We start from the raw sequence: 72,089 nt of genomic DNA, 5'->3' as shown, positions 1-72,089 counted from the left end.
CCCACCTCTACTGTGTTATAATGGACCTCCTCACACCGTCTCACTGTCCATGTCTGCTGTTAGCTCCCACCTCTAATGTGTTATAATGGACCTCCTCACACCGTCTCACTGTCCATGTCTGCTGTTAGCTCCCACCTCTACTGTGTTATAATGGACCTCCTCCCACCGTCTCACTGTCCATGTCTGCTGTTAGCTCCCACCTCTACTGTGTTATAATGGACCTCCTCCCACCGTCTCACTGTCCATGTCTGCTGTTAGCTCCCACCTCTACTGTGTTATAATGGACCTCCTCACACCGTCTCACTGTCCATGTCTGCTGTTAGCTCCCACCTTTACTGTGTTATAATGGACCTTCTCACACCGTCTCACTGTCCATGTCTGCTGTTAGCTCCCACCTCTACTGTGTTATAATGGACCTCCTCACACCGTCTCACTGTCCATGTCTGCTGTTAGCTCCCACCTCTACTGTGTTATAATGGACCTCCTCCTCACACCGTCTCACTGTCCATGTCTGCTGTTAGCTCCCACCTCTACTGTGTTATAATGGACCTCCTCACACCGTCTCACTGTCCATGTCTGCTGTTAGCTCCCACCTCTACTGTGTTATAATGGACCTCCTCACACCGTCTCACTGTCCATGTCTGCTGTTAGCTCCCACCTCTACTGTGTTATAATGGACCTTCTCACACCGTCTCACTGTCCATGTCTGCTTTTAGCTCCCACCTCTACTGTGTTATAATGGACCTTCTCCTCACACCGTCTCACTGTCCATGTCTGCTGTTAGCTCCCACCTCTACTGTGTTATAATGGACCTCCTCACACCGTCTCACTGTCCATGTCTGCTGTTAGCTCCCACCTCTACTGTGTTATAATGGACCTCCTCACACCGTCTCACTGTCCATGTCTGCTGTTAGCTCCCACCTCTACTGTGTTATAATGGACCTCCTCACACCGTCTCACTGTCCATGTCTGCTGTTAGCTCCCACCTCTACTGTGTTATAATGGACCTCCTCACACCGTCTCACTGTCCATGTCTGCTGTTAGCTCCCACCTCTACTGTGTTATAATGGACCTTCTGCTTGTTATGGCACCTCTGTAACCAGCTATCAAACATACTGACCTTTCTGACCCCGTCCCATGGCCCTACTTCACTGTGTTATAATGGACCTTCTGCTTGTTATGGCACCTCTGTAACCAGCTATCAAACATACTGACCTTTCTGACCCTGTCCCATGGCCCTACTTCACTGTGTTATAATGGACCTTAAGCTTGTTATGGCACCTCTGTAACCAGCTATCAAACATACTGACCTTTCTGACCCTGTCCCATGGTCCTGCTTTCCAGAAATAAACATTTAAAGTCCTCTGAGTTTTGCTTAGTGTCCATTTACTTATGTATTATGTAATTGCTGGATATTGGATTTGTGCCGCAGAGCATCATGGGGGTTTGTATGTGTTGAGATGATCACGTTCCAGATAAATGGTTGAATTGATTCCTGTCTCCCGTCTCATCATTATAGAATTGTTATACAGACGTGCTTATGAAACCCAAGAGACATAACAAAGGATTGGCGATGAGTCTGAACCTACAGGAACCATTCAGAGGCAAGTGCATAGTGGAGTTGGCTAAGAGAGAGAGTTAGCATCGTCATGGACCGCAGAAAAAGACTTGAGACAGATGTCGGAGCAGGAAAACAACTTGATTAAAAAGGTAGGAATATACAGTGATTAAAGGAAAGGACATTTATTCAACTGAGAAGATGAACTGTGGAATTAAAAACTGCTAAATGAGCGAAGTGAATGAAGATCACGTGACTGAGGAACATATTGCTGTGGTTGAGGACAATACTGAAGTGAAGGAAGATCACTTGACTGAGGAACATATTGCTGTGGTTGAGGACAATACTGAAGTGAAGGAAGATCACGTGACTGAGGAACATATTGCTGTGGTTGAGGACAATACTGAAGTGAATGAAGATCACGTGACTGAGGAACATATTGCTGTGGTTGAGGACAATACTGAAGTGAAGGAAGATCACGTGACTGAGGAACATATTGCTGTGGTTGAGGACAATACTGAAGTGAAGGAAGATCACGTGACTGAGGAACATATTGCTGTGGTTGAGGACAATACTGAAGTGAAGGAAGATCACGTGACTGAGGAACATATTGCTGTGGTTGAGGACAATACTGAAGTGAACGAAGATCACGTGACTGAGGAACATATTGCTGTGGTTGAGGACAATACTGAAGTGAAGGAAGATCACGTGACTGAGGAACATATTGCTGTGGTTGAGGACAATACTGAAGTGAGTGACAATCAGGATCCTATTGAGAAATGAAAAATGGCTGGAATTGTTGGAAACATTGGACAGTTTGATGAAAGTATTGAGCAGTGTAGCTCATATACAGAATGGTTTGAATATTTTGTTCTTGTAAATAACATTGATGAGGACAACATTGTACCTACAGTTTTTAGTGTAATGTGGCCAAAGACATGTAATTTACTAGGCAGCCTGTTACATCCAGACAGAACAGGTAATAAGACGTATGGGGATATTGTGGAGATACTTAAAGGACATTTTTCACCAGAACCACTAGTTAATGCTGAAAGGTTCAGGTTCCACAGGAGACATCAGGAAGAGGGAGAATCAGTACCAATGTTTGCTGCTGCATTAAAGAAACGATCAGAACACTGTGAGTTGAATGGTGTTGTAAATGACATCATAAGAGACAGACTAGAATGTGGGCTACGGAGTGAAGATACACTAAAGAGACTGTTGACTGAATGGTGTTCTAAATGACATCATAAGAGACAGACTAGAATGTGGGCTACAGAGTGAAGCTACACTAAAGAGACTGTTGACTGAATGGTGTTCTAAATGACATCATAAGAGACAGACTAGAATGTGGGCTACAGAGTGAAGATACACTAAAGAGACTGTTGACTGAATGGTGTTCTAAATGACATCATAAGAGACAGACTAGAATGTGGGCTACAGAGTGAAGCTACACTAAAGAGACTGTTGACTGAATGGTGTTCTAAATGACATCATAAGAGACAGACTAGAATGTGGGCTACGGAGTGAAGCTACACTAAAGAGACTGTTGACTGAATGGTGTTCTAAATGACATCATAAGAGACAGACTAGAATGTGGGCTACGGAGTGAAGATACACTAAAGAGACTGTTGACTGAATGGTGTTCTAAATGACATCATAAGAGACAGACTAGAATGTGGGCTACGGAGTGAAGCTACACTAAAGAGACTGTTGACTGAATGGTGTTGTAAATGACATCATAAGAGACAGACTAGAATGTGGGCTACGGAGTGAAGATACACTAAAGAGACTGTTGACTGAATGGTGTTCTAAATGACATCATAAGAGACAGACTAGAATGTGGGCTACAGAGTGAAGATACACTAAAGAGACTGTTGACTGAATGGTGTTCTAAATGACATCATAAGAGACAGACTAGAATGTGGGCTACAGAGTGAAGCTACACTAAAGAGACTGTTGACTGAATGGTGTTCTAAATGACATCATAAGAGACAGACTAGAATGTGGGCTACGGAGTGAAGCTACACTAAAGAGACTGTTGACTGAATGGTGTTCTAAATGACATCATAAGAGACAGACTAGAATGTGGGCTACGGAGTGAAGATACACTAAAGAGACTGTTGACTGAATGGTGTTCTAAATGACATCATAAGAGACAGACTAGAATGTGGGCTACGGAGTGAAGCTACACTAAAGAGACTGTTGACTGAATGGTGTTGTAAATGACATCATAAGAGACAGACTAGAATGTGGGCTACGGAGTGAAGATACACTAAAGAGACTGTTGACTGAATGGTGTTCTAAATGACATCATAAGAGACAGACTAGAATGTGGGATAGAGAGTGAAGCTACACTAAAGAGACTGTTGACTGAATGGTGTTGTAAATGACATCATAAGAGACAGACTAGAATGTGGGCTACGGAGTGAAGCTACACTAAAGAGACTGTTGACTGAATGGTGTTCTAAATGACATCATAAGAGACAGACTAGAATGTGGGCTACGGAGTGAAGATACACTAAAGAGACTGTTGACTGAATGGTGTTCTAAATGACATCATAAGAGACAGACTAGAATGTGGGCTACGGAGTGAAGATACACTAAAGAGACTGTTGACTGAATGGTGTTCTAAATGACATCATAAGAGACAGACTAGAATGTGGGCTACGGAGTGAAGATACACTAAAGAGACTGTTGACTGAATGGTGTTCTAAATGACATCATAAGAGACAGACTAGAATGTGGGCTACGGAGTGAAGATACACTAAAGAGACTGTTGACTGAATGGTGTTCTAAATGACATCATAAGAGACAGACTAGAATGTGGGCTACGGAGTGAAGATACACTAAAGAGACTGTTGACTGAATGGTGTTCTAAATGACATCATAAGAGACAGACTAGAATGTGGGCTACGGAGTGAAGATACACTAAAGAGACTGTTGACTGAATGGTGTTCTAAATGACGACATAAGAGACAGACTAGAATGTGGGCTACAGAGTGAAGCTACACTAAAGAGACTGTTGACTGAATGGTGTTCTAAATGACATCATAAGAGACAGACTAGAATGTGGGCTACGGAGTGAAGCTACACTAAAGAGACTGTTGACTGAATGGTGTTCTAAATGACATCATCAGAGACAGACTAGAATGTGGGCTACGGAGTGAAGCTACACTAAAGAGACTGTTGACTGAATGGTGTTCTAAATGACATCATAAGAGACAGACTAGAATGTGGGCTACGGAGTGAAGCTACACTAAAGAGACTGTTGACTGAATGGTGTTGTAAATGACATCATAAGAGACAGACTAGAATGTGGGCTACGGAGTGAAGCTACACTAAAGAGACTGTTGACTGAATGGTGTTCTAAATGACATCATAAGAGACAGACTAGAATGTGGGCTACAGAGTGAAGATACACTAAAGAGACTGTTGACTGAATGGTGTTGTAAATGACATCATAAGAGACAGACTAGAATGTGGGATAGAGAGTGAAGCTACACTAAAGAGACTGTTGACTGAATGGTGTTCTAAATGACATCATAAGAGACAGACTAGAATGTGGGCTACGGAGTGAAGATACACTAAAGAGACTGTTGACTGAATGGTGTTCTAAATGACATCATAAGAGACAGACTAGAATGTGGGCTACGGAGTGAAGATACACTAAAGAGACTGTTGACTGAATGGTGTTCTAAATGACATCATAAGAGACAGACTAGAATGTGGGCTACGGAGTGAAGATACACTAAAGAGACTGTTGACTGAATGGTGTTCTAAATGACATCATAAGAGACAGACTAGAATGTGGGCTACAGAATGAAGAAACACTAAAGAGACTGTTGACTGAATGGTGTTGTAAATGACATCATAAGAGACAGACTAGAATGTGGGCTACGGAGTGAAGCTACACTAAAGAGACTGTTGACTGAATGGTGTTCTAAATGACATCATAAGAGACAGACTAGAATGTGGGCTACGGAGTGAAGATACACTAAAGAGACTGTTGACTGAATGGTGTTCTAAATGACATCATAAGAGACAGACTAGAATGTGGGCTACGGAGTGAAGATACACTAAAGAGACTGTTGACTGAATGGTGTTCTAAATGACATCATAAGAGACAGACTAGAATGTGGGCTACGGAGTGAAGATACACTAAAGAGACTGTTGACTGAATGGTGTTCTAAATGACATCATAAGAGACAGACTAGAATGTGGGCTACGGAGTGAAGATACACTAAAGAGACTGTTGACTGAATGGTGTTCTAAATGACATCATAAGAGACAGACTAGAATGTGGGCTACGGAGTGAAGATACACTAAAGAGACTGTTGACTGAATGGTGTTCTAAATGACATCATAAGAGACAGACTAGAATGTGGGCTACGGAGTGAAGATACACTAAAGAGACTGTTGACTGAATGGTGTTCTAAATGACGACATAAGAGACAGACTAGAATGTGGGCTACAGAGTGAAGCTACACTAAAGAGACTGTTGACTGAATGGTGTTCTAAATGACATCATAAGAGACAGACTAGAATGTGGGCTACGGAGTGAAGCTACACTAAAGAGACTGTTGACTGAATGGTGTTCTAAATGACATCATCAGAGACAGACTAGAATGTGGGCTACGGAGTGAAGCTACACTAAAGAGACTGTTGACTGAATGGTGTTCTAAATGACATCATAAGAGACAGACTAGAATGTGGGCTACGGAGTGAAGCTACACTAAAGAGACTGTTGACTGAATGGTGTTCTAAATGACATCATAAGAGACAGACTAGAATGTGGGCTACGGAGTGAAGATACACTAAAGAGACTGTTGACTGAATGGTGCTCTAAATGACATCATAAGAGACAGACTAGAACGTGGGCTACGGAGTGAAGCTACACTAAAGAGACTGTTGACTGAATGGTGTTCTAAATGACATCATAAGAGACAGACTAGAATGTGGGCTACGGAGTGAAGCTACACTAAAGAGACTGTTGACTGAATGGTGTTCTAAATGACATCATAAGAGACAGACTAGAATGTGGGCTACGGAGTGAAGCTACACTAAAGAGACTGTTGACTGAATGGTGTTGTAAATGACATCATAAGAGACAGACTAGAATGTGGGCTACGGAGTGAAGCTACACTAAAGAGACTGTTGACTGAATGGTGTTCTAAATGACATCATAAGAGACAGACTAGAATGTGGGCTACAGAGTGAAGATACACTAAAGAGACTGTTGACTGAATGGTGTTCTAAATGACATCATAAGAGACAGACTAGAATGTGGGCTACGGAGTGAAGCTACACTAAAGAGACTGTTGACTGAATGGTGTTCTAAATGACATCATAAGAGACAGACTAGAATGTGGGCTACGGAGTGAAGCTACACTAAAGAGACTGTTGACTGAATGGTGTTCTAAATGACATCATAAGAGACAGACTAGAATGTGGGCTACGGAGTGAAGCTACACTAAAGAGACTGTTGACTGAATGGTGTTCTAAATGACATCATAAGAGACAGACTAGAATGTGGGCTACAGAATGAAGCTACACTAAAGAGACTGTTGACTGAATGGTGTTGTAAATGACATCATAAGAGACAGACTAGAATGTGGGCTACGGAGTGAAGCTACACTAAAGAGACTGTTGACTGAATGGTGTTCTAAATGACATCATAAGAGACAGACTAGAATGTGGGCTACGGAGTGAAGCTACACTAAAGAGACTGTTGACTGAATGGTGTTCTAAATGACATCATAAGAGACAGACTAGAATGTGGGCTACGGAGTGAAGCTACACTAAAGAGACTGTTGACTGAATGGTGTTGTAAATGACATCATAAGAGACAGACTAGAATGTGGGCTACGGAGTGAAGCTACACTAAAGAGACTGTTGACTGAATGGTGTTCTAAATGACATCATAAGAGACAGACTAGAATGTGGGCTACGGAGTGAAGATACACTAAAGAGACTGTTGACTGAAAGTCATCTGACCTTGGTGAAGGACATTGAAATCACTGTGTCCATGGAACTAGCTGCTGAAGAGACTCACCAGTTGAGTTCATCAGGAACTTAGTGGGTTTATCTAACAATCCTGATCACCAGCTGATACATTGTAATCTCATACACAGGGTTCTCTTTCCACCTAGAAAACATAATTTAATGAAAATCATAACCTCTCCTTTGTGTGATCTATGTAATCAAGGTGCCTTGGCCTCCTTTAATCATACACAGGGTTCACCTTCCACCTAGAAAACATCATTTAATGAAAATCATAACCTCTCCTCTGTGTGATCTATGTAATCAAGGTGCCTTGGGCTCCTTTCTGCATATGCAGTTTTTTTTTACTTTGCTCTTTAATTATTTGTTACTTTTATTTTACTTTAATTACATTTTTATTTTATTTGCTCTTTAATTATTTGTTACTTTTATTTTACTTTAATTACATTTTTAATTTATTTGCTCTTTAATTATTTGTTACTTTTATTTTACTTTAATTACATTTTTTATTTTATTTGCTCTTTAATTATTTGTTACTTTTATATCTTGTTTTTTGGGGTATTTTTCTTAAAACTGCATAAGGGCTTGTAAGTCAGCATTTCACTGTAAGGTCTAAACCTGTTGTATTCGGTGCATGTGACAAATAACATTTGATTTGATTTGATATGGAGCACAACAACAATTGACAGCTGGTTATCTGCAACTGAAACCATAAAATAACTACTGTTGTGGGTTTTTTACACCACTGATTGCCTGTTCATCATAATTTTAGTGCAAATGTGAACCTTACTGATATATATTGTATTTACCTGCAATAAGTGGTATACTGATATATATTTTAACAGTATTGTGTCTCTATCTGTATAACCATTCCTGCTGCTATTTGTTCTGATATATATTTTAACAGTATTGTGTCTCTATCTGTATAATCATTCCTGCTGCTATTTGTTCTGATATATATTTTAACAGTATTGTGTCTCTATCTGTATAACCATTCCTGCTGCTATTTGTTCTTGTCTTTGTTCCTTTAAAATAAATTAAAAAGTTGATCACAAAAAAAAGGAAAAGAGTTTCCACTGAAAATCAGAGATGGGAAATGAAGTCACATGCTTCCACTGTGGCAAGGTGGGACATCAGGCTTCTACATGCTGGTATAAGGACATGGATTGTCCAGCCTGTGGTAAGTAAATGCACATTTGACAAAACCTCTAGAAACAAAAAGAGAACAGAAAATGCAAAACGGGAAACAAGAAACAGACATTCCAAAGAAAGACAAATAGACATGTTCACACTGTTGAATAAGAGAACACTGAGGTGAGTGACTCATCAGACCAGGAAGTCACACTGAAACACCTTCCTCTTCAGCCAGCGCCCCTCGTGTTTAAAGACTTACACAGGTGAATCTGTCGCTGTGAGAGGCATCACTGATGTCACAGTTCAGGTGAACAGACAAACTGAAAAGCTGCCACTCTATGTTGTGAAAGGAGACTATGCATCACTACTGGGATGTTCATAGTTGGAGGAAATCACACTGGACTGGTCATCAGTGAATACAATGACACATGGAGACACAGACCTACCTGCCATCTTAAAGAAACAGAGGTATTTAATGAACAGCAGGGTAGTGAACGACATTACAGGGAAGCTTGGCATTAAGTCAGACAGCAAACCAACGTTTCTGAAAGCAGGACCTGTACCTTATGCTATTAGACCAGAAGTCGAGGCTGACTTGGAGGCTTTAGTCAAGAACAAAGTACTGGAGCCGGTCAGCATGAGCAACACCCATCTACCAGTCCTTAACACTAGAACCACCTGGTCTTTCAGCCTATCAGAACACCCATCTACCAGTCCTTAACACTAGAACCACCAGGTCTTTCAGCCTATCAGAACACCATCTACCAGTCCTTAACACTAGAACCACCAGGTCTTTCAGCCTATCAGAACACCATCTACCAGTCCTTAACACTAGAACCACCTGGTCTTTCAGCCTATCAGAACACCTATCTACCAGCCCTTAACACTAGAACCACCTGGTCTTTCAGCCTATCAGAACACCATCTACCAGTCCTTAACACTAGAACCACCTGGTCTTTCAGCCTATCAGAACACCCATCTACCAGTCCTTAACACTAGAACCACCTGGTCTTTCAGCCTATCAGAACACCATCTACCAGTCCTTAACACTAGAACCTCCTGGTCTTTCAGCCTATCAGAACACCATCTACCAGTCCTTAACACTAGAACCTCCTGGTCTTTCAGCCTATCAGAACACCCATCTACCAGTCCTTAACACTAGAACCACCTGGTCTTTCAGCCTATCAGAACACCCATCTACCAGTCCTTAACACTAGAACCTCCTGGTCTTTCAGCCTATCAGAACACCCATCTACCAGTCCTTAACACTAGAACCACCTGGTCTTTCAGCCTATCAGAACACCATCTACCAGTCCTTAACACTAGAACCTCCTGGTCTTTCAGCCTATCAGAACACCATCTACCAGTCCTTAACACTAGAACCACCTGGTCTTTCAGCCTATCAGAACACCATCTACCAGTCCTTAACATTAGAACCACCTGGTCTTTCAGCCTATCAGAACACCATCTACCAGTCCTTAACACTAGAACCACCTGGTCTTTCAGCCTATCAGAACACCCATCTACCAGTCCTTAACACTAGAACCACCTGGTCTTTCAGCCTATCAGAACACCCATCTACCAGTCCTTAACACTAGAACCACCTGGTCTTTCAGCATATAAATCCCCGCTAGAGAAAGTTGCCAGGCGTCCACTTTATCATATGCATCAGATGCATATCAACCAGCAAGGTGCAAAAATAAACACTTGATAAATAGTGTATAAACTATTGTAAAGGATTAATTACATGAAGAAATATTAGTGGAAATATATAAAAAAAATTAACAACAATTGTTAATTCTACAAAGTAGAAAATAAATTGTCCTACAGCAGGACCTGCTGTCTGCTTGGAGCTGTGGTGCTTGGGGAAGAAGGAGAGCAGGACCTGCTGTCTGCTTGGAGCTGTGGTGCTTGGGGAAGAGGGAGAGCAGGACCTGCTGCCTGCTTGGAGCTGTGGTGGTTGGGGAAGAGGGAGAGCAGGACCTGCTGCCTGCTTGGTGCTGTGGTGGTTGGGGAAGAGGGAGAGCAGGACCTGCTGTCTGCTTGGAGCTGTGGTGCTTGGGGAAGAGGGAGAGCAGGACCTGCTGCCTGCTTGGTGCTGTGGTGCTGGGGAAGAGGGAGAGCAGGACCTGCTACCTGCTTGGTGCTGTGGTGCTTGGGGAAGAGGGAGAGCAGGACCTGCTGTCTGCTTGGAGCTGTGGTGGTTGGGGAAGAGGGAGAGCAGGACCTGCTACCTGCTTGGAGCTGTGGTGGTTGGGGAAGAGGGAGAGCAGGACCTGCTACCTGCTTGGAGCTGTGGTGCTGGGGAAGAGGGAGAGCAGGACCTGCTGTCTGCTTGAAGCTGTGGTGCTTGGGGAAGAGGGAGAGCAGGACCTGCTGCCTGCTTGGAGCTGTGGTGCTTGGGGAAGAGGGAGAGCAGGACCTGCTGCCTGCTTGGTGACTGTGGTGCTTGGGGAAGAGGGAGAGCAGGACCTGCTGTCTGCTTGGTGCTGTGGTGCTTGGGGAAGAGGGAGAGCAGGACCTGCTACCTGCTTGGTGCTGTGGTGCTGGGGAAGAGGGAGAGCAGGACCTGCTGCCTGCTTGGTGCTGTGGTGCTTGGGGAAGAGGGAGAGCAGGACCTGCTGTCTGCTTGGAGCTGTGGTGGTTGGGGAAGAGGGAGAGCAGGACCTGCTGCCTGCTTGGAGCTGTGGTGCTGGGGGAAGAGGGAGAGCAGGACCTGCTGCCTGCTTGGAGCTGTGGTGCTGGGGAAGAGGGAGAGCAGGACCTGCTGTCTGCTTGAAGCTGTGGTGCTTGGGGAAGAAGGAGAGCAGGACCTGCTACCTGCTTGGTGCTGTGGTGCTGGGGAGGAGGGAGAGCAGGACCTGCTGCCTGCTTGGAGCTGTGGTGCTGGGGAAGAGGGAGAGCAGGACCTGCTGTCTGCTTGAAGCTGTGGTGCTTGGGGAAGAGGGAGAGCAGGACCTGCTACCTGCTTGGTGCTGTGGTGCTTGGAGCTGTGGTGCTGGGGAAGAGGGAGAACAGGACCTGCTGCCTGCTTGGAGCTGTGGTGCTTGGGGAAGAGAGAGAGCAGAACCTGCTGCCTGCTTGGAGCTGTGGTGCTGGGGAAGAGGGAGAACAGGACCTGCTGCCTGCTTGGAGCTGTGGTGCTGGGGAAGAGGGAGAACAGGACCTGCTGCCTGCTTGGAGCTGTGGTGCTGGGGAAGAGGGAGAACAGGACCTGCTGCCTGCTTGGAGCTGTGGTGCTTGGGGAAGAGAGAGAGCAGAACCTGCTGCCTGCTTGGAGCTGTGGTGCTGGGGAAGAGGGAGAGCAGGACCTGCTGCCTGCTTGGAGCTGTGGTGGTTAGAGAAGAGGGAGAGCAGGACCTGCTGCCTGCTTGGAGCTGTGGTGCTTGGGGAAGAGAGAGAGCAGGACCTGCTGCCTGCTTGGAGCTGTGGTGCTTAGGGAAGAGGGAGAGCAGGACCTGCTGCCTGCTTGGAGCTGTGGTGCTTGGGGAAGAGAGAGAGCAGGACCTGCTGCCTGCTTGGAGCTGTGGTGCTTGGGGAAGAGGGAGAGCAGGACCTGCTGCCTGCTTGGAGCTGTGGTGCTTGGGGAAGAGGGAGAGCAGGACCTGCTGTCTGCTTGGTGACTGTGGTGCTTGGGGAAGAGGGAGAGCAGGACCTGCTGTCTGCTTGGTGCTGTGGTGCTTGGAGCTGTGGTGCTTGGGGAAGAAGGAGAGCAGGAACTGCTGCCTGCTTGGAGCTGTGGTGCTTGGAGCTGTGGTGCTTGGGGAAGAGGGAGAGCAGGACCTGCTGCCTGCTTGGAGCTGTGGTGCTTGGGGAAGAGGGAGAGCAGGACCTGCTGCCTGCTTGGTGCTGTGGTGCTGGGGATGAGGGAGAGCAGGACCTGCTGCCTGCTTGGAGCTGTGGTGCTGGGGAAGAGGGAGAACAGGACCTGCTGCCTGCTTGGAGCTGTGGTGCTTGGGGAAGAGAGAGAGCAGAACCTGCTGCCTGCTTGGAGCTGTGGTGCTGGGGAAGAGGGAGAGCAGGACCTGCTGCATGCTTGGAGCTGTGGTGCTTGGGGAAGAGAGAGAGCAGGACCTGCTGCCTGCTTGGAGCTGTGGTGCTTGGGGAAGAGGGAGAGCAGGACCTGCTGCCTGCTTGGAGCTGTGGTGCTTGGGGAAGAGGGTAAGCAGGACCTGCTGTCTGCTTGGTGACTGTGGTGATTGGGGAAGAGGGAGAGCAGGACCTGCTGCCTGCTTGGAGCTGTGGTGCTTGGGGAAGAGGGTAAGCAGGACCTGCTGTCTGCTTGGTGACTGTGGTGATTGGGGAAGAAGGAGAGCAGGACCTGCTGCCTGCTTGGAGCTGTGGTGCTTGGGGAAGAGGGAGAGCAGGACCTGCTGCCTGCTTGGTGCTGTGGTGGTTGGGGAAGAGGGAGAACAGGACCTGCTGCCTGCTTGGAGCTGTGGTGCTTGGGGAAGAGGGAGAGCAGGACCTGCTGTCTGCTTGGTGCTGTGGTGGTTGGGGAAGAGGGAGAACAGGACCTGCTGCCTGCTTGGAGCTGTGGTGCTTGGGGAAGAGGGAGAGCAGGACCTGCTGCCTGCTTGGTGCTGTGGTGGTTGGGGAAGAGGGAGAACAGGACCTGCTGCCTGCTTGGAGCTGTGGTGCTTGGGGAAGAGGGAGAGCAGGACCTGTTGCTTGCTTGGAGCTGTGGTGCTTGGGGAAGAGGGAGAGCAGGACCTGCTGCCTGCTTGGTGACTGTAGCTTCTTTCTCTGCGTTCATGTGGTTCTCATGAAGCTCACATGCCAGATCCATGATGAAATGTCTCCTGCTGACTGTCTTGTCAAGGCATTGCTTGTACAACACGTGTTGATAGCAGCCATGTTGAGCACATTGTAGAACACCGCAACAGGCCAGCGGCAAGTACCTCATTTTACAGAGTACAATCTAATATGAATATAATATAATAAAAGGGGATACTAGTTGGTGTCTGTATATGGTAGAGATACTGTATATACTGTAATGACCTGGCTAGATCATAAAGGGGATACTAGTTGGTGTCTGTATATGGTAGAGATACTGTATATACTGTAGTAACCTGGCTAGATCATAAAGGGGATACTAGTTGGTGTCTGTATATGGTAGAGATACTGTATATACTGTAATGACCTGGCTAGATCATAAAGGGGATACTAGTTGGTGTCTGTATATGGTAGAGATACTGTATATACTGTAATGACCTGGTTAGATCATAAAGGGATACTTGTTGGTATCTGTATATGGTAGAGATACTGTATATACTGTAATGACCTGGCTAGATCATAAAGGGGATACTAGTTGGTGTCTGTATATGGTAGAGATACTGTATATACTGTAATGACCTGGCTAGATCATAAAGGGGATACTAGTTGGTGTCTGTATATGGTAGAGATACTGTATATACTGTAATGACCTGGTTAGATCATAAAGGGATACTAGTTGGTGTCTGTATATGGTAGAGATACTGTATATACTGTAATGACCTGGCTAGATCATAAAGGGGATACTAGTTGGTGTTTGTCAGATGGAAGGCTGTCTGTATATGGTAGAGATACTGTATATACACAGATATGTTGTTTTGCTCTTCCGCCTTTGTGTGTTCACTGTTCCTATCAGGCTAGTCTTCTTTGTGTGTTCACTGTTCCTAGCAGGCTAGTCTTCTTTGTGTGTTCACTGTTCCTAGCAGGCTAGTCTTCTTTGTGTGTTCACTGATCCTAGCAGGCTAGTCTTCTTTGTGTGTCCACTGTTCCTAGCAGGCTAGTCTTCTTTGTGTGTTCACTGTTCCTAGCAGGCTAGTCTTCTTTGTTTGTTCACTGTTCCTAGCAGGCTAGTCTTCTTTGTGTGTTCACTGTTCCTAGCAGGCTAGTCTTCTTTGTGTGTTCACTGTTCCTAGCAGGCTAGTCTTCTTTGTGTGTCCACTGTTCCTAGCAGGCTAGTCTTCTTTGTGTGTTCACTGTTCCTAGCAGGCTAGTCTTCTTTGTGTGTTCACTGTTCCTAGCAGGCTAGTCTTCTTTGTTTGTTCACTGTTCCTAGCAGGCTAGTCTTCTTTGTGTGTCCACTGTTCCTAGCAGGCTAGTCTTCTTTGTGTGTTCACTGATCCTAGCAGGCTAGTCTTCTTTGTGTGTCCACTGTTCCTAGCAGGCTAATCTTCTTTGTGTGTTCACTGTTCCTAGCAGGCTAGTCTTCTTTGTTTGTTCACTGTTCCTAGCAGGCTAGTCTTCTTTGTTTGTTCACTGTTCCTAGCAGGCTAGTCTTCTTTGTGTGTTCACTGTTCCTAGCAGGCTAGTCTTCTTTGTTTGTTCACTGTTCCTAGCAGGCTACTCTTCTTTGTGTGTTCACTGTTCCTAGCAGGCTAGTCTTCTTTGTGTGTTCACTGTTCCTAGCAGGCTAGTCTTCTTTGTTTGTTCACTGTTCCTAGCGGGCTAGTCTTCTTTGTGTGTTCACTGTTCCTAGCAGGCTAGTCTTCTTTGTGTGTTCACTGTTCCTAGCAGGCTAGTCTTCTTTGTGTGTTCACTGTTCCTAGCAGGCTAGTCTTCTTTGTTTGTTCACTGTTCCTAGCAGGCTAGTCTTCTTTGTGTGTTCACTGTTCCTAACAGGCTAGTCTTCTTTGTGTGTTCACTGTTCATAGCAGGCTAGTCTTCTTTGTGTGTTCACTGTTCCTAGCAGGCTAGTCTTCTTTGTGTGTTCACTGTTCATAGCAGGCTAGTCTTCTTTGTGTGTTCACTGTTCCTAGCAGGCTAGTCTTCTTTGTGTGTTCACTGTTCCTAGCAGGCTAGTCTTCTTTGTTTGTTCACTGTTCCTAGCAGGCTAGTCTTCTTTGTTTGTTCACTGTTCCTAGCAGGCTAGTCTTCTTTGTGTGTTCACTGTTCCTAGCAGGCTAGTCTTCTTTGTTTGTTCACTGTTCCTAGCAGGCTAGTCTTCTTTGTGTGTTCACTGTTCCTAGCAGGCTAGTCTTCTTTGTTTGTTCACTGTTCCTAGCAGGCTAGTCTTCTTTGTGTGTTCACTGTTCCTAACAGGCTAGTCTTCTTTGTGTGTTCACTGTTCCTAGCAGGCTAGTCTTCTTTGTGTGTTCACTGTTCCTAGCAGGCTAGTCTTCTTTGTAATCAACTTGTCTGACAGGGAAATTGATGTGAAGAAGCTGTCCATGGTCACAATTCTGCCTTTGCCCATGTCAGGCTCCACATGACTCAAAACCACAGTCTCAGACAGTCACCCGCTGGCCTGGTTTCATTTCCCCAGTCATGGAAAAACATTGAGGAAGTCTGTGGCTAACCAGAACTGAAGTCACGTGCACCATGATCAGTTTCTATCTGGTTTCTATTGGCCGTTCATCCATTGACGACAGAATATCAGATTTTAATGTGATTGTGTTACTAGTTTGTGCTTAGTTGCCAGATCAATGCTGCTGCTGGAGTGGTCCTGTGATAAATACATGGACAACACGGATGTTGTTGAAGAAAAAGTGAACTTTGGAAATAAAGCTGCACCTCTTGAATGTTGAGAGTGATTTGATAAAGGTACGTGTCAAGGAACCTACAGAATCTGCTCTTTCAGATACAGTATTATATAGAAATCACAATGTTTTACCTGCAGAATCTGCTCTTTCAGATACAGTACTATATAGAAATCACAATGTTTTACCTGCATGTGACTGAAGGAGGATTTGATAAATAAATGCTCCTTTCACTGCATCTGTCAATTACAAGATGCGCCCATCTCTTCATGTACAATTTGACAACTGATAGACCTAATATTGTCACTCATCAGATTATTGTAAATGTAATCTTGTCTACAGGCTAACTCTTATCATGTGTGAACTTAGTTGTGGTATAGTTTAGGAGTAGTGTCGATGGGCCAGCTGATCAGGCTAACTCCTATAATGTGTGAAATTAGTTGTGGTATAGTTTAGGAGTAGTGTTGATGGACCGGCTGATCAGGCTGACTCCTATAATGTGTGATATTAGTTGTGGTATAGTTTAGGAGTAGTGTCGATGGACCGGCTGATCAGGCTGACTCCTATAATGTGTGATATTAGTTTTGGTATAGTTTAGGAGTAGTGTCGATGGACCAGTTGATCAGGATAACTCCTATAATGTGTGATATTAGTTTTGGTATAGTTTAGGAGTAGTGTCGATGGGCCAGCTGATTAGGCTAACTCTTATCATGTGTGAAATTAGTTTTGGTATAGTTTAGGATTAGTGTCGATGGGCCGGGTGATCAGGCTGACTCTTATCATGTGTGAAATTAGTTGTGGTATAGTTTAGGATTAGTGTCGATGGACCAGCTGTTCAGGCTGACTCCTATAATGTGTGATATTAGTTTTGGTATAGTTTAGGATTAGTGTCGATGGACCAGCTGTTCAGGCTGACTGGTATCGTTTGTTTCCCGCTCATCAACTTGGACAGAGTCCAGGACATGTTTTACATCATTCTAAAGGCCTGCTGCAACTCATAGCATGTTGTTTGTTTGTAGAAAGTTAAACATAAAAGATAATATTATCAACCCACAAGGCGTGTGGTCAAATGATTTACTGCTGATAAACAGGCATAACACAAACTCATCAATACACTGTTGTTCTACATTAAATCAGAAAGCAGGACTGATTCTAGTGTTAAAAGTCAGGGAGCAGGACTGATTCTAGGGTTATTAAAAGTCAGGGAGCAGGACTGATTCTGGTGTTAAAAGTCAGGGAGCAGCACTGATTCTAGTGTTAAAAGTTAGGGAGCAGGACTGATTCTAGTGTTAAAAGTCAGGGAGCAGGACTGATTCTAGTGTTAAAAGTCAGGGAGCAGGACTGATTCTGGTGTTAAAAGTCAGGGAGCAGGACTGATTCTAGTGTTAAAAGTCAGGGAGCAGGACTGATTCTGGTGTTAAAAGTCAGGGAGCAGGACTGATTCTAGTGTTAAAAGTCAATTCCTCCACTTTTCAACCTCATATTCATCCTCTCCAGCACCAAAACAGAATCTATATTTGTGAAAACAGCACGTTTCTATGATCTGTAGTGAAAAATATAAGTAGAAAAGTCTTAAAAAATATGTTGTCTGTGACATAAAAGTAAAAAACGGTGATTTTCAAAACCTGCAATAGGTTTCTAGTCCAGTGGAGGGAATTGTATTGCTCCCAACACCACTGACAATCTAAATGTGTTTGAAAACCACTGCTTTAAAATGTTTAAACTTTTGATGATGTCATCGGGTAGAACCTTTTAACTTTATACTTTTTTCTCCAAAACTTAGAAATCCACCATTTTATTTTATTTTATTTTTACGGCTGAATTGGACCTTTAAAGGTAATTGTTTTAAATATAATTTTGCCTCCACAGCAACATCAACACCTGAATACCTTCACATACAAACCAGAGGAGGCTGGTGGAGGAGCGATGGGAGGACAGGCTCAGTGTAAAGACTGGAATGGAATAAATGGAACAGTATCAAACAGCTAATTTATTTATTCAATTTCAGCCATAAAAATTAACCCGTCTTCCTATAACTCTTCCCACCAGCTTCCTCTTGGAAATGTCTCTGTTCTGTTAAAAGAGAAGTTGAGAATACCATATATTGTGTCTGTTGTATCTACATGTATCTACATTAAACCACAGGGTCTGTTGTATCTACATGGATCTACATTAAACCACAGGGTCTGTTGTATCTACATGGATCTACATTAAACCACAGGGTCTGTTGTATCTACATGTATCTACATTAAACCACAGGTTCTGTTCTTAAGGCTGATGGGGAAGAGTGGGGTGGTAAGGATTTTGCAACACTACTGTAGATGGCACAACCTTGTGACTAAGTTAACTTCCTGTTTGCAGTACTTGAGGGGAATTCAATGTTATCTTTCAGCCTTCCCAAAACCAAAGACAATCTCTGTACAGGATCTGAATTGTATAACCTTTTGCATGTGAACTTTCCTGCAATGTAGGGAATTTAAAACTTGTAGTGTATTTGAGATTAACATAAAAAGGTTTTTGAAGTTTGTAATATAGACTACTTCCTCTGCAATAGCGTCAGAAAATATGGGATTTCCTCAAGTGAAAATATAAATAAGTTTGTAGCCTACGCAGTTACAAAATGGCTGTAAAAACTGTGGCACAGATTTCTCTGTACAATTAGAAGATAAATGTGTTGATTTGAAGGAAAGACTGGCAGACTCTGGTAAGTCTAGGATAATTATTATGAAGTTAAGTAGTCAGACATTCAATAGACAGACTAGGCTTGAGATATGATCCTTTATATTGATGAACAACCTGATGGTCTCTGTAGGAAATGTTTTTAAATATCCTTTATATTGATGAACAACCTGATGGTCTCTGTAGGAAATGTTTTTAAATATCCTTTATATTGATGAACAACCTGATGGTCTCTGTAGGAAATGTTTTTAAATATCCTTTATATTGATGAACAACCTGATGGTCTCTGTAGGAAATATTTAGGAAAAATTGCTACATGCTCAGTTATTTAGAATGAAACTGATTTGAAGGTGATGAGTCCTGCTACTGGTAGTCTATGTGAACTCTGTCAGGACCACTTGTGGGTTGCGGCAGGGGTCCAGGTGGGTCGGGGGATGACATTGCCCGAAACAAAAGTTTTCAGTAAACTTAAACGACTAAAACTAAATAGAAAGTATGTATAAAAGGTAATGGACTCATACATATTTAAATAACAGCCTATCATCTTTGAGAATTTTCAATCAACTAAATAAAAGCTAGACAATTAGACCCCCACTAATTTTGTTATAATGTTTGAGCACAAGAACACAGGATTAGCAGGATTGTCAAATGTTTGTTTTTTACCGTTCAACCCAACTCAAAAACACCTCAGTTGGTGGGTCACGTTTGGGAACCCCTGCCTTAACAAACAGTGACACATTATATTATTGTTATTATTATTATTACTACTGACACCAAACATGGAGATGAGGTGACAAATATCAGTCATGACTACATGTTCATGTGATTACTTTAAATCACTTGACTGTTTGGATGTGTCTGTTAATAAATGTTTCTATTCTAAGAGATAATGAATAAATGAGAACAATTGACCTTCACTGTGTTAACCACAACCAACATGTTGGATCTCTGTTTAGTTGTCACTGTGTTAACCACAACCAACATGTTGGATCTCTGTTTAGTTGTCAGTGTGTTAACCACAACCAACATGTTGGATCTCTGTTTAGTTGTCACTGTGTTAACCACAACCAACATGTTGGATCTCTGTTTAGTTGTCACTGTGTTAACCACAACCAACATGCTGGATCTCTGTTTAGTTGTCACTGTGTTAACCACAACCAACATGCTGGATCTCTGTTTAGTTGTCACTGTGTTAACCACAACCAACATGCTGGATCTCTGTTTAGTTGTCACTGTGTTAACCACAACCAACATGCTGGATCTCTGTTTAGTTGTCACTGTGTTAACCAACATGTTGGATCTCTGTTTAGTTGTCACTGTGTTAACCACAACCAACATGTTGGATCTCTGTTTAGTTGTCACTGTGTTAACCACAACCAACATGTTGGATCTCTGTTTAGTTGTCACTGTGTTAACCACAACCAACATGCTGGATCTCTGTTTAGTTGTCACTGTGTTAACCACAACCAACATGTTGGATCTCTGTTTAGTTGTCACTGTGTTAACCACAACCAACATGCTGGATCTCTGTTTAGTTGTCACTGTGTTAACCACAACCAACATGCTGGATCTCTGTTTAGTTGTCACTGTGTTAACCACAACCAACATGTTGGATCTCTGTTTAGTTGTCACTGTGTTAACCACAACCAACATGTTGGATCTCTGTTTAGTTGTCACTGTGTTAACCACAACCAACATGCTGGATCTCTGTTTAGTTGTCACTGTGTTAACCACAACCAACATGTTGGATCTCTGTTTAGTTGTCACTGTGTTAACCACAACCAACATGTTGGATCTCTGTTTTAGTTGTCACTGTGTTAACCACAACCAACATGCTGGATCTCTGTTTAGTTGTCACTGTGTTAACCACAACCAACATGTTGGATCTCTGTTTAGTTGTCACTGTGTTAACCACAACCAACATGTTGGATCTCTGTTTAGTTGTCACTGTGTTAACCACAACCAACATGCTGGATCTCTGTTTAGTTGTCACTGTGTTAACCACAACCAACATGCTGGATCTGTGTTTAGTTGTCACTGTGTTAACCACAACCAACATGCTGGATCTATGTTTAGTTGTCACTGTGTTAACCACAACCAACATGCTGGATCTATGTTTAGTTGTCACTGTGTTAACCACAACCAACATGCTGGATCTGTGTTTAGTTGTCACTGTGTTAACCACAACCAACATGTTGGATCTCTGTTTAGTTGTCACTGTGTTAACCCCAACCAACATGTTGGATCTCTGTTTAGTTGTCACTGTGTTAACCACAACCAACATGCTGGATCTCTGTTTAGTTGTCACTGTGTTAACCACAACCAACATGTTGGATCTCTGTTTAGTTGTCACTGTGTTAACCCCAACCAACATGTTGGATCTCTGTTTAGTTGTCACTGTGTTAACCACAACCAACATGCTGGATCTCTGTTTAGTTGTCACTGTGTTAACCACAACCAACATGTTGGATCTCTGTTTAGTTGTCACTGTGTTAACCACAACCAACATGCTGGATCTGTGTTTAGTTGTCACTGTGTTAACCACAACCAACATGCTGGATCTCTGTTTAGTTGTCACTGTGTTAACCACAACCAACATGCTGGATCTCTGTTTAGTTGTCACTGTGTTAACCACAACCAACATGTTGGATCTCTGTTTAGTTGTCACTGTGTTAACCACAACCAACATGCTGGATCTGTGTTTAGTTGTCACTGTGTTAACCACAACCAACATGTTGGATCTCTGTTTAGTTGTCACTGTGTTAACCACAACCAACATGTTGGATCTCTGTTTAGTTGTCACTGTGTTAACCACAACCAACATGTTGGATCTCTGTTTAGTTGTCACTGTGTTAACCACAACCAACATGCTGGATCTATGTTTAGTTGTCACTGTGTTAACCACAACCAACATGCTGGATCTCTGTTTAGTTGTCACTATGTTAACCACAACCAACATGTTGGATCTCTGTTTAGTTGTCACTGTGTTAACCACAACCAACATGCTGGATCTCTGTTTAGTTGTCACTATGTTAACCACAACCAACATGTTGGATCTCTGTTTAGTTGTCACTGTGTTAACCACAACCAACATGTTGGATCTCTGTTTAGTTGTCACTGTGTTAACCACAACCAACATGTTGGATCTCTGTTTAGTTGTCACTGTGTTAACCACAACCAACATGCTGGATCTCTGTTTAGTTGTCACTGTGTTAACCACAACCAACATGCTGGATCTCTGTTTAGTTGTCACTGTGTTAACCACAACCAACATGCTGGATCTATGTTTAGTTGTCACTGTGTTAACCACAACCAACATGCTGGATCTCTGTTTAGTTGTCACTATGTTAACCACAATCAACATGCTGGATCTCTGTTTAGTTGTCACTGTGTTAACCACAACCAACATGCTGGATCTCTGTTTAGTTGTCACTGTGTTAACCCCAACCAACATGTTGGATCTCTGTTTAGTTATCACTGTGTTAACCAACATGTTGGATCTCTGTTTAGTTGTCACTGTGTTAACCACAACCAACATGTTGGGTCTCTGTTTAGTTGTCACTGTGTTAACCACAACCAACATGATGGATCTCTGTTTAGTTGTCACTGTGTTAACCACAACCAACATGTTGGATCTCTGTTTAGTTGTCACTGTGTTAACCACAACCAACATGCTGGATCTCTGTTTAGTTGTCACTGTGTTAACCACAACCAACATGTTGGATCTCTGTTTAGTTATCACTGTGTTAACCACAACCAACATGTTGGATCTCTGTTTAGTTGTCACTGTGTTAACCACAACCAACATGTTGGATCTCTGTTTAGTTGTCACTGTGTTAACCACAACCAACATGCTGGATCTATGTTTAGTTGTCACTGTGTTAACCACAACCAACATGCTGGATCTCTGTTTAGTTGTCACTGTGTTAACCACAACTAACATGCTGGATCTCTGTTTAGGGGTCAGTGCTCTAAAATGAGTCTCTGTGGGGACAGAGAGGAGGGGGCCCCTGCCTCTAAAATGCATCTCTCTGAGGGACATGACACCAAAGCTAAGAGGTGAGATGACAATTTTATGAATAATTAATTAAGTTAATTTCCAAAATAAATAGCTATCTTAAGATGAATGCACTTACTGTAAATCACTCTGGATAAGAGAATCTGCTAAATCAGGGGTTCTCAATCCGGGGTCTGTGGAGGTACTGCAGGGGTTCTCAATCCGGGGTCTGTGGAGGTACTGCAGGGGTTCTCAATCCGGGGTCTGCGGAGGTACTGCAGGGGTTCTCAATCCGGGGTCTGTGGAGGTACTGCAGGGGTTCTCAATCCGGGGTCTGTGGAGGTACTGCAGGGGTTCTCAATCCGGGGTCTGTGGAGGTACTGCAGGGGTTCTCAATCCGGGGTCTGTGGAGGTACTGCAGCGGTTCTCAATCCGGGGTCTGTGGAGGTACTGCAGCGGTTCTCAATCCGGGGTCTGCGGAGGTACTGCAGGGGTTCTCAATCCGGGGTCTGTGGAGGTACTGCAGGGGTTCTCAATCCGGGGTCTGTGGAGGTACTGCAGGGGTTCTCAATCCGGGGTCTGTGGAGGTACTGCAGGGGTTCTCAATCCGGGGTCTGTGGAGGTACTGCAGGGGTTCTCAATCCGGGGTCTGTGGAGGTACTGCAGGGGTTCTCAATCCGGGGTCTGTGGAGGTACTGCAGGGGTTCTCAATCCGGGGTCTGTAGAGGTACTGCAGGGGTTCCACGGCACCCTGACTGTACTCGTTGCAATGTAAGACATTTGATAGAATTTCACATGACACGACCACTTTGCCTACTCTTAATTATTGCCTAATTTAATGGAATGCATATTTTTGTAACCAATTCTGATGGTTGTTACAAGCAGATTTTTGACAATATTACCGTTATATCAACACACTCTTCACACCCGTTTAACAACTCTAAATAGCTTTGGCATAGTAGCATCAAGTCCCTTCCCAATAATGTTGCCTACAACGTTGCATACAATGTTCATTTCCATCTAACACATATTACGCCATAGATGCCTTCAATTGACCAATTTATAGCCATGCACAATTTAGGATTGTTTTTAAACAATGTGATGTTGCTCTCCAAAGGGACAACTTGTAATAAGATGATGTAGATAATTAAATAATCAGACGAAAAACGTGTTTAGAAAAGAAGGTTCCTTATAGAACAAAAAGGCTTCTTTCACTTCCTTAATATATGGAACGACTAAAAGTGATATATATTTTTGGGTTCAGTGAAGAAGAACCTGTAGAGTTCTGATCAACAAAAGGTTCATGTTTTGAGGATGTGAACCCAGCAGCCCTCCAGTGGTCAGATCAAGTTCACCTGTTTTCTCCAGCGCCGGCCAGGGATTCGAACCAGCTACCTTTCAGCCACAGGTCCAACTCCAACCTGAGTTAATCTTCAGAAATAAGCATGAGTTAATCTGCCAAAATGAAGACAAAATGCTATGCAGACATACATGGTATCGCTTGTTATACATAATTATTATACATAAATCATTGCCAAAAGCACAAGACATACTGTTGCATGTAGGTCTATATTATTTATAGATTGATCATATAGAAATATAAAACATTATTTTTAACTACTACAAAGCAATTACATGTGGCTCAGGAACCACTGACTCACTGCATTATTCTATAGTATTATCAAGACACCTGCTGTTAACTCTTAACTACTTAGGACAGCTCACGAGGTGTCCTAAATATCTGCCGACTAGGTGGGACTAGAGACTTCATGCATAGCTTTAATGTGTACCCATAAGTGTAAAATGTCTTTATTCTCAGCATTTATACAACCAATTTTCTACTCTGAGACACTTTGGCGATATGGGCCCAGATCTCAAAACATTGTTATAAAAAACGTATGATGTTTGTTTAACATAATAATAAAACATAAATATTACTAATGTAACCCACTGTAAAGACTGGGTTTAGTTGATTGTGTTGCACTGCTCATGTCCGCGTTCTGGAACTGTCCGCGTCCCCGTACAGAACTGTCCGCGTCCCCGTACGGTGTGGCGCCAATCATATTGTCCGGTTACGCGCAGAGTTGTCTGAGGTGATCTTGGGGAATAACAGCGGAGTTCACTACAGTGTTGAGACACCGAAGTTCAGTGGTCAATTTGCTTTTTTTCTTTACGGTCAGGGACAGTATGAGTGTAGCCAGATCCTTTTCACTCTCTATCCTTGTTTCATTTTGTGGTTCACCGGATTCGTAATTTTCATCGAGACGAGGTACAAAACGACCAGCTAGCTAGCCAAGCTAGTCGGTACAGCTAGGTAAGCTAGCTAGCTCCTCTACCAGCAGGATCCTAGTTATCCTAGCTAGACGGTACAGCTAGGTAAGCTAGCTAGCTACTCTACCAGCAGCATCCTAGTTATCCTAGCTAGACGGTACAGCTAGGTAAGCTAGCTAGCTACTATACCAGCAGCATCCTAGTTAACTTAGCTAACAATACATAATTCTCTCGTTGACGGATGCTGGCTACCTCTGTCCGGTTCTCCTCTCTTCACTAGATGGACGGTAACTTTAGTGTTTAACCCCTCTGTGTCCAAGGACCGAACTTTTGAATATTATTTTCAGGGCTCCTCAATAGCAGGTATTGAACCCCGGGTAAATAATCACTAGTCAGAACCTCAACCTCAGTATACATTCATTATAAAAATCATCTTAATATCTGATATTGTGAGTAAACAACCTCGGAATAGAAAAGACAAGAGTGCGTCTTCCAGCCCACCAATAAATTACATAATTCAACCCTCCCGGTTAGTAAATTTACCTCAACATGCCCCTGGAGAAGGCAGAGTGACGACACAAGCTTTTTAGCGGGGCTGAGTTGACTAATAGAGAGAGAAGGCAGAGCAGGTCGATGCTGGTTGATGAATTTGACAATGAATGTACCTGGAAAATACGTTTTTCTCAACCAGAGGTGACTGAATTAATGTTCAGGCTTATTGATAACTATTATAGTAATGAAGTATAATTTCAAAACATGAGCATTAAAAACAGATGAATCATCATTATATTACTCCACAATAATCTGTTAACTAATCTTCTGAAATGTCATTTGTGGTCTTATGCTGCCATCTATTGGAATTATGTAGCAACTGCAGTAGTACTGAATAATGTGTAATTCCTTACTAAAATAGTAATTACTCAGAATTGCAAAATATAACATTTTCTAATTCATTTTACCACTTACAACCATAAAATAACTATTTATAGCATAACAAACAATAAAACGGACATAAACCAAAAACACCATTAATTTTGTTAATTCATTTAGTTAACCCTAGTTATAGACTGTTCTCTCTGCTACCATACGGCAAGCAGTACCGGAGCGCCAAGTCTAGGTCCAAGAGGCTTCTAAACAGCTTCTACCGGCAAGCTATAAGACTCCTGAACATCTAGTCAAATGGCTACCCAGACCATTTGCATTGCACCCCCCCCCCCCCCCCACCCCCACCCCTTTACACCGCTGCCACTCTCTGTTGTCATCTATGCATAGTCACTTTAATAACCCTACATGTACATACTAATTCAACTAACCGGTGCCTCTGCACATTGACTCTGTATCGGTTCCCCCCGATATATATATCGGTATATAGTCTCACTATTGTTATTTTACTGCTGATCTTTAATTACTTATTACTTTTATCTCTTAGTCTTATCTGTATTTCTTTGAAACTGCATTGTTGGTTAGGGGCTCTAAGCATTTCACTGTAAGATCTACACCTTTTTGTATTCGGCGCAAGTGACTAATACAAATTGATTTGATTTAATTATAACAAATAAAACAAATCTATGTATTTAGATGGGTGACATTATCTGCCAAAGTAACAGCCCTGTAGACAAAGAAGAGCTCTCCAGTAGGTACTAAAACATCCAAAGGTCCCTTTTCTCACAAGTTTCTCATCTTTTAAAGCAGAATTACTTTCCCATTGTTCCTCAATTGTAGTGTCTGATATACCATTTTCTAGCCCTGAGTCTCTACTTTTATCCAATGTAAAAAACATAATTTCAGATATTGCTACGTAAGACCGAATTTAGACAGTTGGTCACATTTGACTGTAAAACCTAGCAGTACTACTGATTTCTCTGAGAGTGAGGCAGATATATATTATTACTGTGTAAAACCTAGCAGTACTACTGATTTCTCTGAGAGTGAGGCAGATATATATTATTACTGTGTAAAACCTAGCAGTACTACTGATTTCTCTGAGAGTGAGGCAGATATATATTATTACTGTGTAAAACCTAGCAGTACTACTGATTTCTCTGAGAGTGAGGCAGATATATATTATTACTGTGTAAAACCTAGCAGTACTACTGATTTCTCTGAGAGTGATGCAGATATATATTATTACTGTGTAAAACCTAGCAGTACTACTGATTTCTCTGAGAGTGAGGCAGATATATATTATTACTCTGTAAAACCTAGCAGTACTACTGATTTCACTGACAGTGAGGCAGATATATATTATTACTGTGTAAACCTAGCAGTACTACTGATTTCTCTGAGAGTGAGGCAGATATATATTATTACTGTGTAAAACCTAGCAGTACTACTGATTTCTCTGAGAGTGAGACAGATATATATTATTACTGTGTAAAACCTAGCAGTACTACTGATTTCTCTGAGAGTGAGACAGATATATATTATTACTGTGTAAAACCTAGCAGTACTACTGATTTCTCTGAGAGTGAGACAGATATATATTATTACCGTGTAAAACCTAGCAGTACTACTGATTTCTCTGAGAGTGAGGCTGATATATATCATTACTGTGTAAAACCTATCAGTACTACTGATTTCTCTGAGACTGTTGCAGATATATATTATTACTGTGTAAAACCTAGCAGTACTACTGATTTCTCTGAGAGTGAGGCAGATATATATTATTACTGTGTTAAACCATATCACTACTACTGATTTCTCTGAGAGTGAGGCAGATATATATTTTTACTGTATAAAACCTAGCAGTACTACTGATTTGTCTGAGAGTGAGGCAGATATATATTATTACTGTGTAAAACCTAGCAGTACCACTGATTTCTCTGAGAGTGATGCAGATATATATCATTACTGTATTAAACCTAGCAGTACTACTGATTTCTCTGAGAGTGAGGCAGATATATATTATTACTGTGTAAAACCTAGCTGTCCTACTGATTTCTCTGAAAGTAAGGCAGATATATATTATTACTGTGTAAAACCTAGCAGTACTACTGATTTCTCTGAGAGTGAGGCAGATATATATTATTACTGTGTAAAACCTAGCAGTACTACTGATTTCTCTGAGAGTGAGGCAGATATATATTATTACTGTGTAAAACCTAGCAGTACTACTGATTTCTCTGAGAGTGATGCAGATATATATTATTACTGTGTAAAACCTAGCAGTACTACTGATTTCTCTGAGAGTGAGGCAGATATATATTATTACTGTGTAAAACCTAGCAGTACTACTGATTTCTCTGAGAGTGATGCAGATATATATTATTACTGTGTTAAACCTATCAGTACTACTGATTTCTCTGAGAGTGAGGCAGATTTATATTATTACTGTGTAAAACCTAGCAGTACTACTGATTTCTCTGAAAGTGAGGCAGATATATATTATTACTGTGTAAAACCTAGCAGTACTACTGATTTCTCTGAGAGTGAGGCAGATATATATTATTACTGTGTAAAACCTAGCAGTACTACTGATTTCTCTGAGAGTGAGGCAGATATATAGCATTTTGCAAAAAAACATGATTATTTGTCTCTCTGAAATGAAACCATCAAGTGATAGATTTAAAAAAAATACATGTCTGTCATTGAACAACCCCATGCCATGATTAGATAGTGAAAAAACACACCAATCTCTTTCATAATTTCTTCAAACAATAACATCGAATTTACCAACATTTCTGAAAAGTGATATATAGCGTTTTGGAATGAAACTCTTCTTATGTTTCCCCATCTGAGCTCAGAGTAGATGAGAGATGTAATGTTTGTCTCTGTTGTGTTGAAGTCCAATCAAGCAGGGGAGACCAGCCTCCCCTGTTCCCAGCTGTGTGTCCATGAAGAGTGACCGGTCTATGGGTCATCCTATATCCTTTAGAGAGGGAGACTTTTCTACTGAACAAAGGTAAGAAGAACTCATGGGTCCTGGTCAGTGAGTTAAACAACACTGTCTCTGGTCATTTCTCCTCTCCCATTTTCCCATTTATTGTTGTTGTTTTCATAATCCATAGGCTAATCCTTATGTCCATTTTCATAGTCCTAAAACCATATTAAACAAACACAACATTCCCTCCCTGTGTGTGTGTGTGTGTGTGTGTGTGTGTGTGTGTGTGTGTGTGTGTGTGTGTGTGTGTGTGTGTGTGTGTGTGTGTGTGTGTGTGTGTGTGTGTGTGTGTGTGTGTGTGTGTGTGTGTGTTTGTGCACTCCCTGGATGGATGTAGTCTTTATCCCGATTGCCTAGTCACTTTTACCCCTACCTATATGTACATATTACCTCAATTATAGTCTCATTATTACCTCAACTACCTGGTACCCCTGCACATTGACTCAGTACTGGTACTCCTTATAGTCTCATTATTGCCTCAACTACCTGGTACCCTGCACATTGACTCAGTACTGGTACTCCTTATAGTCTCATTATTACCTCAACTACCTGGTACCCTGCACATTGACTCAGTACTGGTACTCCTTATAGTCTCATTATTACCTCAACTACCTGGTACCCCTGCACATTGACTCAGTACTGGTACTCCTTATAGTCTCATTATTACCTCAACTACCTGGTACCCCTGCACATTGACTCAGTACTGGTACTCCTTATAGTCTCATTATTACCTCAACTACCTGGTACCCCTGCACATTGACTCAGTACTGGTACTCCTTATAGTCTCATTATTACCTCAACTACCTGGTACCCCTGCACATTGACTCAGTACTGGTACTCCTTATAGTCTCATTATTACCTCAACTACCTGGTACCCCTGCACATTGACTCAGTACTGGTTCTCCTTATAGCCTCATTATTACGGTCGGTCACATTTGAGAGTGAGGCAAATATATAGCATTTTGCGGGGGAAAAAAACATGATTATTTGTCTCTCTGAAATGAAAACATCAAGTGATTTTAAACAAATACATGTCTGTCATTGAACAACCCCATGCCATGATTAGATAGTGGAAAAACACACCAATCTCTTTCGGAATTTCTTTAAACAATAAAAGCTAATTTACTAACATTTCTTAAAAGTGATATAAAGCGTTTTGTAATGAAACTCTTCTTATGTTTCCCCATTTGAGCTCAGAGTAGATGAGAGATGTAATGTTTGTCTCTGTTGTGTTGAAGTCCAATCAAGCAGGAGAGACCAGCCTCTCCTGTACCCAGCTGTGTGTCCATGAAGAGTGACAAGTCTATGGATGATCCTCTAAACTTTAGAGAGGGAGACTTTTCTACTGAACAAAGGTAAGAAGAACTCATGGGTCATGGTCAGTGAGTTAAACAACACTGTCTCTAGTCATTTCTCTCCCATTTTCCCATTTCTTTTGGTTGTTTTCATAATCCATATGCTAATCATTTTGTCCATTTTCATTGTCATTAAACATTATTAAACAAACACAACATTCCCTGTGTGTGTGTGTGTGTGTGTGTGTGTGTGTGTGTGTGTGTGTGTGTGTGTGTGTGTGTGTGTGTGTGTGTGTGTGTGTGCGCACTCCCTGGATGAGGAGATGTAATCTCATGTTTTGTCCACAGAAACCAACAGGAGAGATCAGAGTCAGAGATTCTCAGTGGTCAGTCTTCCCAGAGTCATCAAACAGACCTGGCCTCCATATTCAGTGTATGTGGTCCTGTTATGTACATTTGTTGTTGTTTACCTCAAGAAAAGTTGATCTGTCAATCATTCATTAATGTGTTAATGAGAAAGCATTTTGTCTCTTGCTTAACTTATTTACTTGATTTATTTCAGTTGCTTGAAGAGAAAATTATGACATTTGTGAAGAACGAGCTGAAGATGTTCAAGAGGATTCTTAGTCCAGAACTCCCAGAAGGCTTTGAGAGTCAGAAGCAGGATAAGGAAGTGGTGGATGCTGAAGATGAGAAGCAGGAGAGCAGTGCCAGAGAGGGGGCTCTGAAGATCACACTGCACGTCCTGAGGAAAATGAACCAGAAGGAGCTTGCTGACACACTGGAGAAATGTAAGATCTGTCTGCCTCATGTTGAATGCTGTTTTATAACATTTAAAAGCTGTAGCTAAAGTACAGCTAAAGTAGCTGTGTAACTCAATGATATTGTAGCAGCCTCAACTAGAGGTCGACCGATTATGATTTTTCAACGCAGATACCGATACCGATTATTGGACGACCAAAAAAGCCAATACAATTTTTTTTACATTTACTTACGTAATAATGACAATTACAACAATACTGAATGAACACTTATTTTAACTTAATATAATACATCAATAAAATCAATTTAGCCTCAAATAAATAATGAAACATGTTCAATTTGGTTAAAATAATGCAAAAACAAAGTGTTGGAGAAGAAAGTAAAAGTGCAATATGTGCCATGTAAGAAAGCTAACGTTTAAGTTCCTTGCTCAGAACATGAGAACATATGAAAGCTGGAGGTTCCTTTTAACATGAATCTTCAATATTCCCAGGTAAGAAGTTTTAGGTTGTAGTTCTTATAGGAATTATAGGACTATTTCCCTCTATACCATTTGTATTTCATTAACCTTTGACTATTGGATGTTCTTATAGGCACTTTAGTATTGCCAGTGTAACAGTATAGCTTCCGTCCCTCTCCTCGCTCCTCCCTGGGCTTGAACCAGGAACACAACGACAACAGCCACCCTCGAAGCAGCGTTACCCATGCAGAGCAAGGGGAACAACCACTCCAAGTCTCAGAGCGAGTGACGTTTGAAACGCTATTAGCGCGCGCTAACTAGCCAGCCATTTCACATCGGTTACACCAGCCTCATCTCGGGAGTTGATATGCTTGAAGTCATAAACAGCGCAATGCTTGACGCACAATGAAGAGCTGCTGGCAAAACGCACAAAAGTGCTGTTTGAATGAATGTCAGATACTCAGTCAGATACTTAGATACTTGTATGCTTGTATGCTCAGTCAGATTATATATATTATCTAGCAGGACACGCTAGATAATATCTAGTAATATCATCAACCATGTGTAGTTAACTAGTGATTATGATTGATTGATTGTTTTTTATAAGATAAGTTTAATGCTAGCTAGCAACTTACCTTGGCTTACTGCATTCCTTGTGGAGTGCAACGAGAGGCAGGCAGGTCGTTATTGCGTTGGACTAGTTAACCTGAAGGTTGCAATATTGGATCCCCCGAGCTGACAAGGTGAAAATCTGTCATTCTGCCCCTGAACGAGGCAGTTAACCCACCGTTCCTAGGCCGTCATTGAAAATAAGAATGTGTTCTTAACCTTTCACGAGTCACCAACCCTGATCCGGGAGCACCCCCCACCACCCCCCCACTGAGTAGCATAGCTAGCATAGCGTCACAAGTAACTTGTAAAATCTAAATTGTCACGGCTCCTCCTCTGCAGTGCAGGGGGCGGTTCCTCCTGCAGGCAGAGGAGGGTCGTTAGTGATTGGAGCCACCTGGGCTCAGGGTATTAAAGCTGTCACTAATCACTTCTCTCTCTCTCTCTCTGCTCCTCCAGGTATGCTCATGATTTGTTTGTTCCTTTGTCGTTTTGCCTAGTTTTCATTCAGTCATGTTCACACACACATATTCACGCATCCATGCACTTTACATACACCTTACATTATGATACTTCCACACCTCATTCCTTTTTCTTAGTTTAATGTTAATAGTTTTGTTTATAATAAAGAACACTTTTTTAAATTGGCCTATACCTGTTTGCGTCCCCTCATTTTTGTCACAGGCTATGAGCCAGCTTGTGACAAAATATCATTAAATCACAAGTCCAAGACACCAGATGAAAGATACAGGTCTTGTGAATAAAGCCACCATTTCAGATTTTTTAAATGTTTTACAGGGAAGACACAATATGTAAATCTATTAGCTAACCACGTTAGCAAAGGACACGATTTTTTTACTCCCAACAGTTTTTTCCTGCGTCAGTAGCTATCACTAATTTGACTAAATAAAAAAATATATAGCCACTAACCAAGAAACAACTTCATAAGATGACAGTCTGATAACATATTTATGGTATAGCATAGTTTTTTTTTGAAAAATGTGCATTTTTCAGGTATAAATCACAGTTCTACATTGCAGCTGCAATCTGAAAAGGTGCCGACCCAGCAGAACAATTACAGAGACCAACGTCATATAACTAATTACTCATCTTATAACATTTCAGAAAAATACACAGCGTACAGATATTGAAAGCCCAACATCTGGTGAATCCAAACAATATTTCAGATTTATTAAATGTTTTATAACGAAAACAAAATGTAGCGCTAAATTAGCATAGCTATACCAGGCAGATTCGGCTGGGCGCCCACGGCCAGATCACATGCACAACAGATATGATATAACATCGTAAATTGGGTCTTACTATGGCTGATCTTTCATCAGAATGTTGATCAAAGTGTCCTTTGTCAAGATGAGTCGTTGGTTCCGTTCAGAATTGTTCCTTTCCCACTTCATTTAGCACAGGTACCGGTCGAGTGGCACGGATTTCTCAAACGATAATAAAATCAGACAACGGAACACCTCAAAACTCCCGAAAAAATTCAAATAATCTGATTAAACTATATTGAAAAAACATACATTACGATGATCTGGTCACATGTATCAAACAAACTTCGAGACGGAGATAATAATGGCCGTACAACAGAAGACAAACGTAGCTCCAATTCGCATGCTATAGAGAACCGGAAGTTGTCGGTCACGCCAAAGATTTAGCTCTCATTTCACGTCAGTCCCAGATAGACAAGAAATTTTTCCTCTGACGTCCTCTTGTCACCCAGAGGAAGGCCAATGAGTTGTGTTTCGGGTCATAGGGGGCACGACCATATATAGGCAGAGCTTTGAAGCCAGCATAACACATCTTGCTTTTATGTTCTTGGTCATGGAAAGTGCTGTGAAATGACTTCTGTATCACTCAGAGACAAAATTGAAACGGTTTTAGAAACTAGAGATTGTTTTCTTTCCAATGGTATTATTTATATGCATATAGTAAGAGCAATAATTGAATAAGAGGCAGTTTAATCTGTAGAGCAAATTATGCTAATGCGAAAACAGCACCCCCTGTATTCTCAAGAAGTTAACTGACTTGCCTAGTTAAATAAAGAATAAAAAAATAAAACATTGGTGTCCAAAAATACCGATTTCCGATTGTTATGAAAACTTGAAATCGGCCCTAATTAATCGTCCATTCCGATTAATCGGTCGACCTCTAGCCTTAACACAACACCTAGTGACCTCATCAAGTAGCAGCAGGGATGTGTTGTGGTGATTAATTTAGACAGAGAGACAACATTAATAATACCATCAATAATACCAATAATAATATAATCAGTCACACCAGTCTGTAATGCATTATGAAAACATTTACACATTTATACAGTCAGTTAATAGAATAAATGATTATATTGTAAAACATTATAACCGTCTTACAATACTGTAGTCATTAAAACAGACGTAATATTAATATCCTCTGTGTTATTTCTAGATTCAGATGAGCTTGCTGTGATTTGCCAACGTGAACTCAAATCTAATCTAAAGAAGAAGTTTCAATGTGTATTTGAGGGGATCGCTAAACAAGGAAACCCAACACTTCTCAATAAGATCTACACAGAGATCTACATCACAGAGGGTGGAACAGGAGAGGTCAATAATGAACATGAGCTGAGACAGATTGAGACAACAACCAGGAAACAAGCAAGACCAGAGACTGCAATCAAATGTAACGACATCTTCAAACCCTTAACTGGACAAGACAAAATTATCAGAACTGTGCTGACAAAGGGAATCGCTGGCATTGGAAAAACAGTCTCTGTGCAGAAGTTCATTCTGGACTGGGCTGAAGGAAAAGCAAATCAGGAGGTCCAATTTGTATTTTCATTCCCTTTTCGGGAGCTGAATTTGATGAAAGGGGACAAACACACTTTCATTGAACTTCTCAATCACTTCTCAATGGAAACCAAACAATCAGGAATTTCCAACTACAACAAGTACAAAGTTCTGTTCATCTTTGATGGTCTGGATGAGTGCCGACTGCCCCTAGACTTCCAGAAGAACAAGATCTGTTGGGACGTCACAGAGTCAACCTCAGTGGATGTTCTGCTGACAAATCTCATCAAGGGAAATCTGCTTCCCTCTGCTCTCCTCTGGATAACTACCCGACCAGCAGCAGCCAATAAGATCCCTTCATGGTGTGTTGACCAGGTGACAGAGGTACGAGGGTTCAATGACCCACAGAAGGAGGAGTACTTCAGGAAGAGATTCAGTGATGAGGACCTGGCCAACAGAATCATCTCACACATAAAGACATCAAGGAGCCTCCACATCATGTGCCACATTCCAGTCTTCTGTTGGATTTCTGCAACAGTCCTTGAACACATGCTGGAACATAAGAGAGAAGAGATGCCCAAGACTCTGACTGAGATGTACACACACCTTGTGGTGTTTCATACCAAACAGAATAATGAAAAGTATCTTGGGAAAGAAGAGACAGGTCCTCACTGGAATGAAGAGACCATTCTGTCACTGGGAAAACTGGCTTTTCAACAGCTTGTGAAAGGCAATCTGATTTTCTATGAAGAAGACCTGAAAGAGGCTGGCATTGATGTCAGTGAAGCCTCAGTGTACTCAGGATTGTGCACACAGCTCTTTAAAGAGGAATGTGTGCTGTACCAGGACAAGGTGTACTGCTTTGTTCATCTGAGCATTCAGGAGTTCCTGGCTGCTGTATATGTGTTCCTCTCATTCATCAACAACAATGAGAATCTAATGGACAAACTGCAAACAAAAGACAAGTCTGAAGTTACTGTCTACAAGAGAGCTGTGGATAAAGCCTTACAAAGTGAGACAGGAAACCTTGACCTTTTCCTCCGCTTCCTTCTGGGCCTCTCACTGGAGTCCAATCAGAAGCACTTACGAGGTCTACTGACAAAGACAAGAAGCAGCTCACAGAGCCATGAAGAAACAGTCAAGTACATCAAGGAGAAGATCAGGGAGAATCCCTCTCCAGAGAGGAGCATCAATCTGTTCCACTGTCTGAATGAACTGAATGACCATTCTCTAGTGGAGGAGATCCAAAGCTTCCTGAACTCAGGAAGTCTCTCAAAACCCAACCTGTCACCTGCACAGTGGTCAGCTCTGGTCTTTGTGTTGCTGACTTCAGAAAAGGAGCTGGATGTGTTTGACCTGAAGAAATACTCCAGATCAGAGGAAGGTCTTCTGAGGCTGCTGGCAGTGGTCAAAGCCTCCAGAGCTGTTCTGTGAGTTAATAAAATGACATATAAGAACTAATCATCAGGAAGCAATATTACGTATAGAGAAAAATATGTATTATATATAATATTATATTGAAAAACACATTGAATAAATGCATTGATTTTCACATTAGTATAACATTATGACCATACAATTCTTGGAGACGGAGATTAATCTATATGTTGTTTGAGAGAATAAACCAAATGCATCTGCCATTGTCCTTCTACACTACTGGTGTTAAATTAACAGTGTGTTTGAAGTCATGATGATCTCTTTGTCAGGCTGTCAGGCTGTGGAGTCACAGAGAAAGGCTGTGCTTCTCTGGTCTCAGCTCTGAGGTCAAACCCCTCACACCTGAGAGAGCTGGACCTGAGTAACAATGACCTGAAGGATTCAGGAGTGACGCTGCTCTCTGCTGGACTGGGGAATCCCCACTGTAAACTGGAGACTCTGAGGTCAGTATTGAATAAATGCATTGATTTTCACATTAGTATAACAAAATGACCATACAATTCTTGGAGACGGAGATTAATCTATATGTTGTTTGAGAGAATAAACCAAATGCATCTGCCATTGTCCTTCAACACTACTGGTGTTAAATTAACAGTGTGTTTGTGAAGTCATGATTATCTCTTTGTCAGGCTGTCAGGCTGTGGAGTCACAGAGGAAGGCTGTGCTTCTCTGGTCTCAGCTCTGGAGTCAAACCCCTCACACCTGAGAGAGCTGGATCTGAGTAACAATGACCTGAAGGATTCAGGAGTGAAGCTGCTCTCTGCTGGACTGGGGAATCCCCACTGTAAACTGGAGACTCTGAGGTCAGTATTCCTGTAGTTGGTCAACAAGTGATAACTGTTCACCAGATCCATATGTGTTTACCAGACTCACATAGTCCACACTATATGTGTTTGGACAGTGAAGCTTACAGTTTTAAATGTGGTGCTATGCTCCAGCATTTTGGATATGAGATACAATGTTTCATATTAGGTGACGGAACAGAATGTCACCTTTTATTTGTGGTAATGGTGAGAGGTTAGCATGTTTTGTTGTATCCTCTGTTCTTGGTAATGGTGAGAGGTTAGTATGTTTTGTTGTAGCCTCTGTTATTGGTAATGGTGAGAGGTTAGCATGTTTTGTTGTAGCCTCTGTTATTGGTAATGGTGAGAGGTTAGTATGTTTTGTTGTAGTCTCTGTTATTGGTAATGGTGAGAGGTTAGCATGTTTTGTTGTAGCCTCTGTTATTGGTAATGGTGAGAGGTTAGCATGTTTTGTTGTAGCCTCTGTTATTGGTAATGGTGAGAGGTTAGCATGTTTTGTTGTAGCCTCTGTTATTGGTAATGGTGAGAGGTTAGCATGTTTTGTTGTAGTCTCTGTTATTGGTAATGGTGAGAGGTTAGCATGTTTTGTTGTAGTCTCTGTTATTGGTAATGGTGAGAGGTTAGCATGTTTTGTTGTATCCTCTGTTATTGGTAATGGTGAGAGGTTAGCATGTTTTGTTGTAGTCTCTGTTATTGGTAATGGTGAGAGGTTAGCATGTTTTGTTGTATCCTCTGTTATTGGTAATGGTGAGAGGTTAGCATGTTTTGTTGTAGCCTCTGTTATTGGTAATGGTGAGAGGTTAGCATGTTTTGTTGTAGCCTCTGTTATTGGTAATGGTGAGAGGTTAGCATGTTTTGTTGTAGCCTCTGTTATTGGTAATGGTGAGAGGTTAGTATGTCTTGTTGTAACCTCTGTTATTGGTAATGGTGAGAGGTTAGTATGTTTTGTTGTAGCCTCTGTTATTGGTAATGGTGAGAGGTTAGTATGTCTTGTTGTAATCTCTGTTATTGGTAATGGTGAGAGGTTAGCATGTTTTGTTGTAGTCTCTGTTATTGGTAATGGTGAGAGGTTAGCATGTTTTGTTGTAGTCTCTGTTACTGGTAATGGTGAGAGGTTAGCATGTTTTGTTGTAGCCTCTGTTATTGGTAATGGTGAGAGGTTAGCATGTTTTGTTGTAGCCTCTGTTATTGGTAATGGTGAGAGGTTAGTATGTCTTGTTGTAATCTCTGTTATTGGTAATGGTGAGAGGTTAGTATGTTTTGTTGTAGTCTCTGTTATTGGTAATGGTGAGAGGTTAGTATGTCTTGTTGTAATCTCTGTTATTGGTAATGGTGAGAGGTTAGTATGTTTTGTTGTAGTCTCTGTTATTGGTAATGGTGAGAGGTTAGCATGTTTTGTTGTAGCCTCTGTTATTGGTAAAGGTGAGAGGTTAGCATGTTTTGTTGTAGCCTCTGTAACTTTCTCACTCATTATTATTCATGATTCATTCATGATCTTTCTCAATCATGGCAGTCACAGGCTTGATGTAGTGGCTTTTTGTAGTCATTGCGTTCAAAGAATATGGGAACAAATACAATACTTATGACTACTTTAATACACAATAAGTGAATTGGTCAGAATAGTTATGACTTCTTCAAATGGGGGGACTAGATGCATAAAGTGCTTTCATTTATAAATGGTGAAACAGATGTATATTAAAATACCCTCAAATAAAAGGTGACATTATATAGTCACCTCATATGAAACATTTGATCTGAAATCCAAAATGCTGGATTATAGAGCCAAATTAAAATGTTGCTTCACTGTCAAACTAGATATGGTTTGGACTGTATACCCAATACAATCTAAATCTGATACCTCACTGTCTGTCTTTTGACTGATACTGCTTTTTAAACTGGTCTGGTCAGTCTACTCAAATATTTGTGATACACATTTTTCTCTCTACAAGCAGCACTTTGATAATTGGTAATGATACATTCATTTATGAATAGATAATGCAGGTTTCAGGACACTGATGTATCTGAACATTTAGAAAAAATATATACTGCCACTATTTTCACCACCAAAGAATAGCAGTGTGATTTTAATATGATTTGACTCTTTGCAGGCTGTCAGGCTGTCTAGTCACAGAGGAAGGCTGTGCTTCTCTGGTCTCAGCTCTGAGGTCAAACCCCTCACACCTGAGAGAGCTGGACCTGAGCTACAATCACCCAGGAGACTCAGGAGTCAGACTGCTCTCTGCTGGACTGGAGGATCCACACTGCAGACTGGAGAAACTCAAGTATGTAGAGGGTTTATGTCAATGTTCATATCAGACATGTTTGACTTATCAGGCTAGTTAAGACAAACATTCTGACCACCACTTGGACAAAGTTATAAGATGTGTATGTGTCCAGTGTGTTTGTATGTGTGTGTGAGTTCCCGTGTATCCCTCAATGACTGTCTGTTTTTCTACTTACCGCTACAGTGTGGAACATGGTGGAGAGAACACAATGAAACCTGGGCTTAGAAAATGTGAGTGTTGACTGCTATGAAAAATATGACTAAGAATAAGTCTTAATTCAAGTTAAGTCAAAGACCACCATCATTACTTGGTCATATTAAATATCAGCTGTAGTTCTACAGAAGCAGAAATCAGGGACACCAAAGCTTACAAAGAGTTGCTTTGACAATGTGTGTGTGTGTGTGTGTGTGTGTGTGTGTGTGTGTGTGTGTGTGTGTGTGTGTGTGTGTGTGTGTGTGTGTGTGTGTGTAATTAAAGGGAATAAGTGTGTTTTATATTACCATACAGTATAACATATGATCATTCAACAAGTCTCAAGTTACCTTAACTTCTCCTTTTGATACCTAGAAACATCTACATTAAATGAATTAGTGAAAAGTGAGTTAACATTCTAATGTGAATGATGATGATTTCTAATATTGTGTCTGGTTTCATCCATCAGATGTCTGTGATCTCACACTGGACCTAAACACAGTAAACAGACACCTCTGTCTGTCAGAGGAGAACAGAAAGGTGACATGGAGGAGAGAGGAGCAGCCGTATCCTGATCACCCAGAGCTATTTGAGGACTGTGAGCAGGTGCTGTGTAGAGAGGGTCTGACTGGGCGCTGTTACTGGGAGGTAGAGTGGAGTGGGAGAAGGGCTGATATAGGAGTGACATATAAAGGAATCAACAGGAAAGGAGAGGGTAAGGACTGTTGGCTTGGATGGAATGACAAGTCCTGGAGTCTGGACTGCTCTGACAACAGCTACACTGCCTGGCACAATGATAATCTCACTACCATAGACGTCCCCTCCTCCGGCTCCCACAGAGTAGGAGTGTATCTGGACTGGCCAGCCGGCACTCTGTCCTTCTATAGAGCCTCCTCTGACACACTGACCCACCTGTACACATTCACCGCCACATTCACTGAGCCCCTCTATCCAGGGTTTGGGGTTTATGATGTTGACTCCTCAGTGTGCCTGTAAATTATAACCACACACACACACACACACACACACTGGACACACACTGGACATACACACACACTGGACACACACACACTGTCTTGGCCAAAAGTTTTGAGAATGACACAAATATTAATTTTCACAAAGTTTGCTGCTTCAGTGTCTTTAGATATTTTTGTCAGATGTTACTATGGGATGCTGAAGTATAATTACAAGCATTTAATCCCTGTGCCTTTTGCAGAATATCAGTCTGTCGCTGGTGTTTTTCCTGGAGAGAAGTGGCTTCTTTGCTGCCCTTCTTGACACCAGGCCTTCCTCCAAAAGTCTTCACCTCACTGTGCGTGAGTCTTGTGTGTGCAGATGCACTCACACCTACTTGCTGCCATTCCTGAGCAAGCTCTGTACTGGTGGTGCCCCGATCCCGCAGCTGAATCAACTTTTATTAGACGGTCCTGGCGCTTGCTGGACTTTCTTGGCCGCCCTGAAGCCTTCACAACAATTTAATTTAATTCATTTAATTTTGCTCCTTGAAGTTATTTTTGATCCGATAAATTGTTGATTTATGTGCAATCTAACTGGCAGCAATATCCTTGCCTGTGAAGCCCTTTTTGTGCAAAGCAATGATGACGGCATGTGTTACCTTGCAGCTAACCATGGTTGACAGAGGAAGAACAATGATTCCAAGCACCACCCTCCTTTTGAAGCTTCCAGTCTGTTATTCAAACTCTATCAGCATGACAGAGTGATCTCCAGCCTTGTCCTCGTCAACACTCACACCTGTGTTAACGAGAGAATCACTGACATGATGTCAGCTGGTCCTGTTGTGGCAGGGCTGAAATGCAGTGGAAATATTTTGGGGGGATTCAGTTCATTTCCATGGTAAAGAGGGACTTTGAAATTCATTGCAATTCATCTGATCACTCTTCATAACATTTTGGATTGTATGCAAATTGCCATCATACAAACTGAGGCAGCAGACTTTGTGAAAATTAATATTTGTGTCATTCTCAAATTTTGGCCACGACTGTACACACACACACACACACACACACACACACACACACACACACACACACACACACACACTGGGGAAACACACACACACACACACACTGGACACACACACGCTGGACACATCATTACGTTTGCCGATGACACAACAGTGGTAGGCCTGATCAACAACGAGACAGCCTACAGGGAGGAGGTCAGAGACCTGGCCGTGTGGTGCCAGGAAAACAACCTCTCCCTCAACGTGATCAAGACAAAGGAGATGATTACAGGACTACAGGAAAAAGAGGACCGAGCACACCTCCATTCTCAGTGGGCTGCAGTGGAGCAGGTTGAGAGCTTCAAGTTCCTTGGTGTCCACATCACTAACAAACAAACATGGTCCAAGCACACCAAGACAGTCATGAAGAGGGTTTGACAAAACATATTCCCCCTCGGGAGACCGAAAAGATTTGGCATGGGTCCTCAGATCCTCAAAAAGGTTATATACCATCGAGAGCATCCTGACTGGTTGCATCAGTGCCTTGTATGGCACCTGCTCGTCCTCCGACCGCAAGGCACTACAGAGGGTGATGTGTACAGTCCAGTACATCACTGGTGCCAAGCTTCCTGCCATCCAGGACTTCTATACCAGGCAGACTAATAGAATTGTATATGGTTTGGTTTGACACACGCTCAAACTGGACACACACACACACACACACACACACACACTCGACTCACACACACAGACTGGACATACACACACGTCTTCCTATAATTGTGAGGACGTTGACACAGGATCCTCTAATGAGGACCATCATTTCTGATATAAATGGGAACTAGCAGACACCTCATTCCTTCACTAAGTGGTCCCACAAACAAAGATATCACTTCAAAACCTGAAAAACTCCAATGGAAAAATATACATGCAGTGCACCAGTCTTGTGAGGTCCGGTAGTTGCTAGGCAGTTTCCGGATCACAGGTTCTAGAACAGCTTCTATCCCAGTTCTATCTGCCTGTTACATCAAGCACCCTAAGTGTGTATTACTTTTAATACCTGCAAATGGCAAATAAACTACTTGAACTCCTTATGACTGTAAGAATATGTCGAAGATAAATACACAAGACCGAGGACGAGAAGTCAATAGAATTAATGATCAATGGAAATAGTTTTTTTTTTCTGTAATAGGGAATTATTTATCAATGGGTCAGAGACATGGGAGCTTGAAATAGGAAACTTGTTATTTGGCCATTGGCCCAGTTGATCTGCAAGGACTTCTAATTGGTCAACCAGAGACTATAAAGGGGGGGGCGGGGGGGGGGGGGTTATAAAACTAGATCTTGTCCCTTTGATCTGTGGATATAATCACAGGTGAGAATCACTGGAGAGCATCACTGAGGACAAGGGAGAATGACCATCTACTTCAAAGCATGATTTGTTCAATTTGAATGAACCTATTTTCCTCCCAATGATTTGCTTCGGGGTTTGTGTTATTTAAAGAATAACATCAACTTTTAACATGACTGTCTACAGCCAACTAGGCTGTTGGCGTCTGACAAGAGGTGAAAATATTACAGGAATATTCTGCAAATGTTGATGAAGACGTCACTCAATCCACCCAAAACAACATGCAGTCTTTCCACAAGACTCCCATGAAGTTATAGTGTGACGTTATGAGTTGACGTTAAAGTCACATTCTCAGAACATACTGCACTTGTTTTATACTGTTTTAGATGGATCCTCTGTTTAAACATTTAAACTCTTACAATAACACCGTTAAAATACCAATGTGATCATTTGTTGTATGTCTTTTATGTTGAATAACAAATTGTATAATTATATATGGACATACGCTCCATAGTTGTACAAATGTACATGGATATATTGTACTTTTCATAATAAAACATACTTGAAACAAGAAAAAGCATGTTAATTGTGAAAACAATTTCGTTATTGATTTTACATTGCCTCTCCCAGTCGCAGGTTGACGTTTGTCATGAATCTTGACCTGGAGGCAGAACTGTGAGATTTCCTCTAGATATGCCAGCTGCAAAGTCAGATTGTGTCTATTACATGATGGTCCAACACAGTAGGGGGGAGATTTCCTCTAGATAATCCAGCTACAAAGTCAAAATTGGCTGTGGAAAATAATGCTGTTTTATGGTCTTAATTTAAGGGAAGGATGAGCAGTGTGGTTGGGGTTGAGGTTAGGATTAAAATAGGATTTTATTACTTTGTGCCTGTGCCAGTTAGTGACCACTTTGCTGAACTGCCTCCAGGACAAGATTCATGACAATAAATGCCAACCTGCCTCCCAGTCATCCCCTCCTTATCTTTACAAGGCTGCAGAACATACAAGCTAGTGATGTGGGGGTTCTCTCATAACCCTCAGTCCCCAGGTGGGTAGATGGCAGGTTGTATAAAGAGAAGCTAGTGATGTGGGGGTTCTCTCATAACCCTCAGTCCCCAGGTGGGTAGATGGCAAGTTGTATAAAGAGAAGCTAGTGATGTGGGCGTTCTCTCATAACCCTCAGTCCCCAGGTGGGTAGATGGCAGGTTGTATAAAGAGAAGCTAGTGATGTGGGGGTTCTCTCATAACCCTCAGTCCCCAGGTGGGTAGATGGCAGGTTGTATAAAGAGAAGCTAGTGATGTGGGCGTTCTCTCATAACCCTCAGTCCCCAGGTGGGTAGATGGCAGGTTGTATAAAGAGAAGCTAGTGATGTGGGGGTTCTCTCATAACCCTCAGTCCCCAGGTGGGTAGATGGCAGGTTGTATAAAGAGAAGCTAGTGATGTGGGCGTTCTCTCATAACCCTCAGTCCCCAGGTGGGTAGATGGCAGGTTGTATAAAGAGAAGCTAGTGATGTAGGGGTTCTCTCATAACCCTCAGTCCCCAGGTGGGTAGATGGCAGGTTGTATAAAGAGAAGCTAGTGATGTGGGGGTTCTCTCATAACCCTCAGTCCCCAGGTGGGTAGATGGCAGGTTGTATAAAGAGAAGCTAGTGATGTGGGGGTTCTCTCATAACCCTCAGTCCCCAGGTGGGTAGATGGCAGGTTGAATAAAGAGAAGCTAGTGATGTGGGGGTTCTCTCATAACCCTCAGTCCCCAGGTGGGTAGATGGCAGGTTGAATAAAGAGAAGCTAGTGATGTAGGGGTTCTCTCATAACCCTCAGTCCCCAGGTGGGTAGATGGCAGGTTGAATAAAGAGAAGCTAGTGATGTGGGGGTTCTCTCATAACCCTCAGTCCCCAGGTGGGTAGATGGCAGGTTGAATAAAGAGAAGCTAGTGATGTGGGGGTTCTCTCATAACCCTCAGTCCCCGGTTGGGTAGATGGCAGGTTGTATAAAGAGAAGCTAGTTATGTGGGGGTTCTCTCATAACCCTCAGTCCCCGGGTGGGTAGATGGCAGGTTGAATAAAGAGAAGCTAGTGATGTGGGGGTTCTCTCATAACCCTCAGTCCCCAGGTGGGTAGATGGCAGGTTGTATAAAGAGAAGCTAGTGATGTGGGGGTTCTCTCATAACCCTCAGTCCCCAGGTGGGTAGATGGCAGGTTGTATAAAGAGAAGCTAGTGATGTGGGGATTCTCTCATAACCCTCAGTCCCCAGGTGGGTAGATGGCAGGTTGTATAAAGAGAAAACAATAGGCTATATAACAAAATACATAAATGTATAATTATTGTGCAATTTACACTAAGTGTACAAAACATTATGAACACCTGCTCTTTCCATGACAGACTGACCAGGTGAATCCAGGTGAAAGCTATAATACCTTATTGATGTCACTTGCAGATGAAGGGGACGGGACAGGTTAAAGAAGGATTTTTAAGCCTGGAGACAATTGAGACATGGATTGTGTCTGTGTGTCATGCAGAGGGTGAATGAGCAAGACAAAAGATTTAAGTGCCTTTGAACGGGGTATGATAGTAGGTGCCTTTGAACGGGGTATGGTAGTAGGTGCCTTTGAACGGGGTATGGTAGTAGGTGCCTTTGAACGAGGTATGGTAGTAGGTGCCTTTGAACGAGGTATGGTAGTAGGTGCCTTTGAACAGGGTATGGTAGTAGGTGCCTTTGAACGGGGTATGGTAGTAGGTGCCTTTGAACGAGGTATGGTAGTAGGTGCCTTTGAACGGGGTATGGTAGTAGGTGCCTTTGAACGGGGTATGGTGGTAGGTGCCTTTGAATGGGGTATGGTAGTAGGTGCCTTTGAACAGGGTATGGTTGTAGGTGCCTTTGAACGGGGTATGGTAGTAGGTACCTTTGAACGAGGTATGGTAGTAGGTGCCTTTGAACGGGGTATGGTAGTAGGTGCCTTTGAACAGGGTATGGTAGTAGGTGCCTTTGAACAGGGTATGGCAGTAGGTGCCTTTGAACAGGGTATGGTAGTAGGTGCCTTTGAACGGGGTATGGTAGTAGGTGCCTTTGAACAGGGTATGGTAGTAGGTGCCTTTGAACGGGGTATGGTAGTAGGTGCCTTTGAACAGGGTATGGTAGTAGGTGCCTTTGAACGGGGTATGGTAGTAGGTGCCTTTGAACGGGGTATGGTAGTAGGTGCCTTTGAACAGGGTATGGTAGTAGGTGCCTTTGAACGGGGTATGATAGTAGGTGCCTTTGAACGGGGTATGGTAGTAGGTGCCTTTGAACGGGGTATGGTAGTAGGTGCCTTTGAACGAGGTATGGTAGTAGGTGCCTTTGAACGAGGTATGGTAGTAGGTGCCTTTGAACGGGGTATGGTAGTAGGTGCCTTTGAACGGGGTATGGTAGTAGGTGTCTTTGAACGGGGTATGGTAGTAGGTGCCTTTGAACGGGGTATGGTAGTAGGTGCCTTTGAACAGGGTATGGTAGTAGGTGCCTTTGAACAGGGTATGGTATTAGGTGCCTTTGAACAGGGTATGGTAGTAGGTGCCTTTGAACGAGGTATGGTAGTAGGTGCCTTTGAACGAGGTATGGTAGTAGGTGCCTTTGAACAGGGTATGGTAGTAGGTGCCTTTGAACGGGGTATGGTAGTAGGTGCCTTTGAACGAGGTATGGTAGTAGGTGCCTTTGAACGGGGTATGGTAGTAGGTGCCTTTGAACGGGGTATGGTAGTAGGTGCCTTTGAACGAGGTATGGTAGTAGGTGCCTTTGAACGGGGTATGGTAGTAGGTGCCTTTGAACGGGGTATGGTAGTAGGTGCCTTTGAACAGGGTATGGTAGTAGGTGCCTTTGAACAGGGTATGGTAGTAGGTGCCTTTGAACAGGGTATGGTAGTAGGTGCCTTTGAACGGGGTATGGTAGTAGGTGCCTTTGAACGAGGTATGGTAGTAGGTGCCTTTGAACGAGGTATGGTAGTAGGTGCCTTTGAACAGGGTATGGTAGTAGGTGCCTTTGAACGAGGTATGGTAGTAGGTGCCTTTGAACGGGGTATGGTAGTAGGTGCCTTTTAACAGGGTATGGTAGTAGGTGCCTTTGAACGAGGTATGGTAGTAGGTGCCTTTGAACAGGGTATGGTAGTAGGTGCCTTTGAACGAGGTATGGTAGTAGGTGCCTTTGAACGAGGTATGGTAGTAGGTGCCTTTGAACGAGGTATGGTAGTAGGTGCCTTTGAATGGGGTATGGTAGTAGGTGCCTTTGAACGGGGTATGGTAGTAGGTGCCTTTGAACGAGGTATGGTAGTAGGTGCCTTTGAACGGGGTATGGTAGTAGGTGCCTTTGAACGAGGTATGGTAGTAGGTGCCTTTGAACGGGGTATGGTAGTAGGTGCCTTTGAACGAGGTATGGTAGTAGGTGCCTTTGAACGGGGTATGGTAGTAAGTGCCTTTGAACGAGGTATGGTAGTAGGTACCTTTGAACGGGGTATGGTAGTAGGTGCCTTTGAACGGGGTATGGTAGTAGGTGCCTTTGAACGGGGTATGGTAGTAGGTGCCTTTGATCGGGGTATGGTAGTAGGTGCCTTTGAACGGGGTATGGTAGTAGGTGCCAGGCGCACCGGTTTGTGTCATGAACTGTAACGCTGCTGGGTTCTTCACGCTCATGTTCCACCACCCAAAGGTGCCAACTTGACCACTGTGGGAAGCATTGGAGTCAACATGGGCCAGCATCCCTGTGGAACGCTTTCAACACCTTGTAGAGTCCATGACCCGATGAATTGAGGCTGTTCTGAGGACAAATGGTGGGGGGGGTAATTCAATGTTAGGAAGGTGTACTTAATATTTTGTCCACTCAGTGTATAACCTGTAGACTACACTGCTCAGTTAGAGTAATATCTAGTCCATTCAGTGTATAACCTGTAGACTACACTGCTCAGTTAGATTAATATCTAGTCCACTCAGTATATAACCTGTAGGCTACACTGCTCAGTTAGAGTAATATCTAGTCCACTCAGTGTATAACCTGTAGACTACACTGCTCAGTTAGAGTAATATCTAGTCCACTCAGTGTATAACCTGTAGACTACACTGCTCAGTTAGAGTAATATCTAGTCCACTCAGTGTATAACCTGTAGACTACACTGCTCAGTTAGAGTAATATCTAGTCCACTCAGTGTATAACCTGTAGGCTACACTGCTCAGTTAGAGTAATATCTAGTACACTCAGTGTATAACCTGTAGACTACACTGCTCAGTTAGAGTAATATCTAGTCCAGTCAGTGTCTAACCTGTAGGCTACACTTCTCAGTTAGAGTAATATCTAGTCCACTCAGCGTATAACCTGTAGACTACACTGCTCAGTTAGTGTAATATCTAGTCCACTCAGTGTATAACCTGTAGGCTACACTGCTCAGTTAGAGTCCGCCTGTTAAGGTGCCTCTTTATCAGCATCATAAAATCTGATAGTTTTTCAACCACATCAAATATACATCCAAGTCAAACTGAAATCTGATCAGAAACATGTTGGGTCTTTTACAACAAAGATTGGCCACTAGATTATTACCAGTTTATATTAATAACTAAAACTTCACCTCATTTTAATATTCTGTCATAAAGAGCACATTCAAATTAATAACTAAAATAAAATAATGGTTTTCCTATCTCAAAAGGTTAAATGAAAAAATGACTATGATAAGTGCCTATTAAGTTCCAAATAAAGTAACGATTGACAATAACAGGGTTTGATATTAAATCATGTATAAATCCCTTGTGACAGTCACACCCTGATCTGTTTCCCCTGTCTTTGTGATTGTCTCCACCCCCTCCAGGTGTCGCCCATCTTCCCCATTATCCCCTGTGTATTTATACCTGTGTTCTCTGTTTGTCTCCACCCCCTCCAGGTGTCGCCCATCTTCCCCATTATCCCCTGTGTATTTATACCTGTGTTCTCTGTTTGTCTCCACCCCCTCCAGGTGTCGCCCATCTTCCCATTATCCCCTGTGTATTTATACCTGTGTTCTCTGTTTGTCTGTTGCCAGTTGGTCAACCAGCGTTTTTGTCTCAGCTCCTGCTTTTCCCCAGTCTCTCTCTTTTCTCGCCCTCCTGGTTTTGACCCTTGCCTGTCCTGACTCTGAGCCCGCCTGCCTGACCACTCTGCCTGACCCTGAGCCTACCGACCTGTACCTTTGCCCCACCTCTGGATTATTGACCTCTGCCTACCCTGAGCCTGCCTGCTGTCCAGTACCGTTGCCCAACCTCTGGTTTACTGACCCCTGCCTGCCTTGACTTGCCTATTGCCTGCCCCTGTTGGATTATTAAACCATTGTTAATTCGACGTTGTCTGCATCTGGGTCTTCCCTTCACACCTGATAGTGACAAGGGGAATGGAAGCCTGTTGTGTGCAACAGGAAGTGGCAATGGAATGCAAATTAAATTCCTAAAACATGTCTATCCTTTTTATCTCTGGGTAACAGAGTTGACATGTTATGCTGGAAACACTCAGTTTTCCACCACAAAACTAAACAATGCAGAAACTGAGCAGAACCAGCCAGCGAGCTCAACTAGGACCTGGATGTTGGAGTTAGTACCTGCATGTTGGAGTTAGTACCTGCATGTTGGAGTTAGTACCTGCATGTTGGAGTTAGGACCTGCATGTTGGAGTTAGGACCTGCATGTTGGAGCTAGGACCTGCATGTTGGAGCTAGGACCTGCATGTTGGAGCTAGGACCTGCATGTTGGAGTTAGGACCTGCATGTTGGAGTTAGGACCTGCATGTTGGAGCTAGTACCTGCATGTTGGAGCTGGGACCTGCATGTTGGAGCTTGGACCTGCATTTTGGAGCTAGGACCTGCATGTTGGAGCTATGACCTGCATGTTGGAGCTATGACCTGCATGTTGGAGTTAGGACCTGCATGTTGGAGTTAGGACCTGCATGTTGGAGCTAGGACCTGCATGTTGGAGTTAGTACCTGCATGTTGGAACTAGGACCTGCATGTTGGAGTTAGTACCTGCATGTTGGAACTAGGACCTGCATGTTGGAGTTAGTACCTGCATGTTGGAGTTAGGACCTGCATGTTGGAGTTAGTACCTGCATGTTGGAGTTAGTACCTGCATGTTGGAGTTAGTACCTGCATGTTGGAGTTAGTACCTGCATGTTGGAGCTTGGACCTGCATGTTGGACCTGCATTTTGGATCTAGGACCTGCATTTTGGAACTAGGATCTGCATGTTGGAGTTAGTACATGCATGTTGGAGCTATGACCTGCATGTTGGAGTTAGGACCTGCATGTTGGACTTAGTACCTACATGTTGGAACCAGGACCTGCATTTTGGAACTAGGACCTGCATGTTGGAGCTGGGACCTGCATTTTGGAACTAGGACCTGCATGTTGGAACCAGGACCTGCATGTTGGAGTTGGTACCTGCATGTTGGAACTAGGACCTGCATGTTGGAGTTAGTACCTGCATGTTGGAGCTAGGACCTGCATGTTGGAGTTAGGACCTGCATGTTGGAGCTAGGACCTGCATGTTGGAGCTAGGACCTGCATGTTGGAGCTAGGACCTGCATGTTGGAGCTAGGACCTGCATGTTGGAGCTAGGACCTGCATGTTGGAGCTAGGACCTGCATGTTGGAGCTGGGACCTGCATGTTGGAGCTAGGACCTGCATGTTGAAGTTGGTACCTGCATGTTGGAACTAGGACCTGCATGTCTACAAAGCTTTTAGTATTTTACAACTCTCCCATTCACCTGTGTGAACTTCAATTTCATCGCATGCTAGCCTTTTACTGGCTGCTTCATGCTAGCCTTTTACTGGCTGCTTCATGCTAGCCTTTTACTGGCTGCTTCATGCTAGCCTTTTACTGGCTGCTCCATGCTAGCCTTTTACTGGCTGCTTCATGCTAGCCTTTTACTGGCTGCTTCATGCTAGCCTTTTACTGGCTGCTTCATGCTCGCCTTTTACTGGCTGCTCCATGCTAGCCTTTTACTGGCTGCTTCATGCTAGCCTTTTACTGGCTGCGGAGACCCTTTTCTGTTTGTATTGTGTTGTGCAGCAGGTTTTTATGTCTTTACATGCTCTGTTTTTGAGAGCTCTGACCCTTTACATAACAGGCAATTCTCTTTTCCGGAACCTTCTTTAGTGCTTTAAATGTTCCCAAACACTGATGCTCTCTCACAGCTGCTCATCTGCTCATCTTCCACACCCCTGAGATGAGTATGACGTTTCTTTACATCTTCTGTAAGGGGAATGATGTCATCGTTGTTCCACTCAGCTGGTTTAATAGTATTACGTGTTCCAGCTTGGTATAGAGTACAGTATATACATATGAGATGAGTAATGTAGGGTATGGTAACATTATAGCTGGTTTAACAGTATATACATATGAGATGAGTAATGTAGGGTATGGTAACATTATAGCTGGTTTAACAGTATATACATATGAGATGAGTAATGTAGGGTATATAAACATTATAGCTGGTTTAATAGTATTACGTGTTCCAGCTTGGTATAGAGTACAGTATATACATATGAGATGAGTAATGTAGGGTATGTAAACATTATAGCTGGTTTAACAGTATATACATATGAGATGAGTAATGTAGGGTAGGGTAACATTATAGTGGGTTTAACAGTATATACATATGAGATGAGTAATGTAGGGTATGGTAATGTTTTAATTACACCAGGTGGTGTAACTGCAGTAGCAGAATTACATCATGGCTTGATGTTTTAAAAACACCAGGTGGTGTAACTGCAGTAGCAGAATTACACCATGGCTTGATGTTTTAATAACACCAGGTGGTGTAACTGCAGTAGCAGAATTACACCATGACTTGATGTTTTAATAACACCAGGTGGTGTAACTGCAGTAGCAGAATTACACCATGGCTTGATGTTTTAATAACACCAGGTGGTGTAACTGCAGTAGCAGAATTACACCATGGCTTGATGTTTTAATTACACCAGGTGGTGTAACTGCAGTAGCAGAATTACTCCATGGCTTGATGTTTTAATTACACCAGGTGGTGTAACTGCAGTAGCAGAATTACACCATTGCTTGATGTTTTAATAACACCAGGTGGTGTAACTGCAGTAGCAGAATTACACCATGGCTTGATGTTTTAATAACACCAGGTGGTGTAACTGCAGTAGCAGAATTACACCATGGCTTGATGTTTTAATAACACCAGGTGGTGTAACTGCAGTAGCAGAATTACACCATGGCTTGATGTTTTAATAACACCAGGTGGTGTAACTGCAGTAGCAGAATTACACCATGGCATGATGTTTTAACAACACCAGGTGGTGTAACTGCAGTAGCAGAATTACACCATGGCTTGATCTTTTAACAACAGCCCGAGGTGTAACTGCAGTAGCAGAATTACACCATGGCTTGATGATTTAATAACACCCCGAGGTGTAACTGCAGTAGCAGAATTACACCTTGGCTTGATGATTTAATAACACCAGGTGGTGTAACTGCAGTAGCAGAATTACACCATGGCATGATGTTTTAACAACACCAGGTGTTGCCATATTTTAGCTGTCAGTCAAACTCAGAAAACGTGAAACTAAAACTTAAGTTTAGGCATTAATTCCGAATGGTTAAGATTAGCGTTAAGGTTTGGAAAAGCTTGAAAAAATACAACAAAAACCTTCCTAGCGCTAGAATTGAACACGAAACCTTTGGATTGGGAGTCTGCAGCCTAAACACCCTCCACCACTGCAGCTCATATATACATATATATGTAACATGTCTTACCGATCCTTTCCATAAGTCCACTCCAGTTTCTTCAACTGTCTTCTGACTGTGATTAGAGCAATGTTGATGTGCCATGAAGCCAGCAGATTACAGATGGCCTTTGCTGATCGCTCATCATCTTCATTCATCAGTGAGTCGATGGCTTGAATAGTCTCTCTGGAAATACAGTTGACAGCTGATGCATTGGTCCAGAGACAGGAGACAGCTGATACATTGGTCCAGAGACAGGAGACAGCTGATACATTGGTCCAGAGACAGGAGACAGCTGATACATTGGTCCAGAGCCATGCGGTATTGGCATGTTTACTACAGTATGTGCTGTAGGCTGTGTTTACTACAGTATGTATTGTAGGCTGTGTTTACTACAGTCTGTATTGTAGGCTGTGTTTACTACAGTATGTACTGTAGGCTGTGTTTACTACAGTATGTACTGTAGGCTGTGTTTACTACAGTATGTACTGTAGGCTGTGTTTACTACAGTATGTACTGTAGGCTGTGTTTACTACAGTATGTACTGTAGGCTGTGTTTACTACAGTATGTACTGTAGGCTGTGTTTACTACAGTATGTACTGTAGGCTGTGTTTACTACAGTATGTACTGTAGGCTGTGTTTACTACAGTATGTACTGTAGGCTGTGTTTACTACAGTATGTACTGTAGGCTGTGTTTACTACAGTATGTACTGTAGGCTGTGTTTACTACAGTATGTACTGTAGGCTGTGTTTACTACAGTATGTACTGTAGGCTGTGTTTACTACAGTATGTACTGTAGACTGTGTTTACTACAGTATGTACTGTAGGCTGTGTTTACTACAGTATGTACTGTAGGCTGTGTTTACTACAGTATGTACTGTAGGCTGTGTTTACTACAATATGTACTGTAGGCTATGTTTACTACAGTATGTACTGTAGGCTGTGTTTACTACAGTATGTACTGTGGGCTGTGTTTACTACAGTATGTACTGTAGACTGTGTTTACTACAGTATGTACTGTAGGCTGTGTTTACTACAGTATGTACTGTGGGCTGTGTTTACTACAGTATGTACTGTAGGCTATGTTTACTTGTCAGACAGTAGCCTAATAAACAAATGCAGGCATCTTCTATCTTCAAAGTGCTTTATATGCTTTATTATCCAAATGTTTAAAGTGTGTGTGGGTGACCTCATGCAACAGCAAAATGTCCTATAAAGCTGTACAGTACTGTATTTCTTCATCAGCATCTTTATGCTTTCGTTAATAAAATAATGATAAAAATACTCTTTCAAAATGCAGATGTTTATTTAGTTATGGATCCATAACGAATTACTATGGGAATAAATATCACTGAATTAAAGAAATATTGGAGCAAAGTTGTCTAATGAAGGTTAACAGTTTGTTGCTTTCTGGAAAATTCTAGTACAGTGCCATTATGGCTATTAGCAGCGCTATTAGCAGAACAATAGACTTGTCTATTAGCAGAACATTAGACTTGTCTATTAGCAGGGCTATTAGCAGGACAATATACGTGTCTATTAGCAGGGCTATTAGCAGGACAATATACTTGTATATCAGGACAATATACTTGTCTATTAGCAGGGCTATTAGCAGAATAGACTTGTCTATTAGCAGAACAATAGACTTGTCTATTAGAATGGCTATTATCAGGACAATATACTTGTCTATTAGCAGGGCTATTAGCAGAACAATAGACTTGTCTCTTAGCAGAACAATAGACTTGTCTATGAGCAGGGCTATTATCAGGACAATAGACTTGTCTATTAGCAGGGCTATTAGCAGAACAATAGACCTGTCTATTAGCAGGGCTATTAGCAGAACAATATACGTGTCTATTAGCAGGGCTATTAGCAGGACAATAGACCTGTCTATTAGCAGGGCTATTAGCAGGACAATAGACTTGTCTATTAGCAGGGCTTTTAGCAGGACAATATACGTGTCTATTAGCAGGGCTATTAGCAGGACAATATACGTGTCTATTAGCAGGGCTATTAGCAGGACAATATACGTGTCTATTAGCAGGGCTATTAGCAGGACAATAGACGTGTCTATTAGCAGGGCTATTAGCAGGACAATAGACTTGTCTATTAGCAGGGCTATTAGCAGAACAATAGACTTGTCTATTAGCAGGGCTATTAGCAGGACAATAGACGTGTCTATTAGCAGGGCATTTAGCAGGACAATAGACTTGCCAAGAAGGAGGGTAGGGTGACAATTCTATCGTCAAATGTATTTCTTAGTTAGGTTGGCTGTATCACAACCGTCCGTGATTGGTTGCAATTTCAGTTTAATCCACCAGAAAATACAGAACAAATAATACAACACATATTGTGGTTAAACTCAAATATACTAATTGATAAAAAAATGTGGAAGGGGACAAGTATTATTATTGTTATTGTTAACCTGTTTTTCAGGCTGTGAATTCTGCAGACAACGTTTCTAGGATGGGCTGTTAGAAGGACAATATATATTGGTCATATTGTTCATGGCTCCCGAGTGGCGCAGTGGTCTAAAGCACTGCATCACTACAGTCCCTGGTTTGAATCCAGGCTGTTTTGGCTGGCCAGGGATGTCCTTCTCTCACTCTAAAAACAGAAATAAATATTTTGGCCTTTATAAATATAATTTTAGCCTTAATTCAGATTACAATCGCTCACTTTCTTTAAAAAAACCCCGAAATAATCTCCAAAATATTGTTACATAGAGCCTAACCGTTGTGGACGACTGTTTCAGCACCGTTTCTGCTCTGACACAAGCATGGAGAAAATAAAATGTTCAATTATATTCCATTATATTATTTTTTTTTTAAACGAAACCGTCTCCAAAATATTGTTCTATATTATCAAGTTCATGGCACAGTCATATAGCCCCGACACCTACATAAAGCTCAGTGACTCACTCATTCATATCTTTGGATCAAAATAAATAAGTACCTAGGGTCCTTTTTTCAGAATTTCCGCCTGACCTACGTGTCCAAAGTAAACTGCCTGTTACTCAGGCCCAGAAGACAGCATATGCATATAATTGGGAGCATTGGATAGAAAACACTTTGAAGTTTCAAATAATTTTTAATCATGTCTGAGACTATAACATAATTGATATGGCAAGCCAAAATCCGAAGAAAAATACTCTTATAATGGAAAGCTATGGGTCCTATGTAATTCCGGCTCCCAGATTGCAATTCCTATGGCTTCCACTAGATGTCAACAGTCTTTAATCAAGGTTTAAGGCTTGTTTTTTGAAAAACAAGAAAGAATTTGGAGTTTTGTTGGAGACCACCGGAACAAATTCAGTCTTTTTGCACGCAAGGAAGAGGGAGCGCACTTATTAATTTCCTATTGAACATACTACTGTCCATATGAAATATTATCGTTTATTTACATTTTAGGGTATCTGAGGATTAGATAGAAACGTCGTTTGACTTGTTTGGACAAAGTTTAGCGGTAGCTTTTTGGATACCTTTGTCTGCATGTTGAACGAGTGGATTACTCAAATTGATGGCGCCAACTAAACTGACTTTTTGGGATATCAAAAAATATTTTATCTAACAAAACGACCATTCATGTTGTAGCTGGGACCCGTGGGATTGCTAAAAAGAAGAAGATTTTCAAAAGTAAGTGATTTATTTAATCGCTATTTATGATTTTGTGAAGCCTGTGCTGGTGACAAATATGTTGATGTGGGGCGCCATCCTCAGACAATTGCATGGTATGCTTTCGCTGTAAAGCCTATTGTAAATTGGACAACGCAGTTAGATTAACAATAATTTAAGCTTTTAAATGATATAAGATACTTTTATGTTAATGAATGTTTAATATTACGATTGTTTATTTGAATTGCGCCCTCCAACGTCACCGGATGTTGTCGACTGGTGTCCCACTAGCGGGACGCCTAGCCTTATTAATAAAGAAATGTTTTGGTTATCCTGATCTGGACACCATGTACAGTATTATAATAGCCCATTATGGACTGTTAGCGGGACAATATACCTTTACCAACACTTCTCTGTATTTTAATGCTTTGTGGATGGGGCTTCCTGATTGGATGGGGCCTCCTGATTGGATGGGGCCTCAGGAGTGGCACAGCAGTCTAAGACACTACATCACAGTGTAAAATGCATTGCTACAGATGCAGGTTTGATACCTGTGGAGGTTGCAGGTTTGATACCTGGGAGACCCGTAATTATTGGCGGTCACGTCATTGAACCATTTTGTTGTTGTTGATATACTGTAGGCCTATCGTAGGCGACATGAGTCTCACTAGTGTTGGGTAATGTTCTGTAAAGGGAATCGCGGTCAACAACATTCAGTGAAATTGGAGGGTGCGCAATTCAAATAAATAATCGTAATATTAAAAGTGGTGTAGGTCTTATTTATTTAAAGAGCATATTGAAGTTAGAAGCAATAGGATTTGAAGCAATAGCCTACCTGCTGTAGTCAACTATTTTAGCACAGTTTCACACTGCTCTGAGACAAGCACGTGGACTGGTCTTGATTAATCTATGACATTTACATTTTCATTGAATCTCTGTTTGGGTTTTGGTTAGACTACAATTAGGGTGTGGAAATGTTATGCTCTTAATACTGTAGCCTACTACCGACCGTCACGTTGCACAGCGCCATATTGTCCGTTCCATCCTAACGGAAACCCAGAGGATTTTTCATTTTTCTTGAAATAGAAACAGTATAATTTTTATAAAATGAATTAAGCAACATTTATTAAAATCAGTCCGATAAACTATGTTATTGCAAAAAAAGGTTTTAAATTCTCTAGTACAGCCACTATTGAAGGCTATCGAATGATTCTCAAAGATACCTTCTGGTGGTCAAACTAGCACTAACTAGCATTAATGGTAACAGTGGCTGACACTTAAATAATAGAAGCTGTGCTGCAGTACGCTGCAACATTTAAAGGAGGAACCACTGTACGCTACATGGCCAAAGGTATGTGGACACCCCTTCATAAAGTTGGTGCTGTCTTTTCAATGATATTACCTTCTAACCTTGTTAAAGGAAAACAACCTTGAATCATGACTCATCATCCTTCTCTACAGGGGAAATGACATTACCTTCTAACCTTGTTAAAGGAAAACAACCTTGAATCATGACTCATCATCCTTCTCTACAGGGGAAATGACATTACCTTCTAACCTTGTTAAAGGAAAACAACCTTGAATCATGACTCATCATCCTTCTCTACAGGGGAAATGACATTACCTTCTAACCTTCTTAAAGGAAAACAACCTTGAATCATGACTCATCATCCTTCTCTACAGGGGAAATGATATTACCTTCTAACCTTGTTAAAGGGAAACAACCTTGAATCATGACTCATCATCCTTCTCTACAGGGGAAATGACATTACCTTCTAACCTTGTTAAAGGAAAACAACCTTGAATCATGACTCATCATCCTTCTCTACAGGGGAAATGGAAGCTCATCCATAGTCCGCAGCTCATCAGTCCCATCGTCCTCTGAAAGGAGCATTAAACATGACAGCTGCTGAGATCTTATTAGCCTTCCTATTAGGAGGCACAGCCTTATAATAATAATAATAATAATAATAATAATCAGGCAAACTAAGCCAAAAACACATGCTGCAGCCCAGCCACCGCTGCAACCCCAACTTCCAAACAGGGATTCCAACCAAGTTGCAAGCATCCACTCTGGTTTTGGGGGATTTTTCTTAGCAGCAGTGGTGAGATCAGTCACATTAGAAGAGTGATCTGGGAGAACAAAAATACAACATTCATCCCCAATGATTACACAATTACCATTACCATGACCTGCCAGAAGATAGTCAAGAGCCTCTCTGTTTTGCAGAGATAACTTTAGCAATTCTTTTAGTTCCCCATTCAATTGTTCCTGGGCATTTCTACTTGCATTGCCAAAGTTCTCTATGTGTCTAGAGATGTCATGAATTTGGTCTCGGGCACATACAACTCCATACCCAGAGAAAAACACAGCAAAGAACCTGGAGGCAGGTGCCTGAGTGTGAGTAATGTCAGCTGGAGACCTCTTTATCTCTCCTCATTCCAGGAAGTTTGTAGTCTTTAAACAGAGCCATCAGATCCCTCTGATTATTTGGAACGGTTCTCATAGCTGTCACCACAAACCCAACAGTACAAGTACCTCCCCAGTTCTCATAGCTGTCACCACAAACCCAACAGTACAAGTACCTCCCCAGTTCTCATAGCTGTCACCACAAACCCAACAGTACAAGTACCTCCCCAGTTCTCATAGCTGTCACCACAAACCCAACAGTACAAGTACCTCCCCAGTTCTCATAGCTGTCAGCACAAACCCAACAGTACAAGTACCTCCCCAGTTCTCATAGCTGTCAGCACAAACCCAACAGTACAAGTACCTCCCCAGTTCGAGGGCAGGCTATAGTAAGCCATCTTCCCACACAGCCAATAGGTGCCATGTGGGGCTCCTCTCAGAGTTGTGCTATGTTTGTCAACCCACATTTTAAATGGTTCCTTATCTGCCTGACCATTCTCCTGTATTACTGTTAAATTGCAAGCATTTGATCCATTAAGATTCATAATACAATTACATTGCAATTCACCCAAATGGTGATCTCCATATCCTCTAACACACCAAGGGGCAGTCATCACCCCAGCCAATGAAATGGGCGGGATTGAGACATTACCAGGCCTCAGGTAATAGGATACGTGGGGTTGATTATATACCTTAACATTGCTGGTCATAGTCTGAAAAGGAATTTTTCCTGCCAATGCTATAATAAAGTTCACTCCTATTGGGACTCCCATAAGGGGCAGGCCTGCCCCTACCTCAACCGGACCCATCCCACACACCCAACAGTCCTTTTCTTTGGATGTTAGGTTGGCAACCATTTCTGCTCGAGATAAGAACGAATTGTCCTCTTGTTTTTGAGTTCCCAGCAGGGCTGTCCTTCTACGATGACCATCTACTTCTAGGCCATTACTACAGGTCTGCATTGGTGCCTCTTGCTCAGGACTCCTTTTGTCATTACCATCTACTTCTGGGCCACTACTACAGGCCTGTGTTAGTCCTTTATGCTCAGGACTCCTTCTGTTATTACCATCTACTTCTGGGCCACTACTCCGGGCCTGCGTTGGTCCTTTATGCTCAGGACTCCTTCTGTCATTACCATCTACTTCTGGGCCACTACTCCGGGCCTGTGTTAGTCCTTTATGCTCAGGACTCCTTCTGTCATTACCATCTACTTCTGGGCCACTACTCCAGGCCTGCGTTGGTTCCTTTGGCTCAGGACTCCATCTGTTATTACCATCTACTTCTGGGCCACTACTCCGGGCCTGCGTTGGTCCTTTTGGCTCAGGACTCCATCTGTTATTACCATCTACTTCTGGGCCATTACTACAGGCCTGCGTTGGTCCTTTTGGCTCAGGACTCCATCTGTTATTACCATCTACTTCTGGGCCACTACTACAGGCCTGCATTGGCCCCTTTGGCTCGGGACTTATCTCTCCCTCTGTCAGTTTTCCCACAAGAGGACAACCTACTGTTCTTATTAGCACTGCACCACCGGCACCACCGGACCTGGTGAGACCCCATCTTCTTCTGGATCAGGAACTCGTCTGAAGTGCGACAGGTGGGTCCAGGTATCTCTCTCAGCAACCTTTACCACAGTGGGGGAGGTGGGTCCAGGTATCTCTCTCAGCAACCTTTACCACAGTGGGGGGTCCAGGTATCTCTCTCAGCAACCTTTACCACAGTGGGGTGTCCAGGTATATCTCTCAGCAACCGTTACCACAGTGGGGGAGCGGGGTCCTGGTCTTGCGTCACTGCAGTACCTGGTTTGAATCCAGGCTACATGACTGGGAGTCCCATAGGGTGGCGCACAATTGGCCCAGCGTCGTCAAGGTTTGGCCGGGGTAGGTCGTCAATGTTAATAAGAATTTGTTCTGTCTTACCTAGTTAAAAAAAAAGTGAAATAAAAATAAAATACCTTCCACTAGATGGCAGTAAACACCTGCTGCAACCTGACTTTACAGCAGTATCATTACGATATAATAATCTAAACTGATCTGAGATCAGCTCTCCTATGAATACTGTCACAGGTTTACAGCAGTATCATTATGATATAAAAAGCTAAACTGATCTGAGATCAGCTCTCCTATGAATACTGTCACAGGTTTACAGCAGTATCATTATGATATAAAAAGCTAAACTGATCTGAGATCAGCTCTCCTATGAATACTGTCACAGGTTTACAGCAGCTGACAGTTGCAACTTCATCGATACTAACTCAAACTGACTTGGTTTAAATAAAGACAATATCTGTAAAGATAAAAAAGTATAAGGTTAAGTATTTCTGAACAATAATTTATTCATAAGGATAGAGTATGGGAATTAATACAAGAAATTAGATATTACTAGTTAGTAGAACTGTTACTTGAGCTGAGTTGCTGACAGACAGCAGTTTTCAAAGTGTAAACTAATCAGTAGGCCGACATGTTATCAGTAAAACGGCTGGTAAAGATGGTGGAGGAGCTTTTCAATTATCTCAGGGTTTCTCAATCCTTTTGTTCTTACCTGTCATGCTTTACAAAAATCGGACCCAGAAGCAGACCAGGACGAGGTGAGTATGAAGATGGTGAGAATTTATTTAAATGATGAGAACGTGGAGGTAGATAGTTCCGGGTGGCGGAGCGGGCAGCGGAGGTGGGTTGATGGGAGTGGATGAGCAGATCCAAAGGATAGAAAAAAACACTAGCGACGAGCAGACAGGGATGGGTGATGGGTTCCGGGGAAATGGCTGTAGATAGAACAAAACGGAGGTCAGTTAAAGGCAAGCAGATGTACAAAACAATAAAACAAAACAAAACAAACTCTATAACTTGGAGACTGGTTCGTGGGCAAAACATACTGGTCATGGCTAACGATCCGGCAGGGAATGGATGTCAGGTCCGAGCTTATGAAGTGAAGAGGTGATGATCAGGACCAGGTGTGCAGATAGCTGATGGGATACAGGTGCGGGTACTCAGAGATCCCAACTGGCTACATTGCCCGGCAACCAGACAGGGTGCGTTCCAGGACGCCGAAAACAACACTCCAGGAACGAACACAGGCAAAAACAGACTCAGGAAACGGGATTCGTGACATTACCAGCACTTACACACCTGATTCAAATAATCAGCAAATATTTGAAGACAGTTTAATATTTGAGGCATACAATTGAACACTCTCAAATTAAAACCTTTTGGGTTTGGTAGACCTGTTAACAATTATTATAGGCCTACAGTAATTCATATTTTGGAGAGAAAAATACACAACTAAACCTGGTTTCGAGTAAATTATAAGTTTAGCTAAAGTAATGTAAGAGAGATGTCTCGAAGAAGGACTATAAAATAAATTGAAGCAAGATGCGGCACAATGTCATGATTTACTGCTGTCGCATGAAGCTGACTGTTAGCTCCACCCTCTGGTTACTGTTGTTATATGAAGGGGTGACGCCTTGACTGCAGTTGAAACTGAAAACAGAAAGTATCTGCACAGGGCCATTTTGAGATGACAGAGCATCTCATAGTTTAATCTCTAAACTGCAACGCAGTTTCCAAGTAAAGTGAGTATTTCAGGTTAATAATCTAGAATAAAGTAGAGGGAACATGTGGAATACAGTAAACTAGTGTGGGAGTGCTGCTGAGTCATTACTACCATGTGGTGCCTTTTCTGTCCACAGGAAATATCAGTTCTTATTTACTGAAAGCTGAAAAAAATAATTCTCTCTACTATTATTCTGACATATCACATTCTTAAAATAAAGTGGTGATCCTAACTGACCTAAAACAAGGACTTTTTACGAGGATTAAATGTCAGGAATTGAGAAAAACTGAGTTTAAATGTATTTGGCTCAGGTGTATTACTGCTCTAGGGATGTAATTATTGTTTGGAAAAACTTATTTACTATTATGTATTGATTTTCCCCTTAATTTTTTTTCACTATTTAGGTGATGCGCAATGCAGAGAACACTGAAGAGGAATTATCATTTAATTACCACGATTAATTATTGTAATGTTTGTTTATGTGTCAATTAACCACATAAGGGATGGGTTGCCAGTTGGCGATTTGACACAAAAATAAAGTTTTCATTCACTCATTTGTTCATTCATTTTTCATTCATATATTTCCATTTAAGATTTTCTATATCCCCCTAATATCACTTTCCACCCGGTTAGTTTGTTGTAATTCCTAGAGCAGAACGGAGAACACCACCGGGTTCGTACAAGTCTCAGCTTACATTATGGGCGATATCGGAGGATGAGGTGGATTGAGACACATCTCCAGTTTAAACAGACAGATGTTGATGTGTATATTATGTACATTACATCTCAGTGGGGTGGTCCATCTTAAACAGACAGATGTTGATGGGGATTTGTTTATTATGTACATTACATCTCAGTGGGGGTGTGACCATTGTAGGCTAAGGGTTTAAAATGAAGACGGCCTGGTCTCAAAAATCCCCCAAAGGCTCTGTAAAAAACAGACATCTCCAGCTTAAACAGACATCTCTAATTTAAACAGACATCTCTAGTTTAAACAGACATCTCCAGCTTAAACAGACATCTCCATCTTAAACAGACATCTCCAGCTTAAACAGACATCTCTAACTTAAACAGACATCTCTAACTTAAACAGACATCTCCAGTTTAAACAGACATCTCTAGTTTAAACAGACATCTCTAACTTAAACAGACATCTCCAGCTTAAACAGACATCTCTAACTTAAACAGACATCTCTAACTTAAACAGACATCTCTAACCTAAACAGACATCTCTAACTTAAACAGACAGATGTTGATGGGGATTTGTTTATTATGTTATTTACATCTCAGCGGGGGTGCGACCATTCTAGGCTAAGGGTTTAAAATGAGGATGGCCTGGTCTCAAAAATCCCCCAAAGGCTCTTTTAAAAAAGGACCAGTTTAGCCTTTTAGATCATTATGAATCAGATTACATGGAGAGGGGGACCTGATCCTAGATCATAATGAATCAGATTACATGGAGAGGGGGACCTGATCCTAGATCAGAATGAATCAGATTACATGGAGAGAGGGACCTGATCCTAGATCATAAGGAATCAGATTACATGGAGAGGGGGCCTGATCCTAGATCATAATGAATCAGATTACATGGAGAGGGGGACCTGATCCTAGATCATAATGAATCAGATTACATGGAGAGGGGGACCTGATCCTAGATCAGAATGAATCAGATTACATGGAGAGAGGGACCTGATCCTAGATCATAAGGAATCAGATTACATGGAGAGGGGGCCTGATCCTAGATCATAATGAATCAGATTACATGGAGAGGGGGACCTGATCCTAGATCATAATGAATCAGATTACATGGAGAGGGGGACCTGATCCTAGATCATAATGAATCAGATTACATGGAGAGAGGGACCTGATCCTAGATCATAATGAATCAGATTCCATGGAGAGGGGGACCTGATCCTAGATCATAATGAATCAGATTACATGGAGAGAGGGACCTGATCCTAGATCATAATGAATCAGATTACATGGACAGGGGGACCTGATCCTAGATCAGCACTCCTCCTCTGAGACACTTCCCAGAAGTCACCAGGACCAAGAAACCAAACACTTACTGTTGTAAAGTCTAGTTACAGCAGGTGTTTACTGCCATCTAGTGGAATATACCAATAAAACACTTTTTAATCAGGGTGGGGAGGCGGCTGAGCTGAAACAGAAAGTAAAGTTGTTATTTTGTACAGGATCCATGGTGAGATGACAGAGCAGAAAACACTGTATGAAGAGAAGTACAAATAAAGTATTTGTGAACAATAAAGGACAGAGTAAGAGAATAAATACCTGGAATGACATATTATTACTAGTTAGTAGATCTCACAGAGTTCTGTCATCATTATTTTACCATACACCATGACGTCAGAATTGACAATATTTCCTCATATGAAAGTGAAAGTAAGGGTGTGGTCTACGCCTTTATAAAAGGACTGTTGAAACTGTAGCGCACATTTCCCGACAACATTAGAAGCAGGATAAATGTGTTGATTTGAAGGACAGACGGGCAGACTCTGGTAAGTCTTGGCTACATATAACTATTATAAAGTTAGGTCGTAGTCAGACATTCAATAGACAGAGTAGGCTTGAGATATGATTCTTTATCATGCTGACCAACCTGGACCCGTTTTACACGATGGAATTTAGACTTAACGTTGGGAACACATGATACATGGGTAAACGATAATTAACAAAATACAAAGTTGAGTAAACGCTATTTTACAAATTAAAAGGTGCTTCCGCGCGTCTACCCTCCACCACATCCCCGTTGATGCGGTGTGCAGCGTAGAGTGTATAGTCATTTAGACTCTATGGGCCAGATGGCCAGTTGGTGAGGGCCACAGCAGAGTCATTTAGTCTCTATGGGCCAGATGGCCAGTTGGTGAGGGCCACAGCATAGTCCTTTAGTCTCTATGGGCCAGATGGCCAGTTGGTGAGGGCCACAGCATAGTCCTTTAGTCTCTATGGGCCAGGTGGCCAGTTGGTGAGGGCCACAGCATAGTCCTTTAGTCTCTATGGGCCAGGTGGCCAGTTGGTGAGGGCCACAGCATAGTCCTTTAGTCTCTATGGGCCAGGTGGCCAGTTGGTGAGGGCCACAGCATAGTCCTTTAGTCTCTATGGACCAGATGGCCAGTTGGTGAGGGCCACAGCATAGTCCTTTAGTCTCTATGGGCCAGATGGCCAGTTGGTGAGGGCCACAGCATAGTCCTTTAGTCTCTATGGGCCAGATGGCCAGCTGGTGAGGGCCACAGCATAGTCCTTTAGTCTCTATGGGCCAGATGGCCAGTTGGTGAGGGCCACAGCATAGTCCTTTAGTCTCCATGGGCCAGATGGCCAGTTGGTGAGGGCCACAGCATAGTCCTTTAGTCTCTATGGACCAGGTGGCCAGTTGGTGAGGGCCACAGCATAGTCCTTTAGTCTCCATGGGCCAGATGGCCAGTTGGTGAGGGCCACAGCATGGGGAAAGAAACGGTTCAGATGGGGGTCTATAACATCAATCACATACTCCTCAAGATGAGGCTCATGATTAATAAGTTATATACCTTTTTATCTTTACATATATTGTCTTTATTTAAACCAAGGTAGTTTGAGTTAGTAGCGATGAAGTTGCAACTGTCAGCTGCTGTAAACATGTGACAGTATTCATAGGAGAGCTGATCTCAGATCAGTTTATCTTTTTATATCATAATGATTCTGCTGTAAACCTGTGACAGTATTCATAGGAGAGCTGATCTCAGATCAGTTTAGCTTTTTATATCATAATGATACTGCTGTAAACCTGTGACAGTATTCATAGGAGAGCTGATCTCAGATCAGTTTATCTTTTTATATCATAATGATTCTGCTGTAAAGTCAGGTTACAGCAGGTGTTTACTGCCATCTAGTGGAATATATTGTAATGAAACAGCAGGGAGCAGGTCTCGAATCCTCGACCTCGGCGCGCTATCGACTGTGAAGTTTGGTCATGGTCAAGCGGCAGAGTCGATTTCCGCGCTTATAGACCCAGGGTCGTTACAATATTTTATTTTTATTTAACTTTTTTTTTTAACTAGGTAAGTCAGAAGAAATTCTTATTAACATTGACGACCTACCCCAGCCAAACTTTGACGCCGCTGGGCCAATTGTGCGCCACCCTATGGGACTCCCAATCATGCAGCCTGGATTCTAACCAGGTACTGCAGTGACGCAAGAGGCGGGACTCTGCACCACTCGGGATGCGGCTGAGCTGAAACAGAAAGTAAAGTTGTTATTTTGTACAAGATCCATGGTGAGACAAGAGCAGAAAACACTACATGGAGATGACTGACAAATAAGTAAGTATTTCTGAACAATAATCTATTCTAATGAACAGAGTAAGAGAATGAATACCTGGAATGAGATATTACTAGTTAGTAGAACTGCTACTTGAGCTGAGTTGCTGACAGACAGCAGTTTTCAAAGTGTAAACTAATCAGTAGGCCTACATGTTATCAGTAAAACGTCTGGTAAAGATGGTGGAGGAGCTTTTCAATTATATGGTTTTATATTTATCTCAGGGTATCTCATTTGACACGATTTGACACAAAAATAAAATTTCATTCAATCATTCATTTGTTCATTCATTTTTCATTCATATTATTTAATTTAAGTTTTTCTGTGTCCCCCTAATATCACTTTCCACCCTGTTAGTTTGTTATAATTCCTAGAGCAAAACGGAGAACACCATCGTGTTCATGAGAGTTTCAGCTTTCCACAGAGGGGTCATATTAGTGTGTAGCCCAAACTGTTTAGACGCTACAGACAGACGTTACCAGAAGAGACGGTACTGACTTCAGACGAGGCTTGTGGGCGTCCTAGAGCAAAACGGAGAACACCATCATAATGAATCAGATAACATGGACGAGGGGAACTGATCCTAGATCATAATGAATCAGATTACACGGACAGGGGGACCTGATCCTAGATCATAATGAATCAGATTACATGGAGAGGGAGGAACTGATCCTAGATCAACTCTGAGACACTTCCTTTATGAATAAGGGCCCAGGAGTCACCAGGACCAAGAAACCAAACACATACTGACCACGTTTACATCGCACGGTATTCCGGACAATAGCTCATATCCCGCTTAAGGTCTTATTCGGGATAAGCTGTTTACATACATCTCTGATATCCCGTTTCACTAGTATCCATGAACACACAGACTATTCCTAATTGAAGTTCATATGGGTTAAACGGAATATGAAGTGAAATCTGGACACTGACTGTAGGCCTATAATATAATATTAACTGAAATCTGGACACTGACTGTAGGCCTATAATCTAATGTAATGCGAACTGCAGAATTATGCATTTCTTGCATTTAAATGAAACAACAAATGTTAATTTAGGGGTGGGGAAATATGATTTATTTTCTCTTGAGACAATGTGAATGAGAGTGTAAGGTGTTATCTCTGACACTATGATGCAAGCAGACAGTATCTCTTGAGATAATGTGAATGAGAGTGTAAGGTGTTATCTCTGACACTATGATGCAAGCAGACAGTATCTCTTGAGATAATGTGAATGAGAGTGTGAGGTGTTATCTCTGACACTATGATGCAAGCAGACAGTATCTCTTGAGATAATGTGAATGAGAGTGTAAGGTGTTATCTCTGACACTATGATGCAAGCAGACAGTATCTCTTGAGATAATGTGAATGAGAGTGTAAGGTGTTATCTCTGACACTATGATCCAAGCAGACAGTATCTCTTGAGATAATGAGAATGAGAGTGTAAGGTGTTATCTCTGACACTATGATCCAAGCAGACAGTATCTCTTGAGATAATGAGAATGAGAGTGTAAGGTGTTATCTCTGACACTATGATCCAAGCAGACAGTATCTCTTGAGATAATGTGAATGAGAGTGTAAGGTGTTATCTCTGACACTATGATGCAAGTAGACAGTATTTTCAACCTGATCAGAAACGTGTTTCATTGTTTTCTCAGCTTTTAATTTCCTTAAAACCGTTCAAACTGATGACATTTGGACATTTTGCACAGGACCAATCTTTCCACTATTTTGGAGTTATTGCGTTTTCTCCCGGTCCCTAAACGAAACGGTCAATTTACCAGTGTTAACTAGATTACTAATTTATTCATTCTATCAATGTAAAACATGATTCTGGTCAGCACTACTTTATTTAGAAGAGAAGCTGCAACAAAAAAAATTGCCAGTAGGCTATATGGTCCAGTACAGAGTATCAGATAAATACATTATTACAGTGGATCAAACTACACAGGTAGCCTACTTTAAGAAATGATTTTTGACAATCAGATGAAAACATCATCACACAACACACATCATATGTGAAACAGCCTGAGCAGACAGCAGAAACAACAAAACATGGGATAAGATGTGATGAGAACATCATCACACAACACATATGATATGTGAAACAGCCTGAGTAGACAGCAGAAACAACAGTACATGGGATAAGATGTGTACATGCATCAACTCAAACACATAATACATCAGAGTATCCCGAATAATAACAGGATATTGGTGTGCATGTAAACGTGGTCACTGTTGTTGTCGAGTTACTACAGGTGTTTACTGCCATCTAGTGGAGACACCAATAAAACACTATTATCAGGGTGGAACAGAAAGTCAATTTGTTATTTTGTAAAGGATCCATTTTGAGAAACACTACTGAAAAATAAAGTAAGTATTTATGAACAATAATTTATTCTAATGGACAGAGTAAGAGAATGAATACCTGGAATGAGATATTACTAGTTAGTAGAACTGCTACTTGAGCTGAGTTGCTGACAGACAGCAGTTGTCAAAGTGTAAACTAATCTGTAGCCCTACATGTTATCAGGTAGACTATTTAAATTGTCTTCATGGAGGCAACTATTTTACAACCCTTTTTCCAAAGCGGGGCAGCAGGTAGCCTAGTGGTTAGAGCATTGGGCCAGTAACCAAATCCCAGAGCAGAAAAAGTAAACCTCTATCTTTCTGCGCCTGAACAAGGCACTTAACCCAATGTTCCTAGGCTGTCATTGTCAGTTAAATTTGTTCTTAACTGACTTCCTTACTTAAATAGAAAAAAACACATTAAAGATCTAGAACTGATGCACATCCAAAAAAGAGGTGACAAAGCACAAGAAAACAACTTTATGTTCTCTAGAAATAAGGTGACAAAGCACAGGAAAACTACTTTAGGGGCTCTAGGGATAAGATGACAAAACACAGGAAAACTACTTTAGGGAATCTAGAGATATGGTGACAAAGCACAGGAAAACTACTTTAGGGGCTCTAGAGATATGGTGACAAAACACAGGAAAACTACTTTAGGTTCTCTAGAGATATGGTGACAAAGCACAGGAAAACTACTTTAGGGGCTCTAGAGATAAGGTGACAAAACACAGGAAAACTACTTTAGGGGCTCTAGAGATATGGTGACAAAGCACAGGATAACTACTTTAGGTTCTCTAGAGATATGGTGACAAAGCACAGGAAAACTACTTTAGGAGCTCTAGAGATAAGGTGACAAAGCACAAGATAACTATTTTAGGTTCTCTAGAAATAAGGTGACAAAGCACAGGATAACTACTTTAGGTTCTCTAGAAATAAGGTGACAAAGCACAGGAAAACTACTTTAGGGGCTCTAGAGATAAGGTGACAAAGCACAGGAAAACTACTTTAGGGGCTCTAGAGATATGGTGACAAAGCACAGGAAAACAACTTTAGGTTCTCTAGAGATAAGGTGACAAAACACAGGAAAACTACTTTAGGAGCTCTAGAGATATGGTGACAAAGCACAGGAAAACTACTTTAGGGGCTCAAGAGATATGGTGACAAAGCACAGGAAAACTACTTTAGGGGCTCTAGAGATAAGGTGACGAAGCACAGGAAAACTACTTTAGGGGCTCTAGAGATAAGGTGACAAAACACAGGAAAACTACTTTAGGGGCTCTAGAGATAAGGTGACGAAGCACAGGAAAACTACTTTAGGGGCTCTAGAGATAAGGTGACAAAACACAGGAAAACTACTTTAGGGGCTCTAGAGATAAGGTGACAAGGCACAGGAAAACTACTTTAGGGGCTCTAGAGATAAGGTGACAAAACACAGGAAAACTACTTTAGGGGCTCTAGAGATAAGGTGACGAAGCACAGGAAAACTACTTTAGGGGCTCTAGAGATAAGGTGACAAAACACAGGAAAACTACTTTAGGAGCTGTAGAGATATGGTGACAAAGCACAGGAAAACTACTTTAGGAGTTCTAGAGATATGGTGACAAAGCACAGGAAAACTACTTTAGGTTCTCTAGAGATATGGTGACAAAGCACAGGAAAACTACTTTAGGTTCTCTAGAGATATGGTGACAAAGCACAGGAAAACTACTTTAGGTTCTCTAGAGATATGGTGACAAAGCACAGGAAAACTACTTTAGGGGCTCTAGAGATAAGGTGACAAAACACAGGAAAACTACTTTAGGAGCTGTAGAGATATGGTGACAAAGCACAGGAAAACTACTTTAGGAGTTCTAGAGATATGGTGACAAAGCACAGGAAAACTACTTTAGGTTCTCTAGAGATATGGTGACAAAGCACAGGAAAACTACTTTAGGTTCTCTAGAAATAAGGTGACAAAACACAGGAAAACTACTTTAGGGGCTCTAGAGATAAGGTGACAAAGCACAGGAAAACTACTTTAGGGGCTCTAGAGATAAGGTGACAAAACACAGGAAAACTACTTTAGGGGCTCTAGAGATAAGGTGACAAAGCACAGGAAAACTACTTTAGGTTCTCTAGAGAAGGTGACAAAACACAGGAAAACTACTTTATGTTCTCTAGAGATATGGTGACAAAACACAGGAAAACTTCTTAAGTCGCTCTAGAGATAAGGTGACAAAGCACAGGAAAACTACTTTAGGGGCTCTAGAGATAAGGTGACAAAACACAGGAAAACTACTTTAGGGGCTCTAGAGATAAGGTGACAAAACACAGGAAAACTACTTTAGGGGCTCTAGAGATAAGGTGACAAAACACAGGAAAACTACTTTAGGGGCTCTAGAGATAAGGTGACAAAGCACAGGAAAACTACTTTAGGATCTCTAGATATAAGGTGACAAAACACAGGAAAACTACTTTGGGGGCTCTAGAGATAAGGTGACAAAACACAGGAAAACTACTTTAGGGGCTCTAGAGATAAGGTGACAAAACACAGGAAAACTACTTTAGGGGCTCTAGAGAAGGTGACAAAACACAGGAAAACTACTTTAGGGGCTCTAGAGATAAGGTGACAAAACACAGGAAAACTACTTTAGGGGCTCTAGAGATATGGTGACAAAGCACAGGAAAACTACTTTAGGGGCTCTAGAGATATGGTGACAAAGCACAGGAAAACTACTTCAGGGACTCTAGAGATAAGGTGACAAAACACAGGAAAACTACTTTAGGGGCTCTAGAGATAAGGTGACAAAGCACAGGAAAACTACTTTAGGAGTTCTAGAGATATGGTGACAAAGCACAGGAAAACTACTTTAGGGGCTCTAGAGATAAGGTGACAAAGCACAGGAAAACTACTTTAGGGGCTCTAGAGATAAGGTGACAAAACACAGGAAAACTACTTTAGGGGCTCTAGAGATATGGTGACAAAGCACAGGAAAACTACTTCAGGGGCTCTAGAGATATGGTGACAAAGCACAGGAAAACAACGTTAGGTTCTCTAGAGATAAGGTGACAAAACACAGGAAAACTACTTTAGGAGCTCTAGAGATATGGTGACAAAGCACAGGAAAACTACTTTAGGGGCTCTAGAGATATGGTGACAAAGCACAGGAAAACTACTTTAGGGGCTCTAGAGATAAGGTGACAAAAC

Source organism: Salvelinus namaycush, unplaced genomic scaffold (genome assembly GCF_016432855.1).
Source record: "Salvelinus namaycush isolate Seneca unplaced genomic scaffold, SaNama_1.0 Scaffold418, whole genome shotgun sequence".
Classification (NCBI taxonomy): domain Eukaryota; kingdom Metazoa; phylum Chordata; class Actinopteri; order Salmoniformes; family Salmonidae; genus Salvelinus; species Salvelinus namaycush.
The sequence above is the reverse complement of the archived record's forward strand: the minus strand, read 5'-3'. Positions refer to the sequence as shown.